This window comes from Panulirus ornatus, chromosome 64, assembly GCF_036320965.1.
Source record: "Panulirus ornatus isolate Po-2019 chromosome 64, ASM3632096v1, whole genome shotgun sequence".
NCBI lineage: Eukaryota > Metazoa > Arthropoda > Malacostraca > Decapoda > Palinuridae > Panulirus > Panulirus ornatus.
In genome coordinates this window covers 20051028-20123116 of record NC_092287.1, presented here as the reverse complement: position 1 = coordinate 20123116, position 72089 = coordinate 20051028, and the positions used below count along the sequence as shown (strand labels likewise).

The window sequence follows — 72089 nt, the reverse complement described above, 5'->3', positions numbered from 1 at the left end:
CATCAAGTGATGTATAGGTACATAATGTTGGAGTAGAATTAATATTGTGTTGACATACATTATTCGTTCAGCGGGGGACATTAAGCGATGTATATGATCGCGTTTGTTGACATACACATAACCGTAGGAAAACTAAGCTATTTATTTGCTTCGTTGTGCACTAGTGCCTGAATTGTTTATGACAGTCACAATAGCAGGTATAGGACTATTTCTTGTGTCTGTGTACGAGCACTGGTTGGTACAAGGCGATCATGGTTAGGGAAGTGGGTCAGTCTTGGTGACCGTACTGTCTGTCAGTGTGATGGTGTTTACGCTAGACGTACGATCGCACCTTCTCCTCCTCAACGAGATTTTTACCGAGTCGCTGGTTTTCACCACGTCACTGGTCATAGTTACGACGGAGTATTCGCCACTGTTTTGGTGTTTCCAGTGAAACGACCACATCTCTGATAGTTCAGGTCGACAGCTGACCAATGGTGGCCAGAGAGCGTTACTGATACACGCCCATTCCAATCGAGGGTTGGACGAGGCGTGTGTGTGATTCTTGGTGTATGTCTGTGTATATGTACGCCTATGATACCTCGCGAATGCGTTTGTCTGGAGTGCGTGTGTGTCTGTGTGCTTGTATGTGCCTTCAGGCCAATTTGGTGTTTGTATGTGTTCATTGCAATGTGTCCAAGGACGTTACTCTACAACCCAAGACATCACAACACATGCTTAGTAAACAATAATCTATCAGGCAACTTAAGAGACGCATCCGTGGCTTCAAGTTGTCCATACTTAAGAGACGAATCAGTGACTTTTAAGTTGTTCAAGTTTTCCCTCAACTGTTTCGCTTTGTAACTTTGAAAAGAAAAAAAAAAAACTTCGGGTAGTATCATGATTCTACTGATTGAAAAGTAAAATATTTTGGCAAAGACACACGAATGATTAGCATTCTTTTCTCATGCCCCTTCACAGAACAGTTCCCCTGACCTCTTTGTGTCTGAGACCAAGAACGAAATTCACAGATCTTCGTCCCACATACGTTTGCCTCATACTTAAGAGAGAAATCAGTTAAACTTTTTTTCTCTTAACGCCTATCGTATTCGGAGTCAAGTACTACATGATGCATTTCATTGTTAATTTATTGATTTTTTTTTTTTTCTCTCCATTCGGTCAGAAGCTGGTTATATACAACACCATTTTCGTAGAAGTTGCCTCCCTGAGTCTGGTTTTGTCATTCTTCCTGTAATTCGTATATTCAGTGTGGCACACTGTCGTCGGGCAGGAATGCTCGCTATATCATCTATTTCCAAGAATTATGATCTTTGATACTACTATTGACTTGTATCTTTCTTATGAACCAATATCAAACTCCTTATATAACGCTAAAAATAACTTGCATAACGTTTTGAACTTTTAAGTAACACTCTACGACCCTTGAGGTACACGACGGTACACGACGGTACACGACCCTTGAGGACGACGGTACATGACCCTTGAATATGATGGCAGAATCTTGAACCTGAACCATATGGGTCAGGCCACAGTGGAGGGTGAGCTACAGTGTACCTAAATTAAGAGATCTGAGTTACGATGACACTTTGAAGTTTCTTGATTAGATGGACGACATCTACGGTGAACAGTTGTTCTTCATGAGACAGAGAGGTAGAGTATCCAGAGGCCACACTACACGGAGCTGGTTGGAAAGGACGTAAAGGAGTATAGGTCTGCTGCTGGATAGTTGGAACAGACTGGGAAGAAAAGAAGGGGACACAGTGAGGTCAGCAGTATAGAGTTTGTAAAAAGCTAATTAATGGTTTAGAAAGTTCAATAGATAATGGATTCTCGGGATCAGATCTTCCTTTTACCAGTAATGTACAAAGAGGTAGTTGCACTGCGGGTATTGCTCACACACACACACACACACACACACTAGCAAGTTACAAAACTTGCATAATTCATAAGGGTTGCCTCAGATGTTGTGAATGAAAAAGAATCGTATATTAGGAAATCTTATCGTTCCAGACTGTGGAATTAGTAGAGTTATTATCGTTGAACATGTTATTCCCACTTCTACCGCTCTATAGTCTGGTAATATGGATGATCAAAGTAATGTTCCAGTGGCTTACTTACGTACCACTAGCGAAGAAACAGTTGTGGACAGATGTCCTTTCTGATTCGTTCATGATTAGTCCTGCCCTCTTACTTATAGCCTAAGTGAAGCTTTTAGCTTGTTACACCACAAGGGGTATGTTTAGTTTCGAGGCTTCTTTTTAGAGGTCTCGTGCAATGGTTTATAGTGTTCGCAAGGCCAGGCCTGAAGCACCAGTTTGTTTCACGGTTCCCGAAGGTGCACCGTAACACTGAGCAAGGATCTCTCATCCTCCACCAGAGGAACCTGTCCAGCAGGTCGTTTTACTTCCTCTTGCCTACAGGTTGTAACAGTAACAACAGTAGAGATAGGCACTAGTGGGACGCACGCTTGATCGAAGCTGTACTGATCCCCCTGTGTCGATAAGGAGATACAGAGGATTCGGAACAGTTTCGATTCTCGACCCCACATTAGGACTGTCTGATCCTCTTCGTGTGTCAGTAAATCTTTGTCTGCGAGTGATAAAACTTTTCCCCGTGACCAAGAATATTAGTTCTGAGCGATTGGTGTTGTGCGAAAGCGAGTACCACAGTGTCAGCAACCGCTGAGAGAGGAAGTTCCAAGTGCAATATACGTATATCACGAGAAATTCGTTCGACATGAAGGGAATTTTGGATTACATTCAGACCTACCGGCTGCTGGGTATGTTTTAATTTCATTCATCGTAAGTATGATAGCTGATAGATATGTTTTCAGTGCAATTGTTTTGTAAGTAGGACATGCATGAGTTGTGTCGTTCTGTGATATGGTTTTGCACTAAGTGTACGAAAGGTACATCTACTTAATCATAGTTTACACTAAGTATTTGTGACAGGATAACTGAGGCACCGAAACTCTTACCTACTCCGAGTGGTGCCAAAGGATCTGACCCTCTAATCGTCGGTCCCTCACCAGCTGGTGCAGGATGGTAAATTCCCTCCCCTTTCTTAAAACATATCCAGGTGAACATCATCAAGTGGTGTTGGATGATAAGCTTAGCCTCCTCAGAATTCCTAGTTTGTGTTTGTTTGTGTGGACATCAAGTGGTGTTGGATGATAAGTTTAGCCTCCTCAGAATGCCTGGTTTACGTTTGCTGGTGTTCGAGGTGAGACTCTTAGGTCTTGAGTCCACATTAGCTGGTGCAGTTTGAGGGGTTAAAGTCCTCTCCCATAGAAATCAGGTCGTGGTGTACATCATCAAGATGTTTTGGAACGTGAAGCTCTTCATTCTTCTGCCCACATTAGCTGGCGCTGAGCATAGTTCTGATATCCTTGGTCTACATCAACTGTTGAAGGAGGACAGCCAGAGCCAGGAGAGGCAGGCTGAGGTCCAAGGAACCATCTGAATTACAGCCATCTACGTTACAGTAGCAGGTGATATCTCGGTCGTCGTTTTCTGTGCAGTCTGCGTGCACCTGGAAAGGGTTGCAGTCACGGGCGATGATTAACCCTGTTGGAGGAAAAGGGATTATGTTAATGATCGAGACTATCACCTCAAAAGCTGGATGGCAACGACTCTTCCTCTCGTAATTCCTAAAAGAATTCATTCTAGGTTTTAATTCCAGGACGGAAGACGCTGTTTGATTCTTACAATCTTATTTACTACAACACCTATCCCACAACCCCCTTCCTCCTACATGATCCCTCTACACCATAATCTCTCTCTCTCTCTCTCTCTCTCTCTCTCTCTCTCTCTCTCTCTCTCTCTCTCTCTCTCTCTCTCTCTCTCTCTCTCTCTCTCCCCACCTTATCACCTCCACTACCTTAGCTCAACCATAATCCAACTGTTCTATTAACCATTTTTACTCTCTCTATCCGGTGTATCTACCTTCTCGTTATCATCGTGATAGGGGAAGACCCTACATAAAGGGAATCGAATAGTGTTATAACCTCTACCGTAGATATGAATGATATGTTGCATTTTACACTACTCTTTTGAAGGCTGTGACGAACCTAATGAGGGTATGATTTGTTGACACTAAGGTGGGTGAGGGCGTGTATGGTCGGTTAAACACCAGAGAGAAATAAACGTTGAGCTCGGTACACGAGAGAGAGAGAGAGAGAGAGAGAGAGAGAGAGAGAGAGAGAGAGAGAGAGAGAGAGAGAGAGAGAGAGAGAGCGTTCACCGCGGCAAATCCAGCGCGTCCAAGGCCCATAACACCAGGTCTCACGTACCTTTAGGTTCCTTCTTGATGTAGCAGGACCCGCCACACGTCATCTTGGCCATCCCCTCCAGCTGGAGCTGCCCGCAGGTGTCCTCTCCGCCACTACACTTGTAGCACTCCACCGCTGCTCCTGCCGGCGAGGGGTGAGTGTAGTACAGTCGTACACGCCAAGGTTTTAAGGGTTGCGGATGAAGGCGCCACACAGCTCAGCGCTTTAGGGAAACACAGCCTTTCCTTTCAGAGGGTTGGAGGTGGTTAGTACAGCTCTCATTGGGGGGATAGAGGACAGGTTTACTTAGGCTACAGCTCTCTGGGGGTTACAGAGGGTTAGCACAGAGACAAGGGTTATGATTCTCTGGGGATGGGGGCGCGGCCTGGTTAATGCTGAAGGGCAGTGAGAGATGGGCTCACTGGATGGGGAAGAGGTATAGGCTGATTAAGGACGTGGCACAGAAGATGGGGCGATGGCAAGGGGAAATGGGATGATGGGGCAAGGGAGGAGGTGGGAGGAAGTTGGGGGGGACAGGTACTCACCCTCCTTCGTAAAGCTCCCCAGAAGCAAGATCGTTACTGCCACCGCCCGCATGATGGCTTCGTTGGCTGGCTGCCTGGCCGGATGGATGGGTGAGTGTGTAGATGATTGGCTGGCTGGATAGATGAATGTGCTGGTTTGATAGGTGATTGGCTAGCTGGCTTGCTGGCTGGATAGATGATTGGCTAGCTGGCTTGCTGGCTGGATGGATGATTGGCTAGCTGGCTTGCTGGCTGGATAGATGATTGACTAGCTGGCTTACTGGCTGGATAGATGATTGGCTAGCTGGCTTGCTGGCTGGATAGATGATTGACTAGCTGGCTTGCTGGCTGGATAGATGATTGACTAGCTGGCTTGCTGGCTGGATAGATGATTGGCTAGCTGGCTTGCTGGCTGGATAGATGATTGACTAGCTGGCTTACTGGCTGGATAGATGATTGGCTAGCTGGCTTGCTGGCTGGATAGATGATTGGCTAGCTGGCTTACTGGCTGGATAGATGATTGGCTAGCTGGCTTGCTGGCTGGATAAATGAATGGCTGGTTTGATAGATGATTGGCTGGCTGGATAGATGAATGGCTGGTTTGATAGATGATTGGCTGGCTGGATAGATGAATGGCTGGTTCAGTAGATGACTGGCTAGCTGGCTGGCTGGTCGGTTGCTTAGCAGGTTAACTGGGTAGAGAATTGGTGGGCGGGTTGGTTATCTGGCCTTCTAAGGAGTTGACAGGCCGCCTCAGTGGTTAGCTGGCGAACTGGATGGCTGGCTAGTTAGCTGGCTGGCTAGTTAGCTGGGTGGCTAAGTAGATAGCTGACTGGCTAACTGGATGAGTGGGTGGACAGCTGACCGGTTAGCTAGCTGGGTGGCTAAATAGATAGCTAGCTGGCTAGTTAGCTGGGTGGCTGGTTAGGTAGCTGGCTGGCTAGCTAGCTGGATGGCTGGATAGATAGCTGGCTGGCTAGTTAGCTGGGTGGCTGGTTAGATAGCTGGCTGGCTAGTTATCTGGGTGGCTGGTTAGATAGTTGGCTGGCTAGTTAGCTGGGTGGCTGCATAGATAGCTGGGTGGCTAGTTATCTGGCTGGCTTGTCAAGTAGCTGGCTAGTGGCTGGTTAGTTTCTGGAAGACAGACACAGTGGGTATATTATCATGAAAATCATAAAGAAGTAAGTATAGTATTGTGATTGTAGTATGCTACATAAAACATGCACAGAAATAATAAGAACAACAACAATAACACACACACACACACACACACACACACACACACACACACACACACTCATATATATACATATATATATATATACACCGGGGTCGGCGTGCTATCAGTGGATTGAACCAGGGCATGTGAAGCGTCTGGGGTTGTGGAAAGGGTGCTGTGGTTTCGGTGGTTTGAAATGTACAGGTATGTATATGTGCATGTGTGAGCGTTTATGTATATACATGTGTATGTGGGTGGGTTGGGCCATTCTTTCGTCTGTTTCCTTGCGCTGCCTCGCTAATACGGGAGACAGCGACTATGTATGATAATAATAATAATAATAATAATAATAATAATAATAATAATAATAATGATAATAATAATAATAATAATGATATATATATATATATATATATATATATATATATATATATATATATATATATATATATATATATATATATATATATATATATATAGATAGATAGATAGATAGATAGATAGATAGATGGACAGGTATATATATATATATATATATATATATATATATATATATATATATATATATATATATATATATATATATATATATATATATCTTTTCTTTCAAACTATTCGCCATTTCCCGCATTAGCGAGGTAGCGTTAAGAACAGAGGAGTGGGCCTTTGAGGGAATACCCTCACCTGGCCCAATTCTCTGTTCCTTCTTTTGGAAAATTAAAAAAAAACAAGAGGGGAGGATTTCCATATATATATTTTCATATGTATGTTCGCCCTATCCCTCGTTAGCGAGGTAGCGTTAAGAACAGAGGAGTGAGCCTCAGAGGGTATATCCTCACTTGGCCCACCTCTCCGTCCCTTCTTTTGGAAAATTATATTGGAAGCAAAAGAATCACATATCCTTTACAAACGATTCATCTGCTCCACTTTACATTACGGTTCACCTGCGTCATCTTTTACTCTCTCGAAAGCAAAATATAAACAAAGCTGCTGAACACACAAGACAGTGCACCCAGGACACTCACTGGCTGCCTAGCACCCAGGACACTCACTGGCTGCCTAGCACTCAAAACAATCACTGGCTTCCTAGCATTCAAAACAATCACTGGCTGCCTAGCACCGAGGACAATCACTGGCTGCCTAGCACTCAAAACAATCACTGGCTTCCTAGCACTCAAAACAATCACTGGCTGCCTAGCACTCAAAACAATCACTGGCTGCCTAGCACTCAAAACAATCACTGGCTTCCTAGCACTCAAAACAATCACTGGCTGCCTAGCACTCAAAACAATCACTGGCTGCCTAACACCGAGGACAATCACTGGCTGCCTAGCACTCAAAACAATCACTGGCTGCCTAGCATTCAAAACAATCATTGGTTGCTTAGCAACCACAAACGCGCATAGTACAATCCCAACTCAACATGCTCAGCACTCACTTCTAAGCCACAGAACTTGACTATTTCTACCCAAACCACTGTATATCAGTAATCACCAACCCCAACTGCAGAAGTAAAGAGCTTGTCCTTCCCTCACATTTCAGCAACCTTTGTTCACAGGTCCCCCGCAGCCCCAAGCAAGTATACCACTGACAAAACATATACTGCGTCTCGTAGAAGGCGATTAAAAGGGGAGGGAGGGAGGGAGGGGCTGGAAATCCTCCCCTCCCGTTTTACTTTTTCCAAAGAAGGAAAAAGAGAAGGGGGCCAAGTGAGGATATTCCCTCGAAGGCTCAGTCCTCTGTTCTTTACTTCAGACGCTTCACATTCCCTGGGTCAATCCGCTGATAGCACGTGTGTGTGTGTGTGTGTGTGTGTGTGTGTGTGTGTGTGTGTATACACACACACACAAGCATCGGGGAATGAACAGACAGGAGCGCCATTCTATGGTTTAGATTTCCTTTCTCTCATATTGGTTATTGCTCTCTTCGTTTCTTTAATGTCATCTTCTGTTGGAGAGCAAGATACACATTGTTTCACTGCACCCATAGTGCAGTGCTCTAATACTTCTTCCCACCAGCTTTCTTTAATCTTCATTCCACCGTGCTGTACCTCAGTACTTCTCTTTCCACAACCTGTGCATTTCGTACCGCGCACCTCCCAGGCCGTCTCCTCTCCTAAACCAGCATCAGATTGCCTTCACATCACTTCAGCCTCACCCTGAACTATATCGGATCTTTCCCGCCTTTACATCAAGATATTACCCATGAGATACGTAACTATGATACACTTTCCTTGATGCGCTAGGGGAGAGTCGGGGGGGTTAGAAAAGACGGAGATAGAAGACTTGATAGAACTATTCTTACGTGGAGGAGATGGGCAGAGAGAACACACAATACCCAGATGAGAGTTGCTGCCACTCAACTGCCGGAACGGACATTGCCTGGGAAAGAAACACTGGCAGAACACAGACTACGTGGAAAGGAAGTGCTAGGGAACTCACAGTGCCTTGGGAAGGGAAGAGCTGACAGAAAGCACTGCACCCAGGGTAGGTACAACCTCTGACAAAACGACCAGCACTTTGGGAGAGAAGTATTGTCAGAACGCACAGCACCTGGGAGACCAGCGCTGACAGAAAGCAGAATTCTGGGAGGGAAGTACTGCCAGAATGCACAAGAAATGGAAGAGAAGCGCTGATGGAACACATGACACTAGTTGGAAGAAAAGCGTTGACAGAACACACGATACTAGGGAAAGAAACGCTAGCAGAACCCACTGGATATGACTTAGAAATACAGATAAATGGCACAGTACCTGGGAGAGAAGAATGGGACAGAACGCAAAGAACACAACACACACACACACACTATGTGGGAGGGAGCGTGTGTGTGTGTGTGTTTGTCGCCAGTAAGCGTCCAGTCTCCTGGTTGCACCACCAGCAAACACTGGCCGCTCCCTCCATACCTCCACTGCCTCCGTCTCCTACAGCAACCCACTGTAGCCCCAAAGCGCATCTAACCCCCCACCCCAACCCCACGGCACAAGGAGTTTTACTTCACCAGCCCTCATTATGTCCCACCTTGTGACCTGGATACGGTAGGTGGAAATCAAGAAGTGTTACTGATGAGAAGGAGAGTATATATATTTTTATTTTCATTCTTTTTTTTATTTTGCTTTGTCGCTGTCTCCCGCGTTTGCGAGGTAGCGCAAGGAAACAGACGAAAGAATGGCCCAACCCACCCACATACACATGTATATACATACACGTCCACACACGCAAATATACATACCTATACATCTCAACGTATACATATATATATACACACACACACACACATATACATATATACACATGTACATAATTCATACTGTCTGCCTTTTATTCATTCCCATCGCCACCCCGCCACACATGAACTAAAAAAACCCTCCCCCAATGTGTGCGAGGTAGCACTAGAAAAGACAACAAAGGCCACACTCGTTCACACTCAGTCTCTAGCTGTCATGTAATAATGCACCGAAACCACAGCTCCCTTTCTACATCCAGGCCCCACAGAACTTTCCATGGTTTACCCCAGAAGCTTCACATGCCCTGGTTCAATCCATTGAAAGCACGTCGACCCCGGTATACCACATCGTTCCAATTCACTCTATTCCTTGCACGCCTTTCACCCTCCTGCATGTTCAGGCCCCGATCACTCAAAGTCTTTTTCACTCCATCTCTCCTCCTCCAGTTTGGTCTCTCACTTCTCCTCATTCCCTCCACCTCTGACACACACACACACACACACACACACACACACACACACACACACACTTACACGTGCATTTTGGCTAAACTTATTTTTATACAGGACATTAACACGGTCCACGGTTTTGGCGTTACCATGGTCCAGGACGCTACTCCTGGATGAAATTGGTGCTTGTAGAACTGTTGTGGCTTTACGAGGGTCCAGGATGTTACTCTTTGAGGAAGATGATGCTTGTAGACTGGTTTTCGAGTTACCAGGCTCGAGTACACTACTCCTAGGTGAATGTGTTGGTTGTAGACCCATTCTGTCGTAACAAGGGTCCAGGTCGCTACTTCTGGATGAAGGTGGTGCTTGTAGAGTGATTTCGGCTTTACCAAGATCCAGTGCGCTTATCCTTGGGGAAGGTAGTGCTTGTAGACCAGTTGTTGCACTACCAGGGTAGACCGGTTGGTGAGCTAGCATGGCAAGGACACTACTCCTGGATGAATGTGGTGCTTGTAGACCAGTCCTGGTGCAACCCAAGGTCCAGGACGCTACTTCTAGGGAAAGATGATGCTTGTAGATCGGTTGTGGTGCAACCAGGGTTCACGACGCTGCCATTGGGGGAAGGTGGTGCTTGTAGACTGGTTGTGGCGTTACCCAGGGTCCAGGACGCTACTCCTGGGTGAGGGTGGTGCTTGTAGACTGGTTGCGACGTGCCAGGTTCGAGGACAATACTCCTAGGTGAAGGTGGTGCTTGTAGATCGGTTGTAGCGTTAAAGATATCCAGGATGAACATTATTCCCTTCCGGGCCAGTGTATATGATGGAGAACATTAGCCCGTCAAAGGCCAGTGTATGTGATGGAGAACAGTAGCCCCTCAAAGGCCAGTGTATATGATGGAGAACAGTAGCCCCTCAAAGGCCAGTGTATATGATGGAGAACATTAGCCCCTCAAAGGCCAGTGTATATGATGGAGAACATTAGCCCCTCAAAGGCCAGTGTATATGATGGAGAACATTAGCCCCTCAAAGGCCAGTGTATATGATGGAGAACAGTAGCCCCTCGCAGGTCAGTGTATGTGATGTTGAACATTAGCCCTTCGCAAGCCAATGTATATAATAGAGAACATCAGCCTCCCGCAGGCCAGTGTATATGATGGAGAACATTAGCCCCTCGCATGTCCAGTGTATATGATGGAGAACGTTAGCCCCTCGCAGGTCACTGTATAGTATGGCGAACAACAGCCCCTCGCAGGCCAGTGTACATGATGGAGAACAACAGCCCCTCGCAGGCCAGTGTACATGATGGTAAACAATAGCCCCTCGCAGGCCATGTACATGATGGAGAACAACAGCCCCTCGCAGGCCAGTGTACATGATGGAGAACAATAGCCCCTCGCAGGCCATGTACATGATGGAGAACAACAGCCCCTCGCAGGCCAGTGTACATGATGGTAAACAATAGCCCCTCGCAGGCCAGTGTACATGATGGTAAACAATAGCCCCTCGCAGGCCAGTGTACATGATGGAGAACAATAGCCTCTCTCAGGCAGGCCAGTGTACATGATGGTGAACAATAGCCTCTCTTAGGCAAGCCAGTCTCTATTACTTGAGGACGTATCCTTGCATTAGTAACAGTGGATTCCAACACCAATGCTATAGCTCTCTCCGGGACGACCTGCATCTCCAAGTTTCAGTTTGCGAAACCGACCTCACAGAGCTGGCGCACATCATACGAATCCCACCAAGAACGAAAACTCGACGCTGCATGGAGAGGCAATGCTTCGCACAGCGTTATATTCTATAATGGAAAAAAATAAGATTTCGTCCAACACACGTAGGAGGCAACATTGCAAATGGACAAGATACCCCGGATCATGTAGTAATGGCACGCAGGAGTGGGAACTGCTCGAGCAGACAAAAGGCGGTCGTATCATCAATGCTTAACAAGGTTACAGGAGGTCATTGAAGCTGAAGGGGAATGATCAAATTATTAGGGGTTCTCATTTCCCTCCTTCTACCCTCAATGAACAATTACCTATATCTTCCTCACCACTTCACATAGTCACAAGAACATATAATCAAAATATGCTATATGGGCAATAATCATAATTAAGATATGCTATATGGACCATAATCTAATTATTTTTGATGGGTTATTGTGTTATATTTCGTGATTTATCCTTTCGACACGAAGACAGAAAACATAACAAATAAATAAGGCACACGGTTCAAATGTGTTATATGAATGCAAAATAAACTGTCATATTACTACAAAGACCAATGATTCATGTAAATGGTATTAAACTCAGTGGAATACGTATTGGTAGCCAGTATAAAGATAAGAAGTGGCAACTTACGATATCGAAGCGTTCAGCAGCTGGCGACTTACAATGCCCAAATCCTAGCACTAGGGCTACATAGAATATTAATGTCAGATAATTACAGTATCTGATAATCGATGATACATTGATTGCCTGGGATTGGTGTGTGTATGGTTTTGAAGTGTGGATAGAGTGTAGGAGGTAGTAAGTTAACGATTAAGTGATTACAGCCTAGGAGACGGACGGAAGCAGACATGTTCGTCTTTGCAGCCATCTGCTGAACTTGAGGTTGTTTAGGCTAACAGGTGGTTAAAACTCATTCATCAAGGGCAAAATATATGTTGTGGGAACAATACTGATGATTAGAAATGTTGATACAAACTATTCAAACCTTATTACACATTCAAAGGGAGTCGTGGACATTGGTAACGCACTACTCTTGTGATACATACTTTAAAGTGACGGATAATGATAACAGATATGGTTGAAAATATTGATAGAGTCATAAGTATATATGTATTCGTACTGTAGTGCCCACAGACTTGAAACATATACATGTATGGATCAATTCTTCGGAATCCGTCAATCATTACTTTAACATAAGCCATCAACGTTGCTCCTGGCCTTGCAGGGCGAAGATGTGATATCCTCTTGGGTTTGTTGGGAGGAGGATGGACCAACATGCATCTCCTACTCTCCTTCACCGTGTCAGTCAATGGAACCGTTTGACCCACCTCCAACACCTCTATACCCATATAAAATACCACCGATTTCGATCATTTCCAAGTCACATACACACATCAAAGTGCCCCTAGAGATCGGGCTACTGTAAGTAGTCTCCTGCATCTTACTTGTCAGCTAAATCATACGCAACACACAGACAGAAGAATTTCTTTTTCCATCATACTTTATGAGCGTGTGGGATCCTGTTGTAGTGCAGGGACTCCTTTTAAACTGGGCAACTTTACGGATTTATTATATGCTTGGCAGTGAGGTTTTTCCACTATTGCTAGACCATACCCCACACCAGTCGAGGTCTCCGCGTATATCTTCGGCAGGCTGTACATGTTCCTTTCCCTACCCTAATCCGATCCCCTAGATCTTGACATTAGTCAGTTTTCTCTAGCTCGTTTCCTCTCCCCTCTTGCCTTGTTGCTCTTGACATACACTCGTACGAACACCCTCCCATTTAACAAGTTTGTATGGCTCTCTCAGCACCCGTAGACCACATACTTCCATGTCAAATGATAACCTAGCAGCTTCGCGCCCTTGTGATGTCAATACTGGAATGCTGTGTCGCCCGTATTTCTTTATTCCTCTCTCAACCCTCTCATTCCGAGAGAAACTGGGCATTCATACAACGGAGCATTAACTTAAACGTTACAGACTCATCAATCCAACACTTTATATCAAGAAAAGGATCAACTTTCTTGCCATTATCAATTTTCGGAATAAAGTTCCACAAGTAGGCAGTTGGCAGCAGCACTGACATTAACGTTAGGGAGAATCCAAATGTATATATGAAAGTATAAGACTTTTTTTCAAATATATCACTACATCTGTTACTGTTAGCTGTTTTGAAAGCAGTAAATTGTCACAGCTGAATAATGATCACATTGTACGAAATATTCAGTTGGTTGGTCTTTTTGCATTATTTTTTTGTTTGTTTTCAATTAACTGTTTACAAATATGAATGTTTTCAATAATCTCTATACGTGCAAATAGTAATGTTATCGAGATCTAAAGATATGATTTTCTGGGGAAAGTGATTGCTCTTCTCGGTCGCTGCCAAGGATGGTCGCTGGCCTGTGGTTCGCTAGCTTGACAACAGTGACGTCCTGCAAGTTGAAATGTGGTTGTCGACTTATCATTCCGAGTGTTTATCTGTGAAAAAAATAATATTAAGACATTTGCTAACAATTGTATCAACGTTCCATTTTGGATTGTTGAATTGTAGAGGAGTCATAAACAAGCTGAAGATGAGATGTGTCACAGAGTAAGTTACTTAAGTCTGTAATGATGAATTGGTGTGAAGTCTGTTGATTGTAAATAATGTCTGGCATTGACAACGATGATGATAATCATGCACTTAACTATTGGGGAAGGCAAGCAGGTAGTGAGATTTTACTTCATGGATACTTGATTTTAGAGGATTGCTTAAAAAAAGAATTTCAGTGAGTGTACACATACAAAGAGGTGATCCAGTCTGTTATTAAATGACAATTTTTTTTACAGTACGGACGCACGTTTTTTAGATGATAGAACTTAACGAAATTGGTGCCACTGGATTCGGTATTATGTATATAACGTTCATTTAGAGTGTGTGATTTTAAGTTTAGCACCTCCAGTACCTTCAGTTTAAAGCTCTCATAAAGTGGACAAGGGTTTATAGTAGAGGGAAATTGTGGGGTAAAGACAACAGAAAACGAATAGTTGAAGGTGTTTATAATGCATAGGTAATACGCGTCCAATTTATGCACATAGTAAACGAACAGTTGAGAGACATATCACTTTATGATGTCCTTACTCTATGTGGAAGCACATAAGGAAAGTGATAATCCTGTGGACGGCTGAAAAGTCATTCACCAGACTCTTGCAAGACTTGTACTGATTCTATAAAGCTTTATAATATTTCTATGTTAATATGCAAACTAGATGAAGCTGTGATGTCTAGAAAGGTTTATTATTATTATTATTATTATTATTATTATTATTATTATTATTATCATCTATGCATTTCACTGAATACCGGCCATGCACTGTAACATTTGAATCCTGCAGAATGTGAGTTTTACAGTTGTAGGAGTTCAGATGCCTTTATTTGTACAGACATTTGAGCTCAATGATTACCCTCCAAATCAAACAAATTATGGTGCAGTTAAGGGGAGTACATATTTTGATAAATTTTCACTAATATGAGATGCCACAAGAAGCATTAAAATCGGTAAGTAATCTTTTTGTTTTCTTATATTTACTGGTATTTACCATTGTTTATCTTTTTCTTAACTCCACATTTTTTCCTCCCCTTTATGATCCTACCGCTATTATTTAGTATAATAGAAAAAAAGCATAGAGTGAAAAAGGAAAATCAGTCCTTACCAAGGCAACATCGGTTTCTTAAGAGTAAAAATAAGATTAGAAATCTTAGAAAATGCATGTCTGTATTGTAAAATTTTACCCATGAATTGTACTATGATTTATTCTATGGTAATAAGTAAGTGTTAATTGGAAGGGGCATGAAGATCAGAGAAAATGTTGGTAATTGTCAAGTTTAATTCTGCATTTTTAGAGAAAATGTTGGTAATTGTCTAGTTTAATTCTGCATTTTTGTCATAGATGGAAATAAATGGAATTGGTATTGTGAAACTTAGTGGAGTGCATATAGTACACATTTGCCTGTGGAGATCACTTCAACCCACTATACCAGTAGCTACAAGAATCTCGACTCTCCCACAAAGTGGGCAGGGCTTTGAAAGAAAGGGTAATAATAGAATTGAAACTCCAAGAATCTTGAATTCAACCAAACAATCTAATCTAATTAGACTTGGCCTAATCCAGCATAACTTAGCTTGCCAGCACCTTGCATAATGTACATTACCAACGTTAACCTAGCCTAGAAGATACCTGGCACAAGGATGCCTATCATAGGCTATTTTTTTCCTTTTCTTTTTTTTTACAGTGCCAATTGTTAGTATAGGATGATAGGGATCTAAATACTGAAAGGGGCATAGGATACTAACAGATCAGACTGTGGATAGCAAAACCAGAAGTATGGAGAGAACACTGGCAGTTTGGAAAGATGGTTCGATACCTTACCCTACCCCCTGACCTAAGTAGGATCCCCCATCAACTCACCATCTAGTGTGGCCTGACGGATGGAAGTAGCAGGCTTATCCTGCCAAGATGTCTACTTTTCCCAACCGTCAAACTGCTCTCGGAAAGAGCATCAGATTGGGGAAGAGCACTGTGGTTTCAGAAGCAGTAGAGGATGTGTGGATCAGGTATTTTCCACCATGGGTAGCCGTGGGGGTACAACCAGATCCCACCCTCCACAAAGGCACAAAGGGGGCATCACCCATGTCAGCCCGAGTGCCGACACCAAATGTTACAGGAAGCTGATCAATCTACTTGTGCTCTTGGACCACATCCTGTAAAGGGAATGGGTCCAGGTTAGGGCCTTCATGGAGCACATCTCGAGGTCCTGGTAGGAAAGCCCTAGCCCTAACCCCCTGAGAGGTTGTTTGCCGCCATGGTAGCCTTGGGGATACAACCAGATACCACCCTCCACAAAGGCAAAAAGGGGGCATCACCCATGTTAGCCCGAGGGTCGACACCAAATGTTACAGGAAGGCTGATCGATCTACCTGTGCTCTTGGACCACATCCTGTAAAGGGAATGGGTCCAGGTTAGGGCCTTCACGGAGCACACCTCGAAGTCCTGGTAGGAAAGCCCTAGCCCTAACCCCCTGAGAACACTTGCACTCTTCTGACACCATGCACCATGCCAATTCAGAGTATCTGTCATCACCCGCATGAAGTCTTTACCGGTTAAATCCTATACGCCCTGTAGGATATCCGGGGTGCGTAATAGCTGCATATTGTCCATTTGAGAGTGCAAAGCAAACTCCAGAGACATGGGTGTCTATGATAACAGTCTCTGTACCTTTCTGGAAGTCACAATATCTGGCTTCCTAAAGGACCTTGCAATGGGGATACGAGGCTCACAAACCACATCATATCCCTTCTGTCTCAACCGGCTGGCCACAAATTTACTGATGTTATCGTGTCTTTTGACTCTACCCCAATGGGTACGTGGGCATACCTGAGCGATATGCCCAAGCGTACCGGGCTTATGAAATGTGTCGCAGAAGACGGAGATTCTGGGTCGGCCTCTTGCAGCCCTAGGGGGGGGTAGTTAATGTGCCAGCCTTCTTTTGAACTGCTTTAACATAGTCACTGCTCGAGAAGACAGGTCCCACTGATAACCCATCTGCTAATCTGGGGTACGGCTGTAGATGGAGCGAGACTCATCCCATCACAGGAGCTAACTAGATTTGACCTCCATGCATGATGGTATTTGTTTTTATTGCTCACCTGTTGACCAGCAATGCATGCAGGGCCCGATCAACTCTGTAATTTCTTCCTAATAACAGGTCCCCGTACTGCTGTCTGAATTACAGGGTCAGACAAGGTGAACAAATTTTCAGATCTGGCCTGTTTGTTAAGCCAGACAATCGAAACAAAGTTGGGAATCCCAGGCCCACCATCACCCACTGCTGAGTGGAAGTATGCCTAGTGTGAGTCATTTGGCAGGTGAAGTCAACGGAAAACCACCTCCCGCACTTACCTGTTCATGCGTGCTAACTGTTTTATAGACTTTCCCCTGCACCAGGCAATGCATGAGCTTGAGTACGAGATGATCATTGAAGGTTGTAATCCTCTGCTAAAGTTTTAGAGGGGCTCTGGTGATATTAGACAACCCCTCTTCTAGCATGGAACTGTAGGACCATCGCCTGCCTCCTTTAATGAGAACTCCAAGTTACTCATAGTAGTACTCAGCGTCCATGGAGCTGATAATGCTGCCCAAGTCTTGGAATATTCTGTTCTCATTGACATACCAAGTCTTGCGCTTACCACTAGACTCCATACAAATGAATTCTTACCTTATCAAGAAGGAGAATATAGTGGAATCAGATTGATGCAGTTTATTTTCTTAGGGAAGAACTGTGCTTGGTACACGAGGACACTGGCATGATCATTCATACGCATCTTAGTCGATATTTACATTGTATGCCCTTAGTGGACATAATTACAGCTTTGGTTGACAGGTTTGATTATATCTGTACTGCTTAAGATTATGGTATAATGATCAACGGAGTGTTATCTCTGTAGTACAAGGAGGATGAATTACACTGACTAAGGTTACCTCAAGTTTATCCTCCGCAGACACAAAAAATAAAGTTCATTTCCGTTCCATTGAATACCATTCGCTACAAAGTTTTCAGAGATCATATGATTAGTTTTTATATTGAGGGCTTCAGTCGCAGACAAAATTCCACATCAAGGCTGGGCCTTAACTGAAATATGGAGAGATTTGTGAGACGGAAAAAGAAAAAACAAGGGAAAGTGTATGAATTTTCGAGGACGTGAAAGACCTGTCTTGAAATGTGCCAGGTCATAGGTATTGGGAAAGACATGAGAAGATAGAGAGTTCCAAAGCTTCAACATGTAGGGAAAAAAGCAGGTATCAAAACGGACCACCCTTGAGTTGACGATGGCCACACAGTATTCGTACACAGCAGCTTGCCAAGTATTGCATGATCTAGCTAGTGGTGGGGGCACACAAGAAGACAGCCTTTGGGAGCAGAAAACAATACCTGTAGAAGAGAAAGTGAACCAACATTGTGGCGTAGGGCAAGGAGGTCAAGTTTGGAAGTTAGCCTGGGACAGTAGATAAGTCAGACTGCTTTTGACTGGTCTGTCAGGTAAGGATACAGAGCTAGAACTACCCCAAATGTGAGAACATACTCCATACAAGGACAAATAAATCCCCTGTATAAATGGAGCAACTGTTCAGAAGAGGAGTTTCGACATCTAAACAGGGCACCCAGTTTCTTAGAGGTAGACTTAACTATTCTTATAATGTTGTTTCCAAGAAAGAGTGGATGTTACAGTAATACCAAGCATGTTCATTGAGTCAAGAGGTGGAATTGCAGAACCATCAAAAAAGAAAAAGACGAGAGTTGCGAGGAGTTTTCAATAGAGACATGGGTAGAAATTGGGTCTTAGAGGCATTAAACTTAACAAGATTTTGTCTACCCCACTGAGGTATCCTGTCCAAGTCTGCATTTATTGAGGAAGCTATGTTAAGATGAGATGCAGATTGAGTGAGAGAAGAGGGAGCAAAATTGAAGGATGAGGATCAATGCAATGTTGAGTCATCAGTATATGAGTGCATTGTACTATTTGTGTAGGAAAGGAAATTGTTGAGAAAAAGGGAAAAAGTTTAGGGGACAGGACAAAACCCTGAGGGATACCACTGCTGATGGAGAAAGAGGGGAGGCTGGTCCATCAGCAAACACAGAGATAGATCAGTCAGAGAGGAAGCTAGATGTGAAGGAGCAAAGTGAGGGAAGGAAGCCAAAAGATGGGAGCTTAGAGATGAGACCCCAATGCCACACCCTGTCAAAAGCCTTGAATATGTCAAGGGCAATTACACATGACTCCCCAAAATCTTTCAGGGATGACGACCAGACAATAGTAAAAGAGAAAAGAATAATATCAATGGATCTTGCCTTACAGAAGCCATACTAGTAATCAAAGAGAAGACTGCTTTTTGAGGTGTTTAAGGATAATGGAGTTGAGGATGGATTCAAAGCCTTAGAAAATGAGAGATATCAAAGCAATAGGATGATAGTTAGAGGGATCAGAGTAGTCACCCTTCTTAGGGATGGGATGTATCAATGCATGTTACCAAGGAGAAGGAAAAGTTTTGGTTTTTAAGCAGAAAAGGAACAAAAAAGCAAGCACAGGTGCAAGTTCAGAGGCACACTCTTTCAGTACATGGAGATTGATCCCATCAGGACCGTAAGCCTTGCTTGTGTCCAGAGAAAGAAGTGCTTTTCAGATAGTCTGAAAAAAGATTGAAGGTAGAGGCATAGGATTAATAAGAGGAATATTAGGGGGTGAAGGAATGTTAGAGTCATCCAAGGTGGAGTTAGAGGAGAAACAGGAAGTAAAGGAAGTTGATTTGTCAGTGGAAGAGAAGGAAAGTGAAGGAAGGGTAGAGCAACAGAAGTTGTTGCTAAAGACCAGAAACTGGATGACAAGGAGAGGTTATCACTTCATTTGAATAAAGGAATGCTTCACTTCACAAATAATGTGCTTGCACTGATTACAGGCAGTGATTAAAGCTGAAAGGGAGCCAGAGGAAGGAGAGTTTTTCCAATCCTGATATGCCTGATACCATGTCTGAATGGCCTCAGAACAGGAACGGTTGAACCATTTTTTGGATGAAGCAGTCGTCATGGAGGAAGAGGGTATAAATGCTTCCCGCAGGAATGATATTTTCTTTTACTGAACTGTGCAATGTCTATTTTAAGAGTAGTCCAGACTTAAACAATTTTTCCTTTTGACTATAGCAGTAATAAACCACAACTTCTTAGTAAACGCTAAACCAGTCTGAGACCGATTTTAGTGATGTTGAGCTCATATACCATTTTCTTTTTCACTCTAAGGAAAGAAATGTGACTTGGCTAAGCTTTTTCAATAGCAAATTTGGCTTTACAAAAATGCAAAAGAAGTGCATGTAAAAATAAAAGAATATGCACAGAAAAGTAAGCTAACATATCTTATGTGGATGGTATAACACTGGAGCCTTTGATGAGGACTTTTGTTTGTTTGTTTGTGACTGGAGACTCCTACTAAAAAAGAAATACTCATATTGGAGGCAGTAGAAAGGTTGTAAAGGAAGAGAGGAAAGGATATGGTAAGAGGGTTAGCCCCCATATCACTATTTATGACATCTTTATACTCCTAAAAAATAGTTGTATATGAAGAAAGTGCCTACAGTGACCAAGGGAACATTTAGCATCTATGCAAATGTCAAAATATTGGAAGGGATTTTAATAGGTTCTGTAAAACTTAGTGCTCATATGAAGACTCGTGGCACCCATTATGGAAGTCTTCATGTGAAAACTTCCAGGATGTTGTTGTTTGACAATGAAGCCATTTCATATAATGCTTTCAGAGTGCATAGCAGCCTAATGTTTTTTGACCTACCTATGCCGTTTAACTTCATAATAACTGTTGCATCATTTATATTGCCTGAGACTTGATATATTTAGAGCTGTTACATGTGATTGACTGATGTATTATTGCTTCCTCAAACTGTCAGTAATTACTTGGTACAGATACCCATTCCATGTTATTCTTGTAATTTTTCGCTTAGTTCTTACTCTGGTATGGATATATTTTACCAGTTCTGTAGCATGCCACCATCTGGAGAGAGAAGTGTGTCAGTATATCATGTAGGACTTATTGCACAGTTTTGTTTCACTGTTATATACTGTTGTAACTGTGACACAATAAGATTTTGGAACTGTGTGAGACATATTTATTATTTCTTTATGTTAATCATGTCATTAGTCATAGAAGAAATTTCTTTCTTTTTCTTTAAGTGTCCAACATGGCATGGGTCAGGACGTGTCCCAGTCAAGGGTAACCAGTGAAAAAAAGGAAAAAGTAAGAAAAAAGGAATTTTGGAATTAATCAGGGCTCCAAGATATGGTAAGAGGAAAAGATGAAGAGAATGTCACAGCTTCGCTGTTAGAAGAAAGAAGCAGGTATCATAACCGTCAGTCCTCCAGTCACTGCTTTCCATATAAAAACTGTAGGAAGCAGCAGCCGGACACATGCCTTGGGTAAGAACAGTTATCTTCTTTTCTCTTATAACATTATCAGTGGATTCATTGACCTTTTCGGTATGAGGAAAATTAATGCAGTTATTGTGAAATGGGCAATTTTGTGAAGGGAGTAAGAAAAGGGTTGTTGAATTTTCGCAAAAAGTGAGACTGTCTTGTACAAGTGGTATGAGGACAGCTGCAATAATTGTGTTTTATTCTACTAATGTTCCTAGCTTGTAAATCAAAGTCTAACTGTGGCATTCTTTTTTCCATTTTTAAGATTTTAAGATGTTTATATGCTTTAGTATTATTTGAGTTCAGTTTTTAATATCTGTGTTTTATTATTTAGTTGACCCATATTTAACAAAACCAACTTGATAGAGAACAAATTACACCAATTCCTTGCTTTATGCAGGGATTATGTCCTGCAAAAACTGCACACAGAGATTGTATATGGCAAACCAGTCAGCATATTAAGAAAAATGGAATATTTTGGTGCACTTTTTACCTTCTCCGGGTCGATAAATGCCATATACAAACCCATTTGTATGTGTCTTTTTAACATACATTCTTCAAAGCAAATACATGATCCTCACATCCCCTTCCACTTCTGAAACTACACTGTAAAATGCAAGAGTCTTAGACAGAAGGATGAGTTTATGCCTCGCAACCATATAACATTGTTGGAACCACTATCCCTTCAAACACACCCATTTTTGCTCTCCGAGATAACGTTTTCGCCTTCCACACATTCTTCAATGCTCCTAGAACCTTCATCCCTCCCCCACCCTGTGACACCCACTACTGTGGTTCCATCCACTGCCAAATCCATTCCCAGATATCTAAAACACTTCATCCAGTTTTTCTCCATTCAAACTTACCTTCCAATTTACTTGTCCCTTAACCCTACTGAACCTGATAACCATGCTCTTATTTGCATTTACCCTCAGCTTTCATTTTTTACACACTTAACCAAACTCAGTCACTAACTTTACAGTTTCTCACCCCAATCAGCAACCAGCACTGTATCATCTGTGAACAACAACTGACTCATTTCCCAAGCCCTCTGATCCCCAACAGACTGCATACTTGCCCCTCTCTCCAAAACTCTTGCATTCACCTTCCTTACAACCTCATCCATAAACAAATTAAACAACCATGGAGACATCACGCACCCCTTCAGCAAACTGACATTCACTGGGAACCAATCACTTTCCTCTTTTCCTACTCTTACACATACATTACATCCTTGATAAAAACTTTTCACTGCTTCTGGCAACTTACCTCCCACACCATATACTCTTAATACCTTCCACAAAGCATCTCTATCAACTCTGTCATATGCCTTTTCCAGATCCATAAATGCCACATACAAATCCATCTGTTTTTCTCACATAAATTCTTCAAAGCAAACACCTGATCCACACTTCCACGACTAATTCTAAAACCACACTACTCTTCCCCAATCTGATGCTCTGTACATGCCTTTACCCTCTAAATCAATACCCTCACATATAATTTCCCAGGAATATTCAACAAACTTATACATTTGTAATTTGAGCACTCACCTTTATCCACTTTCCTTTTGTACAACGGCACTATGCATGCATTCCGCCAATCCTAAGGCACTTCACCATGAACCATACATACATTGAATATCCTTACCAACCAATCAACAACACAGTCACCCCCTTTTTTAATAAATTCCACTCCAATACTATCCAAACCTGCCATCTTGCCAGCTTTCATCTTCCACAAAGCTTTTCTCTACCTCTTTTCAGTTTATGAAACCATTCTCCCAGACCCCGTCACTTCACACATCACCTCGACCAAAACACCCTATATCTGCCACTCTATCATCGAACACATTCAACACACCTCCAAATACTCACTCCATCTCCTTCTCACTTCACCACTACTTATTACCTCCCCATTATCCCCCTTCGTTGATGCTCCCATTTGTTCTCTTGTCTTGCGCATTTATTTACTGCCTTCCAGAACATTGTTTTATTCTTCCTAAATTTTAATGATGCTCTTTCACCCCAACTCTCAGTTGCCCTCTTTTTCACTTCTTGCACCTTTCTCTTGACCTCCTGCCTCTAAGTATATCACATTCCTCTCCCACTCCCCATACGTCATTTGCTTTCATCTTTTTCCATTCTGCATTCAATCTCTCCTGGTACTTCCTCACACTAGTCTCCTTTCCAAGCTCACTTACTCTCACCACTCTCTTCACCCTAACATTCTCTCTTCTTTTTGGAAAACCTCTACAAATCTTCACCTTTGCCTCCACAAAATAATGATCAGCCATTCCTTCTAGCCCTGGGGATAGGGGAGAAAGAATACTTCCAACGCAATCCCCATGTGTCATAGAGGGCAACTAAAGGGGAGAGGAGGAGGGGAGCTAGAAACCCTCTTCTCCTTGTATTTTAACTTTCTAAAAGGGGAAACAGAAGAAAGAGTCACATGGGTAGTGCTCATCCTCCTCGAAGCCTCAGATTGGGATGTCTAAATGTGTGTGGATGTAACTGAGATGAGAAAAAAGGAGAGATAGGCAGTATTTTTGAGGAAAAGAACCTGGATGTTTTGACTATGAGTGAAACGAAGCTCAAGGGTAAAGGGGAAGAGTGGTTTGAGAATGTTTTGGGAGTAATGTCAGGGGTTGGTGAGAGGACAAGAGCAGAGGAAGGAGTAGCACTACTCCTGAAACAGGATTTGTGGGAGTATGTGATAGAGTGTAAGAAAGTAAACTCTAAATTGATATGGGTAAAACTGAAAGTGGATGGAGAGAGATGGGTGATTATTGGTGCTTATGCACCTGGTCATGAGAAGAAAGATCATGAGAGGCAAGTGTTTTGATGCACGAGACCGGGTTATAGTGATGGGTGATTTGAATGCAAAGGTGAATAATGTGGCAGTTCAGGGAATAATTGGTGTACATGGGGTGTTCAGTGTTGTAAATGGAAATGGTGAAGAGCTTGTAGATTTGTGTGCTGAAAAAGGACTGGTGATTGGGAATACCTGGTTTAAAAAGAGAGATATACATACGTATTCGTATGTAAGTAGGAGAGATGGCCAGAGAGCATTATTGGATTACATGTTAATTGATAGGCACGTGAAAGAGAGACATTTGGATCTTAATGTTCAGAGAGGTGCAACTGGAGGGATGTCTGATCATTATCTTGTGGAGGCGAAGGTGAAGATTTGTGGAGGTTTTCAGAAAAGAAGAGAGAATGTTGGAGTGAAGAGAGTGGTGAGAGTAAGTGAGCTTGGAAAGGAGACTCGTGTGAGGAAGTACCAGGAGAGACTGAGTGCAGAATGGAAAAAGGTGAGAGCAAAGGATGTAAGGGGAGTAGGGGAGGGATGGGATGTATTTGGGGGATACAGTGATGGCTTGCGCAAAAGATGCTTGTGGCATGAGAAGCGTGGGAGGTGGGCAGTTTAGAAAGGGTAGTGAGTGGTGGGATGAAGAAGTAGGATTACAAGCGTGTTTTGACTGTACAGACTGGTCTGTCCTGATAGAAAACAGGACTGATATCAACACTAACTTAGATATTTTCAATGAATACTTTCACTTTTGCTTTGATATGATCGTACCTACCAAAACAATAAAGATATACCCAAACAATAAACCATGGATTAAAAAAGAACTAAAATCTATGCTAAATGAAAAACACAGACTCATGCGAAATGGAAGTGACGTTGAAAGAAGAACATTGCAAAGTAATATTGATAAAAAAATTACTGAATCGAAAAGAATATACAAAGAAAAAGTTGAAGGCTTGTTTAAAACAGAGTAAAAGACGCTTGGAAAGGACTTAAAACCCTGTGCGGGCACAAGAAGAAACAAAGTGTGCCTGAACCGGAAAATATCAACACATATGTAAATGAAATGAACGCGTTCTTTGCGAGATTTGAAAGACATGATTTCAGTGATGCGTGTAATGAGGTAATGACAGAAATTCAATCTAACAATGATGAAAGAATTATAATTAGGCAAGAAGACGTACAGAAGTCCCTGCAGAATATTCGGGCAGGTAAAGCTACAGGGCCAGACGGGATACCTGCTAGGGTACTTAAATGCTGTGCAAAACAATTGACACCCGTACTGACCACATTATTTCAGGACTCGCTGGATCAGGGAGTGGTGCCTTATAAATGGAAAGAATCTGAAGTGAAACCTATTGCAAAAATTAATCACCCAAAAGATCACAAAGACTTCAGACCTGTAGTACTAACATCTAATATTATGAAATGTTTAGAAAGCATTGTGAAAAACTATATCTGTGAAAAAACAAATAATTTAAAAGACCCTATGCAATTTGCTTATCGTAATAATAGGAGTGTACAGGATGCAACACTTGTACTACTAAATGATATTAATAAGCATTTAGACAAGCCCAAATCACAAATTAGAGCACTATACATTGATTTTAGTTCAGCATTTAATACAATGCAACCTCATATTTTGCTCAATAAAATGCTAGAATTGGGTGTAAATAGAAATATCTTAATATGGATTTTTAGCTTTTTAACCCAGAGACCCCAATATACCAATGTAAATAATGTTAAGTCTAATGTGATAGTCACCAACACAGGAGCCCCCCAAGGTTGTGTATTGTCCCCAGCTCTTTTCACCTTGTATACAGATGATTGTAGAAGTGAAATTGATGATTGTACTATTATAAAATATGCTGACGATACAGTTATCTTAGGAAAAATTGTAAATAATAATTATGAAGGCTATTTAACTCAAGTTAAAAAATTCGTTGACTGGAGTAAACAAAATTTTTTGGAGCTTAATGTAAAGAAAACGAAAGAGGTGATATTTGATTTCAGAAGTAAAAATAAACACGTACCAGACCTATTAACAATTGAGGAAGAAAACGTAGAAAGAGTAAACCAGTATAAGTATTTGGGCTTTATGATTGATGACCAGTTGAAGGGAAGTGTTAATACAGATATGGTGTCAAGGAAATGTAACCAAAGATTACACTTTGTACGTATCTTGCATAACCTGCATGTAGATAAAATGGTCATTAGCCTATTTTACAAATCAATTTTAGAATCAGTTATAAATTTTTCAATCACTGCCTGGTATGGAAAACTTACTTGCAAAGATAAAAAGAAGTTGGGAAGGATTGTTAAGAAAGCAAGAAAACTAGGCGCAGAGACCACATCACTGAATAAGCTGTATCAAAAAGGTACAATGAAACAAGTAGACAGAATGATGAAAGATGTAACGCATCCGCTACATAATTGTTACACGTATCTTAAATCTGGTAGAAGGCTAGCTCTGCCCAAGCTGCGCACTGACAGATACAAAAAGTCGTTTGTACCTAAAAGCATTCTGCTTTTCAATCATCTATCATCACTATAACTTCTAGCTTTAAGTTTCATGATAACTGTAGGTGATGGTTCATGATAGGGATGGTGACAAGCTGATATCGCATGTACATAATAGCAAAGTAACATTTTATATGAAATAACCTATGCAATATTTCTTGTTAATATTTTAAAGTTTTTTTTTTTTTTTTTTTTTTTGACAACTACTAAGGAGCTCTAAAGCCAAAACGAATTTCATTTTGTATTACATTTTGTATAACAATTTGACGAATAAAGTATCTTATCTTATCTTATCTTATCTTATTATTAGTGAAAGAAAAGAGAGAGGTATTTGGACGATTTTTGCAGGGAAATAGTGCAAATGACTGGGAGATGTATAAAATAAAGAGGCAGGAGGTCAAGAGAAAGGTGCAAGAGGTGAAAAATAGGTCAAATGAGAGTTGGGGTGAGAAACTATCATTAAATTTTCGGGAGAATAAAAAGATGTTTTGGAAGGAAGTAAATAAAGTGCGCAAGACAAGAGAACAAATGGGAACATCGGTGAAGGGGCTAATGGCGAGGTAATAACAAGTAGTGGTAATGTGAGGAGATGGAGTGAGTATTTTGAAGGTTTGCTGAATGTGTTAGATGATAGAGTGGCAGATATAGGGTGTTTTGGTCGAGGTGGTGTGCGAAGTGAGAGGGTCAGGTAGAATGATTTGGTAAACAGAGAAGAGGTAATGAAAGCTTTGCGGAAGATGAAAGCCGGCAAGGAGGCGGGTTTGGATGGTATTGCAGGGGAATTTATGAAAAAAGGGGGTGACTGTTATTGACTGGTTGGTAAGGATATTCATTGTATGTATGGGTAATGGTGAAGCGCCTGAGGATTGGCAGAATGCATGCATAGCACCACTGTACAAAGGCAAAGGGGATAAAGGTGAGTGTTCAAATTACAGAGGTATAAGTTTATTGATTATTCCTGGAAAATTATATGGAGGGTATTGATTGAGAGGGTCAAGGCATGTACAGAGCATCAGATTGGGGAAGAGCAGTGTGGTTTCAGAAGTGGTAGAGGATGTGTGGATCAGGTGTTTCCTTTGAAGAATGTATGTGTGAAATACTTAGAAAAACATAGGGATTTGTATGTAGCATTTATGGATCTGGAGCAGGCATATGGTAGAGTTGATAGAGATGCTCTGTGGAAGGTATGAAGAGTATATGGTGTGGGAGGCAAGTTGCTAGAAGCAATGAAAAGTTTTTATCAAGGATGTAAGGCATGTGTATGAGTAGGAAGAGAGGAAAGTGATTGGTTCTCAGTGAATGTTGGTTTGCGGTAGGGATGCGGGATGTCCCCATGGTTGTTTAAATTGTTTATGGATGAGGTTGTTAGGGAGGTGAATGCAAGAGTTTTGGAGAGATGGGCAAGTATGCAATCTGTTGTGGTTAAGAGGGCTTGGGAAGTGAGTCAGTTGTTGTTCGCTGATGATACAGCCCTGTTGGCTGATTTGGGTGGGAAACTGCAGAAGCTGGTGACATAGTTTGGTAAAGTGTGTGAAAGAAGAAAGCTGAAAGTAAATGTGACTAAGAGCATGGTTATTAGGTACAGTAGGGTTGAGGGACAAGTCAATTGGGAGGTAAGTTTGAATGGAGAAAACTGGAGGAAGTGAAGTGTTTTAGATATATGGGAGTGGATTTGGCAGCAGATGGAACCATGGAATTGGGTCACAGGGTGGATAAGGGGGCGAAAGTTCTGGGAGCGTTGAAGAATGTGTGGAAGGCGAGAATGTTATCTCGGAGAGCAAAAATGGTTAGGTTTGAAGGAATAGTGGTTCCAACAATGTTATATGGTTGTGAGGCATGGGCTATAGATAGGGTTGTGCAGAGGAGGGTGGATGTGTTGGAAGTGAGATGTTTGAGGACAATATGTGGTGTGAAGTGGTTTGAGGTGTGAAGTGGGTAAGAGAGATGTGTGGTAATAAAAAGAGTGTGGTTGAGAGACCAGAGGAGGGTGTATTGAAATGGTTTGGTCACATGGAGCGAATGAGTGAGGAAAGATTAACAAAGAGAATATATGTGTCGGAGGTGGAGGGAACGAGGAGAAGTGGGAGACCAAATTGGAGGTGTAAGGATTGAGTGAAAAAGAATTTGAGTGATTGGGGCTTGAACATATGAACATACAGGAGGTTGAAAGGCATGCTAGGAACAGAGTGAATTGGGACAATGTGTTATATTGGGGTCGACGTGTTGTCAATAGATTGAACCAGGGCATGTGAGGTGTCTGGGGTAAACCATGGTAAGTTTTGTGGGGCCTGGATGTGGAAAGGGAGCTATGGTCTCAGTGCATTACACATGTCAGCTAGAGACTGAGTGTGAATGAATGTGGCCTTTTTGTCTTTTCCTAGCGCTACCTTGTGCACGCATAAGGGGAAGGGATGCTGTTTCATGTGTGGCGGGGTGGCGATGGGAATAGATGAAGGCAGCAAGTATGAATATGTACGTGTATATATATGTATATGTCTGTTTATGTATATATACTCCTATGAGTCCACCATGTATATATACTTTGAAATGTATAGGTATGTATATGTGCATGTTTGGGCATTTATGTATATACATGTGTATGTGGGTAGGTTAAGGCATTCTTTCATCTGTTTCCTTGCGGTATCTCACTAACACGGGAGACAGCGACTAAATAGAATTATGAATATAAATAATATGTATATCTTGTCTTAAGCACTTTATTTACCTCCTTCCAAAACATCTTTTTATTGTCCCTAAAATTTAATGATACTCTCTCACCCCAACTCTCATTTGCCCTCTTTTTCATCTTTTGCACCTTCTCTTGACCTCCTGTTGGTTTCTTTATACATCTCCCAGTCATTTGCAATACTTCCCTGCAAAAATAATCTAAATGCCTTTCTTCCCTTTCACTAACAATCTTACTTCTTCATCCCACCACTCAATACCTTTCTAATCTGCCCACCTCCCACCTTTCTCATGCCACATGCATCAATTGTGAAAGCCATCACTGCTTCCCCAAATGCATCCCATTCTTCTCCCACTCATTTGCTCTCACCTTTTGCCATTCTGCACTTAATCTCTCCTGATGATACTTTCTCGTGCAAGTCTTCTTTCCAAGTTCACTTACTCTCACTACTCTCTGCATCCCAACATTCTCTCTTCTTTTCTGAAAACCTCAACAAATCTTCACCTTCTCCTCCATAAGATAGTGATCAGACATCCCTCCAGTTGCCCCTCTCAACACATTAACATCCAAGTGTCTTTCTTTCACACGCCTATCAATTAACATATAATCCAGTAATGCCCTCTGGCCATCTTTCCCTACTCACATACATATACAAATGTATAGCTCTCTTTATAAACCAGGTATTCCCAGTCACCAGTCCTTTATCAGCACACAAATCTACAAGCTCTTCACCATTTCTGTTCGCAACACTGATCACCCCATGTTCACCAATTATACCCTTAGCTGCCATATTACTCACCTTTGCATTCAAATCACTCATCAATATAACCTGATCTCGTGCATCAAAGCTTCTAACACACTCACTCAGTTGCTCCCAAAACACTTGCCGCTCATGATCTTTCTTCTCATGACCAGGTGCATAGACACCAATAATCACCCATCTCTCTCCATACACTTTCAGTTTTACCCATATCAGTCTAGAGTTTCTTACACTCTATCACATATTCCCACAACTCCTGCTTCAGGAGGAGTGCTAGTCCTTCCTTTGCTCTTGTCCTCTTGCCAACCCCAGACTTTACTCCCAAGACATTTCCCCAACCACTCTTCCCCTTTACCCTTGAGTATCATTTTATTCAGAGCCAAAATATCCAGGCTTCTTTTCTCAAACATACTACTTCTCTCTCCTTTTTTCTCATCTTGGTTACATCCACACACATTTAGACACCCCAATCTGAGGCTTCGAGGAGGATGAGCACTCCCCGCATGACTCCTTCTTCTGTTTCCACTTTTAGAAATTTAGATACAAGGAGGGGGGTTTTCTGCTCCCCCCCCCCATTAGTTGCCTTCTATGACATGCAGGGAATATGTGAGTAGTATTCCTTCTCCCCTGTCCCTATCCCCATGGAACATTGGTGAAGAGGGCAAATGGGGAGGTATTAACAAGTAGTGGTGAAGTGAGAAGGAGATGGAGTGAGTATTTTGATGGTTTGTTGAATGTGTTTGATGATAGGGTGGCAGATATAGGGGTGTTTTGTCCGGGATGGTGTGAGAAGTGAGAGAGACAGGGAGAATGGTATGGTAAACAGAGGAGGTAGTGAAAGCTTTGCAGAAGATGAAAGCCCACAAGGCAGTGGGTTTGATGGTGTTGCAGTGGAATTTATTAAAAAGGAGGTGACTGTTGTTGATTGGTTGGTAGGGATATTCAGTGTATGTATGGATCATGGTGAAGTGCCTGAGGATTGGCAGAATGCATGCATAGTGCCATTGTACAAAGGCAAAGGGGATAAAGGTGAGTGTTCAAATTATCGAGGCATAATTTTGTTGAGTATTTCTGAGAAATTGTATGGAAGGGTATTGATTGATAGGGTAAAGGCAAGTATAGAGCATCAGATTGGGGAAGAGCAGTGTGGTTTCAGAAGTGGTAGAGGATATGTGGATCAGGTGTTTGCTTTAAAAGATGTGCATGAGAAATACTTAGAAAAACAGATGGGTTTGTATGTACCATTTATGGATCTAGAGAAGGCATATGATAGAGTTGATAGAGATTCTTTGTGGAAGGTCTTCAGGGTATATGGTGTGGGAGATAAATTGCAAGAAGCAGTGAAAAGTTTTTACCAAGGATATAAGGCATGTGTATTTAGGGAGGAAAGTAAATGGACGAATTTGGTTTTTTGGGCGGGAGTGGTTTCATTTTTTTTAAAGGGAATTTGGGGTTTTTTGGGGGTGAATAAAGGGGGGAAAGTTTGAATTTTTGGGAAAAAGGGTGGGAAGGGGAGATGTTTTTTTTGAGAAAAAATGGTTTGGTTTGGGGGGAATAGTTTGGGAACAAGTTTAAATGGTAAAAGGGTGGGAAAATAAAAATAAGGGCGGGAAGGGTTTGGTTTTTGAGGGACAAGTTAAATTTAGAGGTATATTTGAAAAAAGAAAAACTGTAGAAGTGAAGTGTTTTAGAACCTTGGAAGGGCGACAAAAAATGGAAGGAACAGAATGGTCACAAGGTTTGGTTGAGAGCCCAGAGGAGGGGGGAAATTGAAATGGTTTGGTCACATGGAGCGAATGAGTGAGGAAAGATTAACAAAAGGAATATGTGTGGAATGGGGGGAAACCCCAAGGAGAAGTGGGAGCCCCAAATTGGAGGGGGTAAGGATTGAGTAAAAAAAATTTGGGGTAAAATTGGGGGCCCTTGAACATATGAACATACAGGGGGGTTGAAAGGCGTGCAAGGAAAAGGGGAAAATTGGGGAAATGGGGGGTATAGGGTCAACGTGTTGCCCAATTTGGTTAAACCCAGGGCATGTGAGGTTCTGGGGGTAAAACCTTTTAAAGTTTTGGGGGGCCTGGATGTGGAAAGGGAGCTTGGTCTCAGGCATTACACATTCAGCTAGAGACTGAGTGTGAATGAATGTGGCCTTTTTGTTTTTTCCCTAGCGCTACCTTGTGCACGCATAAGGGGAAGGGAGCGTTTCATGTGTGGCGGGGGGGCCCGATGGGAATAGATAAAAGGAAAGCAAGTATGAATTTTTAAATGTATATATATGTATTTTTGTCTGTTTATGTATAAAAATACTCCTATGAGCCCCACCATGTATAAATACTTTGAAATGTATGGTATGATATGTGCATGTTTGGGCTTTTATGAAATTAAAAGTGTATTTTGGGTGGGTTAAGGAAATTTTTTCCATCTGTTTCCTTGCGGTATCTCACTAACGGGGGAAAAGACAGCGACAAAATAGAATTAGGGAATAAAAATAATATGTATATCTTGTCTTAAGCACTTTTTTTTACCTCCTTCCAAAACACCCTTTTTATTGTCCCTAAAATTTAATGATACTCTCTCACCCCAACTCTCTTTTTGCCCTTTTTTTCCCTCTTTTGCACCTTCTCTTGACCCCCCCTGTTGGTTTTTTTTAACCCAACCCTCCCAGTCTTTTTGCAATATTTCCCCTCCCAAAAATAATCTAAATCCCCTTTTTTCCCCCCTTTCACTAACAATCTTACTTTCTTCATCCCACCACTCAAAAAACCTTTTTCAAATTCTGCCCACCTCCCACCTTTCTCATGCCACATGCATCAATTGGAAAGCCCCACCCCCATTTTGCTTCCCCCCAAAATTGCCTTTTCCCCAAATTTTTTTCCCCCTTCCTTTTTTTTGAAAACCCCCCAAAACCCAAATCCTTCACCTTCTCCCCCATAAAAATATGACAGACATCCCTCCATTTGGGCCCCTCCCCCAACACTTTAAACCCATCCAAGTGTCTTTCTTTCACACGCCTATAAATTTAAACCCATAAAACCCCAAAGTAATCCCCCTCTGGCCATCTTTCCCTACTCACAAACATATACAAATGTATAGCTCTCTTTATAAACCATTTATTCCCCAGTCACCAGTCCTTTATCAGCACACAAATCTACAAGCTTTTCCCCCATTTCTTTTTCGAAACCCACTAAATCACCCCATTTTCCACCAATTTATCCCCCTTAGCTGCCATATTACCCCCCCTTTGCTTTCAAATAAACTCATCAATAAAACCCTAAACCTCGGCATCAAAGCTTCAAAACACACTCATTCAGTTGCTCCCAAAACACTTGCCGCCATAAATCTTTTTTCTCATGCCCCAGGTGCATAGACACCAATAACCACCCATCTCTCTCCATACACTTTAAAATTTTTACCCAATCATCTAGAGTTTCTTACACTCAAATCCCCATTTTTCCCCCCACAACTCCTGCTTTCGGGAGGAGTGCTAGTCCTTCCTTTGCTCTTGTCCCCCTTTCCCAACCCCAGACTTTACTCCCAAAACTTTTCCCCCAACCACCTTCCCCTTTACCCTTAAAGTATCAATTTTTTTAGAGCCAAAATAAACCAGGCTTCTTTTCCCCAAACCCCACTACTTTTCTCTCCTTTTTTCCCCATCTTGGTTACATCCACACACCCTTTAGAAAAACCCCCAATCTGAGGGTTTTTGGGAGGATGAGCACTCCCCCGCATGACTCCCCTTTTTCTGTTTCCACTTTTAGAAATTTTTGATACAAGGAGGGGGGGGGTTTTTTGCTCCCCCCCCCCTTAGTTGCCCCTTTTATTACATCAGGGAATATGTGAAATAGTATTCCTTTTCCCCTGTTTTCCCAAACCCCCATTGGGGAAAATTGGGGGAAGGGGGGCCCAAAAGGGGGGGTATTAACAAGAAGTGGTGAAGTGAGAAGGAGATGGGGGTGATAAATTTTTAAGGTTTTTTTTAAAATTTTTTTGATAGGGTGGCAGATATAGGGGGGTTTTGGGGGGTGGTGTGAAGTGAGAGGGAAAGGGGGAATGGAATTTTGGGAAACAGAGAAAAGGGGAGTAAAAACTTTGGGAAGATGAAAGCCCCAAGGCCCGGGTTTTGGGTGGGGGATTGCAGTTTGGAATTTAAATTTAAAAAGGGGGTGACTGTTGTTGATTGGTTGGTAGGATATTCGTGTATGTATGGGGCAAAGGTGAAGTGCCTGAGGATTGGCAGAATGCAGCTAGTGCCCAAATTTTACAAAGGCAAAGGGGATAAAGGTGATGTTCAAATTATCGAGGCATAATTTTGTTGAGTAATTTTTGAGAAAATTGTATGGAAGGGTATTGATTGATAGGGTTTAAAAGGCCCAAATAAAAGAGCATCAGATTTTGGGGGAAAAGCAAGGGGTTTCAGAAGTGGTAGAGGGTAGGGGGGTCAGGTGTTTGCTTTAAAAATGTGAGAAATACTTAGAAAAACAAAAGGGTTTGTATGTACCCTTTATGGATCCCGGGGAAGGCATATTAAAAGTTGATAGAGATTCTTTGTGGAAGGTTTAAAAGGGGATATGGTGTTGGGGGATAAAATTCAAGAACCAAAAAATTTTTTTTTTAAAAAAAAAATTTTTTTTGGAAGGTTTAAGGGAAAAAGGGGGGAAAATTTTTTTTTTTGGGAGGGGTTTTGGGGGGGTTTTTTTTTTTTTTTAAAAAAAGGGGAAAGGGGGAATTTAAAAAAATTTTTTAAAAGGGGGGTTATTGGGGGGGAAAAAAAAGGGGGGGGAAGGGGGATCCATCTTTTTTTTTAAAAAAGGGGGGGGTTAATTGGGGGAAAAAAATTTTTTTTTTTTGGGGAAAAAATTTTTTGGGGGGGGGGGGGGGGTAAAAGGGGGGGAAAAAATTTTTAAAAAAAGGGGGGGAAAAAAAAGGGGGTTTTTTTTAAAAAAAAAAGGGGGGGGGGAAAAAAAAAAAAAAGGAAAGGGGGGGGGAACCCAAAAAAAAAAAATTTGGGGGGGGGGGGAAAAAAAAAAAAAAGGGGTTTGGGGGAAAAAAGGGGGGGGTGGGCCAAAAAAAAGGGTTAAAGGGTTTGGGTTTGGGAAAAGGGAAAAATTTTTGGGGGGGGGGGGAAAAATTTTTTTTTGGGGGTGGGTTTTAAAAAAAGGGGGGAATTTTAAAAGGCCGGGAAAACAATTTTTTTTTTTTTTTTCCCGGGGGGGAAGGGGGGGGGGGGGGGGAATAAAAAATTTTAAACCCCCCAATTTTTTAAAACCAAAAAAAAAAAAATTTTTTAAAAAAAAAATTTTTTTTTATGTAGAAATACTTAGAAAAGCAAATGGATTTGTATGTAGCATTTATGGATCTGGAGAAGGCATATAATAAGAGTTGATAGAGATACTCTGTGGAAGGTATTAAGAATATATGGTGTGGGAGGCAAGTTGTTGGAAGCAGTGAAAAGTTTTTATAGAGGATGTAAGGCATCTGTACGAGTTGGAAGAGAGGGAAGTGATTGGTTCTCAGTGAATGTCGGTTTGCGGCAGGGGTGCGTGATGTCTCCATGGTTGTTTCATTTCATTATGGATGGGGTTGTTAGGGAAGTGAATGCAAGAGTTTTGGAGAGAGGGGCAAGTATGCAGTCTTTTGTGGATGAGAGAGCTTGGGAAGAGAGTCAGTTATGTTCACTGATGATACAGTGCTGGTGGCTGATTTGGGTGAGAAACTGCAGAAGTGGTGACTGAGTTTGGTAAAGTGTGTGAAAGAAGAAAGCTGAGAATAAATGTGAGTGAGAGCAAGGTTATTAGGTACAGCAGGGTTGAGGGACAAGTCAGTTAGGAGGTATGTTTGAATGGAGAAAAACTGGTGGAAATGAAGTGTTTTAGAATTCTGGGAGTGGATTTGTCAGCAGATGGAACCATGGAAGTGGAGGTGAGTCACAGGGTGGGGGAGGGGGCGAAAGTTCTGGAAGTTTTGAAAAATGTGTGGAAGGCAAGAACATTATCTCGGAAAGCAGCAAAATGGGTATGTGTGAAGGAATAGTGGATCCATCAATGTTATATGGTTGCAAGGCGTGGGCTATAGATACAGTTGTGCGGAGAAGGGTGGATGTGTTGGAAATGAGATGTGTGAGGACATTATGTTGTGTGAGGTGGTTTGATCGAGTAAGTAATGAAAGGGTAAGAGAGATGTGGGGTAATAAAAAGGGTGTGATTGAGAGAGTAGAAGAGGGTGTGTTGAAATGGTTTGGTCACATGGAGAGAATGAGTGAGGAAAGATTAACAAATAGGATATATGTGTCAGAGATGGAGGGAACGAGGAGAAGTGGGAGACCAAATTGGAAGTGGAAGGATGGAGTGAAAAGGATTTTGAGTGATCAGGGCTTGAACATACAGGAGGGTGAAAGGCGTGCAAGGAATAGAGTGAATTGGAATGATGTGGTATACCGCGGTCAACGTGCTGTCAATGGATTGAACCAGGGCATGTAAAGCATCTGGGGTAAACCATGGAAAGTTTTGTGGGCCTGGATGTGGAAAGGGAGCTGTGGTTTCTGTGCATTATACATGACAGCTAGAGACTGAGTGTGAACGAATGTGGCCTTTGTTGTCTTTTTCTAGTGCTACCTCGCTCACATGTGGGGGGAAGGGAGTTTCATTTCATGTGTGGTGGGGTGGCGACATATACACATATATGTACTTAGATGCCCACGTAGGACATGTACATACTTATACATATCAACATATACATATACATAAACAGACATTACATACATACACACATAAATTTTCATACTTGCTTGCTTTCATCCATTCCTGTCACTATCCCACCCCACAGAAAAACAGCATCACTATCCCCTGCTTCAGCAAGGCAGCGCCAGGAATACAGACAAAAAAGGCCCCATTCATTCACACTCAGCCTCCAGCTCTCATGTGCAATGCACTGAAACCACATCTTCCTATTTACTTCCAGTCCTCACAGACCCTTCCATGGTTTACCCCAAAAGCTTCACATGCCCTGGTTCAGTCAATTGACAGCACATTGACCCTGGTATACCACATCATTCCAATTCACTCTATTCCATGCACGCCTCTCACCCTCCTGTATGTTCAGGTGAGAGCAAATGATGTGAGGGGGGTCAGTGAGGAATGGGATGTATTTAGGGAAGCAGTGATGGCTCATGCAAAAGTTGCATGTGGTACGAGAATGATGGGATGTGGACAGATTAGAAAGGGTAGTGAATGGTGGGATGAAGAAGTAAGATTGTTAGTGAAAGAGAAAAGAGAGGCATTTGGACAATATTTGTAGGGAAGTAGTGCAGTTGACTGGGAGATGTATAAAAGAAAGCGGCATGATGTCAAGAGTTGAAAAAGAGGGCAAATGAGAGTTGGGGTGAAAGATTATCATTAAATTATGGGGAGAAGAAAAAGATTATTTTGGAAGGAGGTAAATAATGTATGTAAGACGAGAGAAGAAATGGGAACATTGGTGAAGGGAGCAAGTGGGGAAGTGATAACAGATAGTGATGGAGTGAGTATTTTGAAGGTTTCGTACACAAATTTAATGATAGAGTGGCAGATATAGGGTGTTTTCGTCGGGGTGGTGTACGAAGTGAGAGGATTTGGTGAATGATTTGGTGAAGAGAGAAGAGGTAGTGAAAGCTTTGCAGAAAGTAAAATCCAGCAAGGTTGTGGAATTGGATGGTATTGCAGTAGAATTTATTGAAAAAGAGGGTGACTGTGTTGTTGATTGGTTGGTAAGAATATTCTATGTATGTATGGATTATGGTGAAGTGCCTGAGGATTGGTGGAATGCATGCATAGTGCCATTCTACAAAGACAAAAGGGATAAAGGTGAGTGTTCAAACTACAAAGGTATAACTTTATTGAGTATTCCTGGGAAATTATATGGGTGGGTATTGATTGAGAGGGTGAAGGCATGTACAAAGCATCAGATTGGGGAAGAGCAGTGTGGTGTCAGAAGTGGTAGAGGACGTGTGGATCAGGTGTTTGCTTTGAAGAATGTGAGAAATACTTAGAAAAACATATGGATTTCTATGTAGCTTTTATGGATCTAGAGAAGGCATATGATAGGGTTGAAAGAGATGCTTTATGGAAGGTTTTAAGAGTATATGGTGTGGGAAGTAAGTTGCTAAAACTAGTGAAATGTTTTTACCTAGGCATGTGTATGAGTATGGGAGGTAAGTTTGAGTGGAGAAAAACTGGAAGAAGTGAAGTGTTTTAGATATCTGGGAGTGGCTTTGACAGTGGATGGAACCATGGAAATGGTAGTGAGTCACAGGGTGGGGGAGGGGGTGAAAGATCTGGGAGCGTTGAAAAATGTGTGGAAGGCGAGAACATTATCCTGGAAAGCAAAAATGGGTATGTTTGAAGGAACAGTGTTTCCAGCACTGTTATATGGTTGCAAGGCGTGGGCTATAAATAGAGTTGTGTGGAGGGGGGTGAATGTGTTGGAAATGAGATGTTAAAGGACAATATATGGTGTAAGGTGGTGTGATCGAGTAAGTAATGAAAGGGTAAGAGAGATGTTTGGTAATAAGAAGAGTGTGGTTGAAAGAGCAGAAGAGGGTGTGTTGAAATGGTTTGGTCACATGGAGAGGATGAGTGAGGAAAGATTGATAAAGAGGATATATGTATCAGAGGTGGAGGGAACGAGGAGAAGTGGGAGACCAAATTGGAGGTGGAAGGATGGATGAAAAATATTTTGAGAGATCAGAGCCTGAACGTGCAGGAGGGTGAAAGGCGTTCAAGGAATAGAGTGAATTGGAATGATGTGGTACACTGGGGTTGACATGCTGTCACAGGATTGAACCAGGGCATGTGAGTCATCTGGGGTAAACCATAGAAAGTTTTGTGGGGCCTGGATGTGGAAAGGGAGCTGTGGTTTTGGTGCATTATACATGACAGCTAGAGACTGAGTGTGAATGAATGTGGCTTTTGATGTCTTTTCCTAGAGCTACCTCGCGCGCAAGCAGGGGGAGGGGGTTGTCATTTCATGTGTGGTGGGGTGAATTATGTACATGTGAATATATGTATATGTCTGCGTATGTATACATACGTATGTGTTGAAATGTATAGGCATGTATATGTGTGTGTGTGGACGTGTATGTATATACTTTTGTATGTGGGTTGGTTGGGCCATTCTTTCATCTGTGTAGTGCGCTGCCTCGCTAACACGGGAGACAGCAACAAAGTATAATAAGAATAATGAAATAATTTATTTATCTATTATACTTTGTGTCACTGTTTCCTGCATTTGCAAGGTAGCACAAAGAAACAGATGAAGGAATGGCGCAACCCACCCACATACACAGAGGCACATATACATACCTTTCCATTTCACTGTATACATACATATACATACCTATACATTTCAATGTATACATATATATACGTACACATATGTACATATTCATGCATGCTGCCTTCCTCCATTCCCACCGCCAACTTGCCACTCATGAAATGGCAACACCCTCCCCCTGCGCATGCACAGGGTAGCACCACGAAAAGGCAGCAAAAGCCACATTCGTTCACATTCAGTCTCTAGTTGTCGTGTAATGCATCGAAACCACAGCTCCCTTTCCACATCCAAGCTCCACAAAACTTATTATGGATTATGCCAGACGCTTCACATGCGTTAGTTCAATCCATTGACAGCATGTCGACCCTGGCATACCACATCATTCCAATTCACTATTTGTTGCATGCCTTTCACCCTCCTGTATGTTCAGGCCCCGATCGCTCAAAATCTTTTCCACTCCATGCTTCCACATCCAGTTTGGTCTACCACTTCTCCTCGTTCCTTCCACCTCTGACACATGTATCCTCTTTGTCAATCTTTCCTCACTCATTCTCTCCACGTGACCAAACCATTTCAATACACCCTCTTCTGCTCTCTCAACCACACTCTTTTTATTACCACACATCCCTCTTACCCTTTCATTACTTACTCAATCAAACCACCTCACACCACATATTGTCCTCAAACATCTCATTTCCAACACATCCAACCTCCTTTGCACAACCCTATTTATAGCCCATGCCTCGCAACCGTAAAATTTTGTTGTTGGAACCACTCCTCCTTCACACATACCCATTTTTGCTCTCTGAGATAATGTTCTCACCTTCCACACATCCTTCAATGCTTCCAGAACCCCCCCCCCCCAATCCTGTGACTCACTCCCACTTCCTTAGTTCTTTTTTTTTTTTTTTTTTTTTTTTTTTTTTTTTGCCGCTGTCTCCCGCGTTTGCGAGGTAGCACAAGGAAACAGACGAAAGAAATGGCCCAACCCACCCCCATACACATGTATATACATACGTCCACACACGCAAATATACATACCTACACAGCTTTCCATGGTTTACCCCAGACGCTTCACATGCCCCGATTCAATCCACTGACAGCACGTCAACCCCGGTATACCACATCGCTCCAATTCACTCTATTCCTTGCCCTCCTTTCACCCTCCTGCATGTTCAGGCCCCGATCACACAAAATCTTTTTCACTCCATCTTTCCACCTCCAATTTGGTCTCCCTCTTCTCCTCGTTCCCTCCACGTCCGACACATATATCCTCTTGGTCAATCTTTCCTCACTCATTCTCTCCATGTGCCCAAACCATTTCAAAACACCCTCTTCTGCTCTCTCAACCACGCTCTTTTTATTTCCACACATCTCTCTTACCTTTACGTTACTTACTCGATCAAACCACCTCACACCACACATTGTCCTCAAACATCTCATTTCCAGCACATCCATCCTCCTGCGCACAACTCTCTCCATAGCCCACGCCTCGCAACCATACAACATTGTTGGAACCACTATTCCTTCAAACATACCCATTTTTGCTTTCCGAGATAATGTTCTCGACTTCCACACATACTTCAAGGCTCCCAGAATTTTCGCCCCCTCCCCCACCCTATGATCCACTTCCGCTTCCATGGTTCCATCTGCTGCCAGATCCACTCCCAGATATCTAAAACACTTCACTTCCTCCAGTTTTTCTCCATTCAAACTCACCTCCCAATTGATTTGACCCTCAACCCTACTGTACCTAATAACCTTGCTCTTATTCACATTTACTCTTAACTTTCTTCTTTCACACACTTTACCAAACTCAGTCACCAGCTTCTGCAGTTTCTCACATGAATCAGCCACCAGCCCTGTATCATCAGCGAACAACAACTGACTCACTTCCCAAGCTCTCTCATCCCCAACAGACTTCATACTTGCCCCTCTTTCCAAAACTCTTGCATTCACCTCCCTAACAACCCCATCCATAAACAAATTAAACAGCCATGGAGACATCACACACCCCTGCCGCAAACCTACATTCACTGAGAATGGTTCTTCCATGGTTCTATCTGCTGCTAAATCCACTCAAAGATATCTAAAACACTTCACTTCCTCCAGTTTTTCTCCATTCAAACTTACCACCCAATTCACTTGTCCCTCAACACTACTGAACCCAATAACCTTGCTCTTATTCATATTTACTCTCAGCTTTCTTCTTTCACACACTTTATCTATCAAAGTCATTCACCAGCTTCTGCAGTTTCTCATGTGAATCAGCCACCAGCGCTGTATCATCAGCGAACATCAACTGACTCACTTCTCAAGCCCTTTCATCCAGAACAGACTGCATACTTGCCCATCTCTCCAAAACTCTTGCATTCACCTCCCTAACAACCCCATCCATAAACAAATTAAACAACCATGGAGACATCACGCACCCCTGCTGCAAACTGATATTCACTGGGAACCAGTCACTTTCCTCTCTTCCTACTCATACACATGCTTACAGCCTCAACATAAACATTTCACTGCTTTTTGCAACTTACCTCCCTCATCTTATACTCTTAATACCTTCCACAGAGCATCTATATCAACTCTATCATATGCATTCTCCAGATCCATAAATGCTACATACAAATCCATTTGTTTTTCTAAGTATTTCTCACATACATTCTTCAAAGCAAACACTTGATCCACAGTGCTCTTCCCCTATCTGATGCTCTGTACATGCCTTCACCCTCTCAATCAATACCCTACCATATAATTTCCCAAGAGTACTCAACAAACTTATACATCGGTAATTTGAACACTCACCTTTATCCCCTTTGCCTTTGTACAATGGCATTATGCATGCATTCTGCCAATCCTCAGGCACTTCACGATGAACCATACATATACTGATTATCCTCACCAACCAGTCAACAACACAGCCACCCCCCTTTTTTTATAAATTCCACTGCAATACCATCCAAACATGCACATATACATACCCATACATTTCAGTGTATACATACATATACAGACATATACATATATACAAATGTACATATTTATACTTGCTGCCTTCATCCATTCCCATTGCCACCCTGCCACCATAGAAAAACAGCACCTCCCCCTCCCCATGGGTGTGAGGTAGCTCTAGAAAAAGACAACAAAGGACACATTCATTCACACTCAGTCTCTAGCTGTCATGTGCAATGCACCGAAACCATAGCTCCCTTTCCACATCCAGGCCCCACAAAACTTTCCATGGTTTACCCTAGATGCCCTGGTTCAGTCCATTGACAGCAAGTCGACCCTGGTATACCATGTCATTCCAATTCACTCCTTTCCTTGCATGCCTTTCTCCCTCCTGTATGTTCAAGCCCCAATCGCTCAAAATCTTTTTCACTCCATCCTTCCACCTCCCATTTGGTCTCCCATTTCTTGTTCCCTCCACCTCTGAGACATATATCCTCTTTATCAATCTTTCCTCACTAATTCTCTCCAGGTGACCAAACCATTTCAATACACTCTCTTCTGCTCTCTCAACCACACTCTTTTTATTGCCATACATCTCTTAACCTTTCATTACTCACTCACATCAAACCACCTCACACCGCATATTGTCCTCAAACCTTCATTTCAAACACATCCACCCTCCTCTGCACAACCCTATCTGTAGCCCATGCCTCGCAACCAGATAACATTGTTGGAACCACTATTCCTTCAACCATAACCACTTTTGCTCTCCGAGATAACATTCTCACGTTCCACACATTCTTCAACGCTCCTAGAACCTTTGCCCCCTTCCCCACCCTGTGATTCACTTCTGCTTCCATGGTTCCATCCACTGCAAAATCCACAACCAGATTTCTAAAATACTTCACTTCCTCCAGGTTTTTTTTATTCAAACATATCTCCCAATTAAATTGTCCCTCAACCCTACTGAACGTAACAACCTTGCTCTTATTCACATTTACTCTCAGCTTTTTTCTTTCACACTTTACCAAACTCAGTCACCAACTTCTGCAGTTTCTCAACCTAATCAGGCACCAGTGTTGTATCATCAGCAAACAGCAACTAACTCACTTCCCAAGCCCTCTTATCCACAGCAGACTGCATACTTGCCCCTCTCTCTAAACCTCTTGCATTCACGTCCCTAACAACTCCATCCATAAACAAATTAAACAACCATGGAGACATTACGCACCCCTGCTGCAAACTGACATTTAATGGGAACCAGTCACTTTCCTCTTTTCTTACTCGTACACATGATTTACATCCTTGATAAAAAATTTTCACTGCTTCTAGCAACTTACCTTCCACACGCATCAGATTGGGGAAGAGCAGTGTGGTTTTAGAAGTGGTAGAGGATGTGTGGATCGGGTGTCTGCTTTGAAAAATGTATGCACGAAATACTTAGAAAAACAGATGGATTTGTACGCAGCATTTATGGATCTGGAGAAGACATATGGTAGTTTGGATAGAGATGCTTTGTGGAAGGTTTTAAGAGTATATGGTGTTGGAGGTAAGGTATTAGAAGCAGTGAAAATTTTTACCAAATATGTAAGGAATGTTTATGAGTAGGAAGAGAGGAAAGTGATTGGTTCCCAGTGAATTTGGTTTGCGGCACGGGTGCATGATGTCTCCATGGCTGTTTAATTTGTTTATGGATAGGGTAGTTAGGGAGGTGAATGCAAGAGTTTTGGAGAGAGGGGCAAGTATGCAGTCTGTTGTGGATGAGAGGGCTTGGGAAGTGAGTCAGATGTTGTTGGTAATATTCTGAAAGAAGAAATTTGATAGTAGATATGAATAAGAGCAAAGTTATTGGTTTTCAGTAGGGCTGAGGGACAAGTTAATTGGGAGGTAAGTTTGAATGGAGAAAAACTGGATGAAATGAAGTGTTTTAGATATCTGGGAGTGGACTTGACAGCGGATGGAACCATGGAAGTGGAAGTGAGTCACAGGGTGTGAGAGGGGGCGAAGGTTCTGGGAGTGTTGAAGAATGTTTGGAAGGCAAGAATGTTATCTCGGACATAATGGGTATGTTTGAAGGAAGAGTGATTCCAACAATTTTATATGGTTACGACGCATGTAATATAGTCAGGGTTGTGTGGAGGAGGGTGGATGTGTTGGAAATGAAATATTTGAGGACAATATGTGGTAATAAAAAAAGTGTGGTTGAGAGAGAAGAAGAGGGTGTGTTGAAATGGTTTGGACACATGAAGAGAATGAGTGAGGATAGATTGACTAAGAAGATATATGTGTCAGAAATGGAGGGAAGAAGGAGAAATCGAAGACCAAATTGGAGGCGGAAGGATGGAGTGAAAAAGATTTTGAGTGATTGAGGCCTGAACATACAGGAGGGTGAAAAGCAAGCAAGGAATAGAGTGAATTGGAACATTGCGGTATACCGGGGTCGATGTTCTGTCAATAGATTGAACCATGGCATGTGATGCATCTCGGGTAGACTATGGAAATGTCTGTGGGGCCTGGATGTGGAAAGGGAGCTGTGGTTTCGGTGCATTATTACATGACAGCACATCCACCCTCCTGCGCACAACTCTATCCATAGCCCACGCCTCGCAGCCATACAACATTGTTGGAACCACTATTCCTTCAAACATACCCATTTTTGTTTTCTGAGATAATGTTCTCGACTTCCAAACATTCTTCAAGGCTCCCAGAATTTTCGCCCCCTCCCCCACCCTATGATTCACTTCCGCTTCCATGGTTCCATCCGCTGCCAGATCCACTCCCACACATCTAAAACACTTTACTTCCTCCAGTTTTTCTCCATTTAAATTTACCTCCCAATTGACTTGACCCTCAACCCTACTGTACCTAATAACCTTGCACTTATTCACATTTACTCTGAACTTTCTTCTTTCACACACTTTACCAAACTCAGTCACCCACTTCTGCAGTTTCTCACATGAATCAGCCACCAGTGCTGTATCATCAGCGAACAAGAACTGACTCACTTCCCAAGCTCTCTCATCCACAACAGACTGCATACTTGCCCCTCTTTCCAAAACTCTTGCTTTCACCTCCCTAACAACCCCATCCATAAACAAATTAAACAACCATGGAGACATCACACACCCCTGCCGCAAACCTACATTCACTGAGAACCAATCACTTTCCTCTCTTCCTACATGTACACATGCCTTACATCCTTGATAAAAACTTTTCACTGCTTCTAACAACTTGCCTCCCACACCATATATTCTTAATACCTTCCACAGAGCATCTCTATCAACTCTTATCATATGCCTTCTCCAGATCCATAAATGCTACGTACAAATCCATTTGCTTTTCTAAGTATTTCTCACATACATTCTTCAAAGCAAACACCTGATCCACACATCCTCTACCACTTCTGAAACCACACTGCTCTTCCCCAATCTGATGCTCTGTACATACCTTCACCCTCTCAATCAATACCCTCCCATATACTTTCCCAGGAATACTCAATAAACTTATACCTTTGTAATGTGAGCACTCATTCTTATCCCCTTTGCCTTTGTACAATGGCACTATGCAAGCATTCCGCCAATCCTCAGGCACCTCACCATGAATCATACATACATTAAATAACCTTACCAACCAGTCAACAATACAGTCACCCCCTTTTTTGATAAATTCCACTGCAACACCATCCAAACCTGCTGCCTTGCTGGCTTTCATCTTCTGCAAAGCTTTTACTACCTCTTCTCTGTTTACCAAATCATTTTCCCTAACCCTCTCACTTTGCACACCACCTCGACCAAAACACCCTATATCTGCCACTCTATCATCAAACACATTCAACAAACCTTCAAAATTCTCACTCCATCTTCTCACATCACCACTACTAGTTATCACCTCCCCATTAGCCCCCTTCACTGAAGTTCCCATTTGCTCCCTTGTCTTACACACTTTATTTACCTCCTTCCAAAACATCTTTTTATTCTCCCTAAAATTTAATGATACTCTCTCACCCCAACTCTCATTTGCCCTCTTTTTCACCTCTTGCACCTTTCTCTTGACCTCCTGCCTCTTTCTTTTATACATCTCCCACTCATTTGCATTTTTTCCCTACAAAAATCATCCAAATGCCTCTCTCTTCTCTTTCACTAATAATCTTACTTCTTCATCCCACCACTCACTACCCTTTCTAATCAACCCACCTCCCAGGCTTCTCATGCCACAAGCATCTTTTGCGCAAGCCATCACTGCTTCCCTAAATACATCCCATTCCTCCCCCACTCCCCTTACCTCTTTTGTTCTCACCTTTTTCCATTCTGTACTCAGTCTCTCCTGGTCCTTCCTCACACAAGTCTCCTTCCCAAGCTCACTTACTCTCACTACTCTCTTCACCTCAACATTCTCTCTTCTTTTCTGAAAACCCCTACAAATCTTCACCTTTGCCTCCACAAGATAATGATCAGACATCCCTCCAGTTGCACCTCTCTGCACATCAACATCCAAAAGTCTCTCTTTCGCGCTCCTATCAATTAACACGTAATCCAATAACGCTTTCTGGCCATCTCTCCTACTTACATTCGTATACTTATATATATCTCGCTTTTTAAACCAGGTGTTCCTAATCACCAATCCTTTTTCAGCACATAAATCTACAAGCTCTTCACCATTTCCATTTACAACACTGAAAACCCCATGTATACTAATTATTCCCTCTACTGCCACATTACTCACCTTTGCATTCAAATCACCCATCATTATAACTCGGTCTCGTGCATCAAAACCACTAACACACTCATTCAGCTGCTCCCAAAACACTTGCCTCTCATGATCTTTCTTCTCATGCCCAGGTGCATATACACCAATAATCACCCATCTCTCTCCATCAACTTTCAGTTTTACCCATATCAATCTAGAATTTACTTTCTTACACTCTATCCCACAACTCCTGTTTCAGGAGTAGTGCTACTCCTTCCCTTGCTCTTGTCCTCTCACTAACCCCTGACTTTACTCCCAAGACATTCCCAAACCACTCTTCCCCTTTACCCTTGAGCTTCGTTTCACTCAGGGCCAAAACATCCAGGTTCCTTTCCTCAAACATACTACCTATTTCTCCTTTTTTCTCATCTTGGTTACATCCACACACATTTAGACACCGCAATCTGAGCCTTCGAGGAGGATGAGCACTCCCCGCGTGACTCCTTCTGTTTCCCATTTTAGAAAGTTAAAATACAAGGAGGGGAGGGTTTCTGGCCCCCCGCTCCCGTCCCTTTTAGTCGCCTTCTACGACACGTGAGGAATGCGTGGGAAGTATTCTTACTCCCCTATCCCCAGGGATATGAATATGTATATGTGTGTATATGCATATGCATTGGTAGCGCTAGGAAAAGACAACAAAGGCTACTTTTGTTTACACTCAGTCTCTAGCTGTCATGTGTAATGCATCAAAACCAGAGCTCCCTTTCCACGTCCAGGCCCCACAAAACTTTCCATGGTTTATCCCAGATGCTTCACATGCCCTGGTTCAATCCATTGACAGCACATCAACCCCAGTATACCACATTGTTCCAATTCACTCTATTACTTGCATGCCTTTCACCCTCCTGCATGTTCAGGTCCCGATCACTCAAAATCTTTTTCACTCCATCTTTCCACCTCCAATTTGGTCTCCCTCTTCTCCTCGTTCCCTCCATCTCTTACACATATATCCTCTTTGTCAATCTTTCCTCACTCATTCTCTCCATGTGACCAAAGCATTTCAATACACCCTCTTCTGCTTTCTTAACCACACTCTTTTTATTATCACACATCTCTCTTACCATTTCATTACTCACTCGATCAAACCACCTCACACCACATATTGTCCTGAAATATTTCATTTCCAACACATCCACACCTCTGCATAACCCTATCCATAGCCCATGCCTCGGAACCACATAACACTGTAGGAGCCACCATTCCTTCAAACATACCCATTTTTGTTCTCCGAGATAATGTTCTCGCCTTCCACACATTCTTCAACGCTCCCAGTATCTTTGCCCCATCCCCCACCCGATGACTCACTTCCACTTCCATGGTTCCATCCGCTGCTAAACAAAAACTGACTCACTACCCAAGCCCTCTCATCCACAACAGACTACATGCTTGCCCCTCTCTCCAAAACACTTGCATTCACCTCCCTAAACCCCATCCATAAACAAATTAAACAACCATGGAGACATCACGCACCCTTGCCGGAAACCGACATTCACTGGGAACCAGTCACTTTCCTCTCTTCCTACTCTTACACATGCCTTACATCCTTGATAAAACCTTTCCACTACTTCTAGCAACTTACCTCCCACACCCGTATATTCTTAATACCTCCCACAGAGCATCTCTATGCCTCCTCCATATCCATAAATGCTACATACACACCCATCTGTTTTTCTGAGTATTTCTCACATACATTCTTCAAAGCAAACACCAGATCCACACATCCTCTACCACTTCTGAAACCACACTGCTCTTCCCCAATCTGATGCTCTGTACATGCCTTTTCCCTCTCAATCAATACCCTCCCATATAATTTCTGAGGAATACTTAACAGACTTATACTTCTGCAATTTGAACACTCACCTTTATCCCCTTTGCCTTTGTACAATGGCACTATGCATGCATTCCGCCAATCCTCAGGCACTTCACCATGAACCATCCATACATTGAATATCCTTACCAACCAGTCAACAACACAGTCACCCCCTTTTTTAATAAATTCCACTGAAATACCATCCAAACCCACCGCCTTGCCGGCTTTCATCTCATCTGCTGCAAAGTTTTCATTACTTTTTCTCTGTTTACCAAACCATTCTCCCTGACCTCTCTCACTTTGCACAACACCTAGACCAAAACACCCTATATCTTCCACTCTGTCATCAAAAACAGTCACCAAACCTTCAGAATACTCACTCAGTCTCCTTCTCACTTCACCACTACTTGTTATTACCTCCCCATTAGCCCCCTTCACCACTGTTCCCATTTGTTCTCTTGTCTTTCGCACTTTATTTACCCCCTTCCAAAACAGTTTTTAATTCTTCCTAAAATTTAAAGATACTTTCTCACTCCAACTCTCATTTGCTGTCTTTTTCACCTCTTGCACCTTTCTCTTGACCTCCTGCCTCTTTCTTTTATACATCATGCAGTCATTCGCACTACTTCCCTGCAAAAATTGTCGAAACACCTCTCTTCTCTTTCACAAACAATCTTACTTCTTCATCAAACTGCTCACTACCTTTCCTAATCTGCCCTCCTCCCACCTTTTTCATGTCACAAGCATCTTTTGTGCAAGCCATCACTGCTTCCCTAAATACATCCTATTACTCCCCTACTCCCCTTACATCTTTTGCTCTCAACTTTTTCCATTCTGCACTCAATCTCTCCTGGTACTTCCTCACACAAGTCTCCTTTGCAAGCTCACTTACTCTCACCACTCTCTTCACCCCAACATTCCTTCTTCTTTTCTGAAAACCTCTACAAAACTTCACCTTCGCCTCCACAAGATGATAATCAGACATCCTTCCAGTTGCCCTTCTCAGCTCATTAACTTCCAAAAGTCTCTCTTTCATGCACCTATCAATTAACACGTAATCCAGTAATGCTCTCTGGCCATCTCTCCAACTCACATAGGTATACTTATGTACATCTCTGTTTTTAAACCAGGTATTCCCAATCACCAAGTACTTTTTCAGCACACAAATCTACAACTCTTCACTATTTCCATTTGTAACACTGAACACCCCAAGTACATCAATTATTTCGTTCAACTACCACATTACTCACCTTTGCATTCAAATCACCCATCACTATAATCTGTTCTCATGCATCAAAGCTGCTAACACACTCACTCAACTGCTCCTAAAACACTTGCTTCCCATGATCTTTCTTCTTATGACCAGGTGCACAGGCACCAATAATCACCCATCTCTCTCCAGCCACTTTCAGGTTTAAAATCTTATTTATTGATTTCATTAGTGCGTTCAGTACTATACAACCTCATATTGTGCTAAGGAAATTACGTTTTTTTTGAAGGTAAATAGAACCTCATTTCTTGGATATAGACCACAATTGCAAAATTTAGAAATGTTAAATCTCGTACCATATTTAAGAACATTGCTGTTCCACGGGGCTGTGTTTTATCACCTATATTATTTACTTTATATACAAACGACTGTTCTAGTAACAATGGAACCTGTTCTGTTATCAAATATGCTGATGACACCATGATTATTGGACAGATAAGGGATGAATATGAATGTGAATATCAGGCTCAAGTTAATGACTTTGTTCAATTGTGTGATGAAAGTTGAATCTGAATATCAAAAACACCAAAGAAATGGTGATTGATTTTTGCACAAAAGAAAAGTGCATTGAACAACTATTTATCAAAGGAGAGCAAGCAGACATTGTGCACGATTATAAATACTTGGGTTTGATATGATTGATGGTAGTCTAAATGATGATGTTAACACTAAAAAGTTGATGGAAAGAATTCATTTTTTAAGAGATCTGAAAAACCTGAAAGTTCATAGGACTATTCTTTGTATGTTTTATAAGTCATTCGTAGTCAACACTTTGCTTCTATATAGCATTATACCATGAATGTTCCAGTGTAGAAAATAAGAATAAACTTAGGAAAATTGTAAAAATAGCTAGTAAATTGAGTGCTACTGTAACTACACTTGATGTATTATATTCAAAATATGTTTTGAATTAACTGATAGAATTATGAATGATTCTCACCATCCTCTGAATGATAACTATGTGTTTTTAAGATCAGGCAAAATATTGTGTTTACCACTGGTAGAGGATGTGTGGATCAGGTGTTTGCTTTGAAGAATGTATGTGAGAAATACTTAGAAAAGCAAATGGATTTGTATGTAGCATTTATGGATCTGGAGAAGGCATATGATAGAGTTGATAGAGATGCTCTGTGGAAGGTATTAAGAATATATGGTGTGGGAGGCAAGTTCTTAGAAGCAGTGAAAAGTTTTTATCGAGGATGTAAGGCATGTGTACGGGTAGGAAGAGAGGAAAGTGATTGGTTCTCAGTGAATGTAGGTTTGCGGCAGGGGTGTGTGATGTCTCCATGGTTGTTTAATTTGTTTATGGATGGGGTTGTTAGGGAGGTGAAAGCAAGAGTTTTGGAAAGAGGGGCAAGTATGAAGTCTGTTGTGGATGAGAGAGCTTGGGAAGTGAGTCAGTTGTTGTTCGCTGATGATACAGCACTGGTGGCTGATTCATGTGAGAAACTGCAGAAGCTGGTGACTGAGTTTGGTAAAGTGTGTGAAAGAAGAAAGTTAAGAGTGAATGTGAATAAGAGCAAGGTTATTAGGTACAGTAGGGTTGAGGGTCAAGTCAATTGGGAGGTAAGTTTGAATGGAGAAAAACTGGAGGAAGTAAAGTGTTTTAGATATCTGGGAGTGCATCTGGCAGCGGATGGAACCATGGAAGCGGAAGTGAATCATAGGGTGGGGGAGGGGGCGAAAATCCTGGGAGCCTTGAAGAATGTGTGGAAGTCGAGAACATTATCTCGGAAAGCAAAAATGGCTATGTTTGAAGGAATAGTGGTTCCAACAATGTTGTATGGTTGCGAGGCGTGGGCTATGGATAGAGTTGTGCGCAGGAGGGTGGATGTGCTGGAAATGAGATGTTTGAGGACAATGTGTGGTGTGAGGTGGTTTGATCGAGTAAGTAATGTAAGGGTAAGAGAGATGTGTGGAAATAAAAAGAGCGTGGTTGAGAGAGCAGAAGAGGGTGTTTTGAAATGGTTTGGGCACATGGAGAGAATGAGTGAGGAAAGATTGACCAAGAGGATATATGTGTCGGACGTGGAGGGAACGAGGAGAAGTGGTAGACCAAATTGGAGGTGGAAAGATGGAGTGAAAAAGATTTTGTGTGATCGGGGCCTGAACATGCAGGAGGGTGAAAGGAGGGCAAGGAATAGAGTGAATTGGATCGATGTGGTATACCGGGGTTGACGTGCTGTCAGTGGATTGAATCAGGGCATGTGAAGCGTCTGGGGTAAACCATGGAAAGTTGTGTGGGGCCTGGATGTGGAAAGGGAGCTGTGGTTTCGGGCATTATTGCATGACAGCTAGAGACTGAGTGTGAACGAATGGGGCCTTTGTTGTCTTTTCCTAGTGCTACCTCGCACACATGAGGGGGGAAGGGGGATGGTATTCCATGTGTGGCGAGGTGGCGATGGGAATGAATAAAGGCAGACAGTGTGAATTGTGTGCATGGGTATATATGTATGTGTCTGTGTGTGTATATATATGTGTACATTGATATGTATAGGCATGTATATTTGCGTGTGTGGTCGTGTATGTATATACATTGTGTATGGGGGTGGGTTGGGCCATTTCTTTCGTCTGTTTCCTTGCGCTACCTCGCAAATGCGGGAGACAGCGACAAAGCAAAATAAAGGAAATAAATAACCACTGCAAAAAACATGCAGGCATAAGAATTCATTTGTATGTACTAGTATTAAACTCTCATGTTCATTGTTTGTGACAGGATTGATGATAGTCTAAATGATGATGTTAACACTAAAAAGGTGATAATTTTTTAAGAGATTTGAGAAACCTGAAAGTTGATAGGAATATTCTTTCTATATTTTATAAGTCATTCGTAGAGTCAACACTTTGTTTTTGTGTGGCATCATACTATGAATGTTTCAGTGTAAGATATAAGAATAAACTTAGGAAAACTGTAAAATGAGCTAGTAAATTGGGTGCTAATGTAACTGCACTTGATGGATTATATTCAAAATATGTTTTGAATTTAACTGATAGAATTATGAGTGATTCTCACCATCCTCTGAATGATAACTATGTGTTTTTTAAGATCACACAATAGATTGTTTACCATTCTAAAAAACATGCAAACATAAGAGTTCATTTGTACATACTAGTAAGTATTAACCTCTCATGTAAACTCAAAAAGATAATTGTTCTTTGTTTGTGACAGTATTGATGTTGGTGTGTGTATGATAATGATGCTGAACCAAATCTTTCTTCTTTTATTGTATGTGTATACTCTTAGCTATTGCAGTTTTATATTATTTTCTTTTACCTTGTGCATGAGATTGAATATGTATTGCAACATGGCTCTGGATCCACAAAGAGTTTCAATTTGTATAATGAATTATAAATTGACTGAATTAAGTATTATTTATTGTTAATTATTGAATTATTAAAAGATAAAACCAGAAAACAGTCAGAGTGGGAAAGACAGAGAGAGAGAGTATGGGAGTGAGTGAAGTTGCCAAGGGAGACTTCCACACCTCATTCCTCTTCTCCAGGATGGGCTACTCACGAGAGATATGAGGAAGAGGCCTCCACATGCGTCTTAGTCCACCATGCACTCCCACTTCCATCCTGGGGATATCACCCATACCACTCACCCAGCCCAAGCCCTTCTGTTAAGGTAAGAGTCACTGGCTAACTGGTGGTGAGATAAAACTTTTGACACAAAACTCTATTTCTCCTGTGTTACATGAATCAGAACTTGAATGTGAAGTAAAGTATGAGTTAGACATAAATAAGAAGATTAGAAATATACTCATTTCATTTATGAGCAAGTAAATGTAATTAAAATGAGAAGAAGGTAGCATTGTCATCTGGGAATAGAAATGTGATGAAGAATGCACAAAAATAACTCAACATTAGGATCAAACGTGCTAAATTACTACATAAAAATGAGGCTGAACATTGTATTTGCACTAATGATTCTAGAAATACTTGGATTGGGCTAAAGCAGTTGTGTGGCTATCAAACAAAAAGTTCTATACCTGATCCACATGATACAGCTGAGTATGTGAAGGAGCTTAATCTTTTTAATGCCAGGTTTGATGATAAGGATTCTTCAAAGGCATGCTCTGATGTCCTATCTATTACATATTGTGCAAATGACCTGCCAATTGTAGTTTCTCAGGAATATGAACTGTTTTCTTAGAAAAAATGGTGAAAATTGGTAACATAAGTGGGCCTGATAATTTACGTGCCAAATATTGAAATCTTGCTGCGTACAATTGTATAAACCTGTAAATGTTCTATTTCAAGCTACTCTGAACCATTGCAATGCAAAACATCAGACATTATACCTGTACCTAAGATTCCATTACCTATTGTTAAGAATGACCTAAGACATGTGGCTCTCACATCATTTGTGATGAAATGCTTTGAAGTCATTGTTAAAAACTGTCTAAATATCTAGATTCCATCAGAGATACTATGCAGTTTGCATACTGAAATGGAAGAAGTGTTGAAGGTGCAACCAACCAGAAACATTGTTATTCCATCAAATTACACAACATCTTGACATGCCTAACACTTATGCAAGAGTTGTATTTATTGATTTCAGTAGTGCATTCCATACTATACAACTTCATATATGTAAGAAAAAATTATATTCTTTGAAGGTGAATAGCATCCTTATTTCTTGGATATATAGTTGCCCAACAAATAGACCACAAGTTATAAAATTTAGAAATGTTAAATCTCTTACCATATTTACAAACACTGGTACTTCACACTGCTGTGTTTTATTACCTTTATTATTTGCTTTTTATTCATATGATTGCACTAGTAACTACTAAACCTGTTCATTTATCAAATATGTTGATGACACATTGATTATTGAAAAAATAAGGGATAAATATGAATGTAAATATTGGGCTCAAGTTAAGGACTTTGTTCAATGGTGTGATGAAAGTTACTTGAATCTGAATATCAAAAAGACCAAAGAAATGATGATTGACTTTCACAAGAAGGAAAAGTGCATTGAACAACTGGTTATCAAAAGAGAGCAAGTTGATATTTTGCACGATCATAAATACTTGGGCTTGATTATTGATGGTAGTCTAAATGATGATGCTTTTGTATAGCATCATACCATGAATGTTTCTGTGTGAAAAATAGGAATATACTGAGGAAAATTGTAAAAATAGCTAGTAAATTGGGTGCTAATGTAACTGCACTTTATGTATTATATTCAAAATATGTTTTAAATTTAAGTGACAGATTTATAAGTGAGTCTAACCATCCACTGAATGATAACTATGTATTCTTAAGATCAGGCAAAAGATTGTGTTTACCATAGCAAAAACATGCAGACATATGAATTCATTTGTACATACCATTAAGGCTTAAACTCTACAATCATGTGAACTCTAAAAGGTAATTGTTCATTGTCTGTGATGATAATGGTATTGGGGTGTGTATGGTAATGTTTCTGAGCCAAATCTGTTCTCTTTTAATGTATATGTATACTCGTAGCTACTACACTTTTACATTATTGCTTTTCCCTTTTGTAAGAGACTGAATGTTATAACATGGCTCTGGATCCACAGAGTTTCAATTTGTACAATGAATTACAAAGTGACAAAACGAAAGTATTATCATTATTATTACTAATTATTAAATTATTTTTATGAAATATAATTTTTTCTATCATACTTTGTCGCTGTCTCCTGCGTTAGTGAGGTAGTGCTAGGAAACAGACGAAAGAATGGCCCAACCCACCCACATACACATGTATATACATGCACGTCCACACACGCACATATACATACCTATACATCTGAACATATACATATATACTCATGTCCATAATTCATACTATCTGCCCTTACTCATTCCCGTAGCCACCACGCCACACATGAGGTGACAGCCCTCTTCCCCCGCATGTGCGCGAGGTAGGGCTAGGAAAAAACAACAAAGGCCACATTCGTTCACACTCAGTCTCTAGCTGTCATGTATATTACTAATTTGATAATTAGTAATAATAATAATCAATACTTTGTTTTTGTCAATTTGTGGTTCATTGTAGAAATTGAAACTCTGTGGATCCAGAGCCATTTTATAACACACATTCAGTCTCATACACAAGGGAAAAGTAATAATGTAAAAGTGTAGTAGCTAAAAGTATACATATACATTAAGAGAACAGATTTGGCCCAGATGTGTGGAAGTCAAGAACATTATCTTGGAAAGCAAAAATGGGTATGTTTGAAGAATAGTGGTTCCAACAATGTTATATGGTTGCGAGGCATGGGCTATAGATAGAGTTGTGCGCAGGGGGGTGGATGTGCTGGAAATGAGATGTTTGAGGACATTATGTGGTGTGAGGTGGTTTGATCAAGTAAGTAATGAAAGGGCAAGAGAGATGTGTGGTAATAAGATGAGTGTGGTTGAGAGAGCAGAGGGGGTGTTTTGAAATGGTTTGGTCACATGGAGAGAATGAGTGAGGAAAGATTGACAAAGAGGATATATGTGTCAGAGGTGAAGGAAACAAGGTGAAGTGGGAGACCAAATTGGAGGTGGAAAGATGGGGTGAAAAAGATTTTGAGTGATTGGGGCCTGAACATGCAGGAGGGTAAAAGGCGTGCAAGGAATAGAGTGAATTGGAACGATGTGGTATACTGGGGTCAACGTGCTGTCAGTGGATTGAACCAGGGCATGTGAAGCGTTTGGGGTAAACCATGGAAAGTTTTGTGGGGCCTGGATGTGGAAAGGGAGCTGTGGTTTCTGTGCATTATACATGACAGCTAGAGACTGAGTGTGAACGAATATGGCTTTTGTTATCTTTTCATAGTGCTACCTCGTGCACATATGGGGGAGGGGATTGTCATTTCATGTGTGGCGGGGAAGCGATGGGAATGAATAAGGGCAGACAGTATGACTTATGTACATGTGTATATATGTCTGTGTGTATATATATGTATACGTTGAGATGTATAAGTATGTATATATGCGTGTGTGGACATGTATGTATATACATGTGTATGTGGGTGGGTTGGGCCATTCTTTTGTTTGTTTCCTTGCGCTACTTCACTAACGCGGGAGATAGCGACAGAGTATAATAAATGAATATATTAAACTATTAAAAAGATAAAACCAGAGAGAGAGAGAGAGAGTATGTGGTAGTGAATGAAGTTGCCAATCAAGACCTACCCACCTTGTCTCTCCTCTCCAGGATGGGCTACTCACATGGAATAGGAGGAGGAGGCATCCACACACTTCTTAGTCCACCAAGCATACCCACATCCATCGTAGGGATGTCACCCAGACCACTCACCCAGCCCAAGCCCTTCTGTTAAGGTAAGAGTTACTAGCTAATTGGTGGTGAGAGAAAACTTTTGACACAATACTCTACTTCTCTTGTGTTACATGAATCAGAAGAGCCTGAAGCATATATGAGTTAGACATAAATAACAAGATTAGAAATATCACTCATTTCATTTATGAGCAAGTAAATGCAATCAAAATGAGAAGATAGTAGCATTGTCATCTGGGAATATGAATAATTCTCACCATCCTCTGAATAATAACTGTGTTTTTAAGAACAGGCAAAAGATTGTGTTTCCCATTTTGAAAAACATGCAGACATAAGAATTCATTTATACGTACCAGTAAATATTAAACTCCACAATCATGTGAACTCAAAAAGATAATTATTCATTGTTTGTGACAGTATTGATGTTGGTGTGTGTATGATAAAGTCATTGAACCAAATCTGTTGACTTTTGATGTATGCGTATACTTTTAGCAACTGCACTGTTACATTATTACTTTTACCTTGTGTATGAGACTGAATGGGTATTATAACATGGCTTTGGATCCACAGAGTTTCAATTTGTATAATGTATTACAAATTGACTAAATAAAGTATTGATTATTATGATTATTATTAGATTTTTATAAGATAAAACCATAGAACAGCCAGAGTGAGAGAGAAAGTGTCAGAGTGAGTGAAGTTACCCTGGAAGACTTACCCACCTAGTCTATCGTCTCCAGGATGGGCTACTCACGAGGAATAGGAGGAGGAGGGGGAGGAAGAGGCATCCACACACTTCTTAGTCTACCATGCACATCCACATCTATCCTTGGAATGACACCCATACCACTCACCAGAGGAGCTGCCTGTTGGTGGAGTATGGCAGCACCATCAACATCTAAAGCTCAAGTTTCTACAAGAAGCTTCTTCAGGCCTGCTATAGTTGAACTAGACCTCAGCAACATCCATAGTGTGGATGTGTTTAGAGGTCTGAAAAGGTGATGAAAGTCGTTTATGAGGTGGCCCTTCATGTGATACATAAGGAAACTGAAACTAATCATTTTAAGTTTTGCAAGAGGAGGTTAAATGCCTCAAAGTGTAGTGTTGAGCTGTGGTGCTACAACTATAGGCTGTTATGGTTGCAAGAATTTTTTTTTTTTTTTTTTTTTGCTTTGTCGCTGTCTCCTGCGTTTGCGAGGTAGCGCAAGGAAACAGACGAAAGAAATGGCCCAACCCACCCCCATACACATTTATATACATACGTCCACACACGCAAATATACATACCTACACAGCTTTCCATGGTTTACCCCAGACGCTTCACATGCCTTGATTCAATCCACTGACAGCACGTCAACCCCGGTATACCACATCGCTCCAATTCACTCTATTCCTTGCCCTCCTTTCACCCTCCTGCATGTTCAGGCCCCGATCACACAAAATCTTTTTCACTCCATCTTTCCATCTCCAATTTGGTCTCCCTCTTCTCCTCGTTCCCTCCACCTCCGACACATATATCCTCTTGGTCAATCTTTCCTCACTCATTCTCTCCATATGCCCAAACCATTTCAAAACACCCTCTTCTGCTCTCTCAACCACGCTCTTTTTATTGATATATAATATAATATAAAGTGTAGCTGAAGTGCCAAGAGTGACACCAGGGCTACTATGAGCTTCTCTAGTGTGTGAGTCATAATGATGAGCCCCACATCATGTGATGTTGCCCCCTTATAATGTCCAGCATTGTTAATGATATCTGAAGTGAACTGTTCTTAATACTGACACAAAAATCATTGTCCAGGATGACTCAGTCCCCTGTACTCTGTCCAGTAAGTTCAACCTTGAAGGTTAATAAGGAAACACTGTTGTGCTCCTAACTAATAGATCTCATTGTCATTTAATTACCGTATATGTCCCGCATAAACTACTGATGTAAATATGAACTTTTCTCTGGAGTGTTTACCAAATGCAAATAAGATGTCCGTTACTTGTGGTGTTGATGTGTAGGTGCATCAAGTTGATCATGCACGTATTCTGATCTCTTGAGGTATAGTGTGTCAAGACATTGAATTATCTTCTGTTGTGTCATGCACTAATTCAGGGTGATGGGAACATTATTCTGTAAGAGGGAGATAAGGCAAAAGAGACCAGCAGAAAGAGAAAGAATATAATCACTACTGACATTTTTTTCTCTTCAACAGAGACAGAATTGTATGCACTGGTGTAGCTAATTAGTTGTATGACGCCTGATACAGAGAAGACAGTGTAGAATGGACAAGTAGAGTGTGGTACTGTATGGACAGACAGAGTAGACGGTGCAGTACTGATAGTATGGACAGTTTCATATGGACAGAATGGACGGTGCCATATGAATAGACAGTACAGACAAGACAGAGTGGAAGGTGCAGCATGGATAGAGTGGACAAAGCCATTTGGACAGAGTTCAAAGAGGCCAAAAGGGGTCATCACAGCCATCTTAGAGATGGCTGCAGGTACCACACAACCAGACTGATCTTTGAGAAAACCTTGAAGCCTCGGAGGCCGAGGAAGAAATCTTACAGGCGAGGAATAGGGTTATTTAAGGTTTGGTTGTCTCCACAAGGACACCACTCAGTAGGGGAAGAATTTGGTACCATATGCAAGGGAGATGCCCAACAGCTGTCCAAGGAACAGATGATCCACATCTCCAGCATTTTGTTGGACTCTGCCTTGGCAACCATCAAACTTTCAAGAGGAAGGCATCATGGTTTGGCAAATGTAAGAGAGCCAATAGGTTGAGATAATGCAGCTGGAAGGTTTACGTTCGAATGATGGTGTTTATACATTCACTAATGAATGACAGAGTTAACTTAATGGATTTTAAGTTCCAGTTTGTGGGAGTAATTTTGAAAATTGTGTTAAATGTCAGACTTTAAAGGTTCATATCTACTAGGTTGGCCAGATGGTGGAAATGTGTAGACACAGCCATACCAGGTTATATTTACCCCTCACTAAAGTCATCTTCCTTGCATAATTATGGAGGTAATGAAATTCACAGGTTCTTGATTTTGCAGTAATTACCCAATGAGATAATGGCACAGTATTTGCCTGTGTTGCATATATCCCATCTGCTGTTGAAAAAGAATAATGCCAGGTGACTTTGTGAATCTATGATAATGTAAAGATAGATATTAATGGGGGAAACTAATTCGCCATTACCAGACATTTGAATAGGTGAGTGGAGGGAATTCCATGTTATATCACGATGCCCCACTTCCAGCTTGGCACTGGCGTACCCATTCACCCGAAACTCAGGATTTGTGTGCGTATGTATGAGTGCTACTCTTATGACTATTGTGTGAATCTTCAGAGGAGCAAGTTGTACTCTTGTGTTGTCCTGTCTCAACCATGTAAGTATATACTATGTCTTTACTCATGTGCACACACACACACACACACACACACACACACACACACACACATGCATAACCCATGCTTTGATTTAGTATTTTCTTTAGATGGATACCTTACACTTTCATTAAAGACAAAAATTTTGAAAACATATACAAAGATATGCATGTAGATATATGTGCATGCATCTAGATTTGGTGGAAGAATTCTTTATATATTGACAAATGTGACTGTAGACTTAAGAATCTGGTACAAACATAATGGTTATTGTGATAAATGATTTGTTTATGATAAACATGTGTTGCATTATAATTGTTGTTCAGAACCAAGGTCTTTAAGCCAGAATTGATAAGATATTATAAGAAATAGGAAAAAATGTCTTAAACACATAAACATTTATAATTTGAAAGGACAGAATATATTTCTCTCTGGTTATCTAAGAGAAAATCCAGTACAAGAGAGCTAGTTTAAGGTGGGAGTATTTCATCTTTTAACAAATTATTTACTATTACGTCCCTTTTCTTTCATGATCATCATTTCTTATGTTTACTTCCAGGAAATGCCATTTAGCTAACATAAACATTTGGTTCAAGTATTTGATCAATGTTCTCCAACGATAAAGTGTATAACTCTTCATTCGTGAAGTTCATTTTGTGTAATGGATCGTGCTTTACAAAGTTGTGCCTATCTACACAAATGTTATACCTCCCAGGTAAAGATATTTTGTAAAAATTGCGTATGATTGACCTAGATATGCCTTTTATAGATATTCATATTTAGTTCTACTGAGGGACAATACCTAACACTTTCGTGTTAAAGTTTATCACTTGTAACTGATCATGCATTACAAAGGTACTCCACACAGTTTCTTTAACCCTTCTAATTTCCTATGTCTCGCTCTTGATTCTATCCTCACAATCAGTGTATATGGTTTGTGTTCTCTGTATCCTTACCATCCTTATCATATCATTAGTCAGATGAAGTGGAGAACACGCTTTTGAACCTAGCAACTCTACTCTGTCACATATTGTTCAAGAGGTGTTACTGGATTCCACTTATCAGTGTTTACACTGGGAGTGACTAGTCATCTTCTGATTGGAAAAATTTGTCTATCATATGAGCTTTATGATTTTGATAAGACTGTTGGAATTCCATATTCTGTTTGTCATTTAATAAACTTTAATTTTTCAAAGATAAAAGATTATGAAAATTGATAGTTTCTCTCTTGTTGATATAGACTCTCTCTCTCTCTCTCTCTCTCTCTCTCTCTCTCTCTCTCTCTCTCTCTCTCTCTCTCTCTCTCTCTATCTATCTATCTATCTATCTATCTATCTCTGACAAAATACTTTCATTCAATTAATATTGTTAAGGAAAACGTAAATAATTCTTTATTAATGTTCCTCAAAACAAAATAAGAAAATCTTTTTTTTTCAAAGTATACTCAATGGACCTTACTAAAATTCTGAAGATTAGAAACTCATAAAATTTGTTAAATCTCTGATCTTGTGCTAATAATGATGACAATTTTCTCAATGCAATATAAATTAATTTATGTCAATTAGTAAAACCCTGGTAAAGAACTCTCAATATGATATTTGAGGCAATTATGTATATGTTATTGAAGATATTACTGAAATCTACATTTTTTTTTTTTTTTTTTTTTGCTTTGTCGCTGTCTCCCGTGTTTGCGAGGTAGTGCAAGGAAACAAACAAAAAAAATGGCCCAACCCACCCCCATACACATGTATATACATACGTCCACACACGCAAATATACATACCTACACAGCTTTCCATGATTTACCCCAGATGCTTCACATGCCCTGATTCAATCCACTGACAGCACGTCAACCCCGGTATACCACATCGATCCAATTCACTCTATTCCTAGCCCTCCTTTCACCCTCCTGCATGTTCAGGCCCCGATCACACAAAATCTTTTTCACTCCATCTTTCCACCTCCAATTTGGTCTCCCACTTCTCGTTCCCTCCACCTCCGACACATATATCCTCTTGGTCAATCTTTCCTCACTCATTCTCTCCATGAAATCTACATATGAAATATTTAAGTTATTCACAGAATGTAAATTTTTATGATAGCTGTGTTAGTCATGTTACATACATTTCTGTACCCTGTGCTCCAGAAAAGTTATGGGATTTTATTCATTATCACAAAATGAGATTAAATACAGTTTTCCATGTACTTTCAATAGAAATTCACTGGAAAAATACAATTTTACCTTATGTTTTCTATAGTGATATATTATTGGTTTTTAGATTAAGTAACTGTGTAATTCATTGCTTCGGGAGTAAAGCTTTCGATCATCACAATATACCATAAGAGTGTTTAAGGTCCACCTTAGGGTTTACATTATTCAACAAAGTAATGTTTTATGGTGGGTTTATGTTTCTTAATTGTTCACTACAGGGACGAGTTAATATAGGAAGTGAGGAATTGGGAAGGAGTTATTAATGGGTGCCAGGAGTGTGATAATGAAGGATCAGAGAAAAAAAGTATTATGTCGGAGATCAATAGATCCTGGTGCTCAACATAGAACTTTGCCTGATCGTCAGTAAGAAATCAGTTATAATGGTTGTTTATGTTCTGCCAAGTCCAAGTTTGGCAGGGGCTCTTGTCTTATGACAGACTGTTCCTTTGATTCATTTGTAGTGTTATCTTTTTTTTGTATGTATAGGCTGAACTGATAAGAATAATAAGGAGTTAGAAATTTATCTAAACACACTGTTGATAGAATATACATCTACTATATAAATTTTCTTGTTGATTTTATGCATTTTTTTAAGTCTCTTAGTGGAAAACCATTTGTGTTAATATGTAACTGATTCATAAAAAGTTAAAAAGTCATTGTCTCATCAAAAGTTCATGAGACTAGATAAACCTTTTTTCAAGAAACTTACTGATTCATATTTGTCACTGTAGCCAATAGTGGTTTGTGTCAGTATCTTTGTCCCTCAGTATAGCAAGTCAATCATTACTCCATCATACAACTATGAAGTGGCTTGTGTCAGTGTCTCTGTCCAACAGTAAAGTCAGTATACAGATGTCAGAGCCTAATGGTATAGGCAGTATACAGACATCAGAGCATAATGGAAGAGGCAGTATACAGATATCAGAGCATAATGGTACAGGCAGTACACAGACATCAGGGCCTAATGGAAGAGGCAGTATACAGACATCAGAGCCTAGCAGTAGAGGCAGTATACAGATATCAGAGCATAAAAGCAGAGGCAGTATACAGACATCAGAGCATATAACGGTAGAGGCATTATACAGATGTCAGAGCCTTGTAATGCTTGATAAGTTACAAGTGATAAACTTTAATATGAAAGTGTTAGGTATTGTCATTTAGAACTTTATGAAAATATTTATAAAAGACATCTATGTTATATATGGGCGATTTCTAGGAAATATCTTTACTCGGACATGTAACACTTGTGTGGATAGGCACAGCTTTGTAATGCATGATCCATTACACGAAATGAACCTCACTAATGAAGAGTTTTAAAACAAGTCAAATGTTTATTTTAGATGAATGGCATTTCTTGGAAGTAAACATAAGAAATGATGATGAAAGAAAAGGTACATAGAGGTAAATATTTTGTTAAAAGAGGAAATACCTCTGCTGTAAACTAGCTGTTTTGTATTGGATTTTCTTATAGTTAACCAGAGGAAAATATATTCTATGGTTTATAATTATAAATGTTTATGTGTTTAACACATTTTTTCTATTTCTTATATCTTATGGATTCTGGCTGAAAGATCTTGGTTCCAAGTAACCATTATAATGCAACACAATACATGTTTATCATAAACAAATAATAAATCACAATTACCATTATGTTTGTACCAGATTCTTTAAGTACACAGTCACATTTATTAATATGTAAGGAATACACATATATCTACACGTGTGTAGATCTATGTATATGTTTTCAAAATTATTTTTTGTCTTTTTGAATTAAAGTGTAAGGTGTCTGTAAAAAGAAAATACTAAATGAAAGCATGGGTTATGTATATGTGTGTGTTTGTGTGAGCATGCACGTAGGAGTAAAAACATAGTATGTACGAGGTTAAGAGATGAGACAACATGTGTGTACAGCTCTCTCCTCATAAAACTCACATGATAATCATAAGAGTAGTACACACACACACACACAACAAATCCTGAGTTTCAGGTAAATGGCAAGGCCAGTGCTAGGCAGGAGTCAAGGCACCATGATGTCACAGGGAAATTCCCTTCACCTGTCAGATTTAAATGGATGTTGTGTCTGGTGAGGCCAATGAGTGGGAGATGTATAAAAGAAAGTGGCAGGAGGTCAAGAGAAAGGTGCAAGGGTTGAAAAAGAGGGCAAATGAGAGTTAGGGTGAGAGAGTATCATTAAACTTTAGGGAGAATAAAAAGATATTTTGGAATGAGATAGATAACGCACGTAAAACAAGAGAACAAATAGGAACCGATGAAGGGGGAAAGTGGGGAAGTAATAACAGGCAGTGATGAGGTGAAAAGGGGATGGAGTGAGTATTTTGAAGGTTTGTTCAATGTGTTTTGGTTGGGGTGGTGTGCAAAGTGAGAGGGTCAGGGAGAATGGTTTGGTTAACAAAGAAGAGGTAGTGAAAACTTTGCAGATGAAAACCAGCATGGTGGCAGGTTTGGATGGTATTGAAGTAGAATTTATTAAAAAGGGTGTGACTGTGTTGTTGTTTGGTTGGTAAGGATATTCAGTATATGTATGGATGATGGAGAAGTGCCTGAAGATTGGCAGAATGCATGCACAGTGCCATTGTACAAAGGCAAAGGGGATAAAGGTGAGTGTTCAAACTACAGAGGCATAAGTTTGTAGAGCATTCCTGGGAAATTATATGGGAGGGTATTGATTGAGAGGGTGAAGGCATGTACAGAGCATCATACTGGTGAAGAGCAATGTGATTTCAGAAGTGGAAGAGGATGTGGATCAGGTGTTTGCTTTGAAGAATGTGTGAGAAATACTTAGAAAAACAGATGGATTTGTATGTAGCATTTATGGATCTGGAGAGGGCATATGAAAGGTTTGATAGAGATGCTTTGTGGAAGTTCTTAAGAGTATATGGTGTGGGAGGTAAGTTGCTTGAAGTAGTGAAAAGTTTTTAATCAAGGATGTAAGATATGTGTATGAGTAGGAAGAGAGGAGAGTGATTGGTTCCCAGTGAAGGTCCGTCTGCAGCAGGGGTGTGTGATGTCCCCATGGTTGTTTAATTTGTGTATGGATTGGGTGTTTAGGGAGTTTTGGAGAGAGGGGTGAGTATGCAGTCTGTTGGGGATGAGAGGGCCTGGGAAGTGAGTCAGTTGTTGTTCACCGATGATACAGCTCTAGTTACTGATTTGAGTGAGAAACTGCAGTAGTTGGTGACTGAGTCTGGAAGAGTGTGTGAAAGGAGAAAGTTGAAAGTAAATGCGAATAAGAGCAAGGTTATTAGGTTCAGTAGGGTTGAGGGACAAGTTAATCGGGATGTAATTTTGAATGGAGAAAAATTGGAGGAAGTGAAGTGTTTTAGATATCTGGGAGTGGACTTAGCAGCGAATGAAACCATGGAAGGTTACAGGGCATAGGTTCTGGGAACAATGAAGAATGTGGAAGGAGAGAACATTATTGCATAGAGCAAATATGGGTATGTTTGAAGGAATAGTAGTTTCAGCAATGTTATATGGTTGTAAGGCATTGGCTATAGATAGGGTTGTACGGAGGAGAGGTGGATGCGTTGGAATTGAAATGTTTGAGGACAACATGTGGTGTGAGGTGATTTGATCGAGTAAGTAATGAAAGGGTAAGAGAGATGTGTGGAAATAAAAAGTGTGTTGTTGAGATAGCAGAAAAGGGTGTGTTGAAATGGTTTGGACATATGGAGAGAATGAGTGAGGAAAGATTGACAAAAAGGATATATGTGTAAGAGGTTGAGGCAAAGGTGGAGGGAACAAGGAGAAGCAGGAGAACAGATTAGAAGTGGATGGATGGAGTGATTGGGGCCTAAACATACAGGAGAGTAAGAGGTGTGCAAGGAATAGAGTAAATTGGTACAATGTGGTATACTGGGGTCGACATGCTGTCAGTGGACTGAACCAGGACATGTAAGACGTCTGGGATAAACCATGGAAAGGTCTGTGGGGCCTGGATGTGGATAGGGAGCTGTGGTTTTGGTGCATTACACATGACAGCTAGAGACTGAGCATGAATGAATGTGGCCTTTTTTTGTCTGTTTTCCTGGTGCTACCTCGCTGAAGCAGCAGGTAGCAATGCTGTAGTCTGCAGGGCAGGGTAGCGACAGGAATGGATGAAGGCAAGCAAGTATGAATCTATACATGTGTATGTATTATGTGTATGTCTGTGTATGTCCAAGTATATGTTGATATATATATATAGGGGAGAAAGAATACTTCCCACGCATTCCTCACATGTCGTAGAAGGCGACTAAAGGGGACGGGAACAGGGGGGGCCAGAAACCCTCCCCTCCTTGTATTTTAACTTTCTAAAAGGGGAAACAGAAGAAGGAGTCACGTGAGGAGTGCTCATCCTCCTCGAAGGCTCAGATTGCGGTGTCTAAATGTGTGTGGATGTAACCAAGATGAGAAAAAAGGAGAGATAGGTAGTATGTTTGAGGAAAGGAACCTGGATGTTTTGGCTCTGAGTGAAACGAAGCTAAATGGTAAAGGGGAAGAGTGGTTTGGGGATGTCTTGGGAGTAAAGTCAGGGGTTAGTGAGAGGACAAGAGCAAGGGAAGGAGTAGCACTACTCCTGAATCAAGAGTTGTGGGAGTATGTGATAGAGTGTAAGAAAGTAAATTCTAGATTGATATGGGTAAAACTGAGAGTTGATGGAGAGAGATGGGTGATTATTGGTGCATATGCACCTGGGCATGACAAGAAAGATCATGAGAGGCAAGTGTTTTGGGAGCAGCTGAATGAGTGTGTTAGTGGTTTTGATGCACAAGACCGGGTTATAGTGATGGGTGATTTGAATGCAAAGGTGAGTAATGTGGCAGTTGAGGGAATAATTGGTATACATGGAGTGTTCAGTGTTGTAAATGGAAATGGTGAAGAGCTTGTAGATTTATGTGCTGAAAAAGGACTGGTGATTGGGAATACCTGGTTTAAAAAGCGAGATATACATAAGTATACGTATGTAAGTAGGAGAGATGGCCAGAGAGCGTTATTGGATTACGTGTTAATTGATAAACGCACGAAAGAGAAACTTTTGGATGTTAATGTTCTGAGAGGTACAACTGGAGGGATGTCTGATCATTATCTTGTGGAGGCGAAGGTGAAGATTTGTGGGGGTTTTCAGAAAAGAAGAGAGAATGTTGGGGTGAAGAGAGTGGTGAGAGTAAGTGAGCTTGGGAAGGAGGCTTGTGTGAGGAAGTACCTGGAGAGACTGAGTACAGGATGGAAAAAGGTGAAAACAAAGGAGGTAAGGGGAGTGGGGGAGGAATGGGATGTATTTAGGGAAGCAGTGATGGCTTGCGCAAAAGATGCTTGTGGCACGAGAAGCGTGGGAGGTGGGTTGATTAGAAAAGGTAGTGAGTGGTGGGATGAAGAAGTAAGATTATTAGTGAAAGAGAAGAGAGAGAGGCATTTGAACGATTTTTGCAGGGAAAAAATGCAAATGAGTGGGAGAGGTATAAAAGAAAGAGACAGGAGGTCAAGAGAAAGGTGCAAGAGGTGAATAAGAGGGCAAATGAGAGTTGGGGTGAGAGAGTATCATTAAATTTCAGGGAGAATAAAAAGATGTTTTGGAAGGAGATAAATAAAGTGCGTAAGACAAGGGAGCAAATGGGAACTTCAGTGAAGGGGGCTAATGGGGAGGTGACAACAAGTAGTGGTGATGTGAGAAAGAGATGGAGTGACTATTTTGAAGGTTTGTTGAATGTGTTTGATGATAGAGTGGCAGGCATAGGGTGTTTTTGTCGAGGTGGTGTGCAAAGTGAGAGGGTTAGGGAAAATGATTTGGTAAATAGAGAAGAGGTAGTAAAAGCTTTACGGAAGATGAAAGCTGGCAAAGCAGCAGGTTTGGATGGTATTGCAATGGAATTTATTAAACAAGGGGGTGACTGTATTGTTGACTGGTTGGTAAGGTTATTTAATGTATGTATGATTCATGGTGAGGTGCCTGAGGATTGGCGGAATGCTTGCATAGTGCCATTGTACAAAGGCAAAGGGGATAAGGGTGAGTGCTCAAATTACAGAATATAAGTTTGTTGAGTATTCCTGGTAAATTATATGGGAGGGTATTGGTTGAGAGGGTGAAGGCGTGTACAGAGCATCAGATTGGGGAAGAGCAGTGTGGTTTCAGAAGTGGTAGAGGATGTGTGGATCAGGTGTTTGCTTTGAAGAATGTATGTGAGAAATACTTAGAAAAACAAATGGATTTGTATGTAGCATTTATGGATCTGGAGAAGGCATATGATAGAGTTGATAGAGATGCTCTGTGGAAGGTTTTAAGAATATATGGTGTGGGAGGCAAGTTGTTAGAAGCAGTGAAAAGTTTTTATCGAGGATGTAAGGCATGTGTACGTTTAGGAAGAGAGGAAAGTGATTGGTTCTCAGTGAATGTAGGTTTGCGGTAGGGGTGTGTGATGTCTCCATGGTTGTTTAATTTGTTTATGAATGGGGTTGTTAGGGAGGTGAAAGCAAGATTTTGGAAAGAGGGGCAAGTATGCAGTCTGTTGTGGATGAGAGAGCTTGGGAAGTGAGTCAGTTGTTGTTCGCTGATGATACAGCGCTGGTGGCTGATTCATGTGAGAAACTGCAGAAGCTGGTGACTGAGTTTGGTAAAGTGTGTGAAAGAAGAAGGTTAAGAGTGAATGTGAATAAGAGCAAGGTTATTAGGTACAGTAAGGTTGAAGGTCAAGTCAATTGGGAGGTAAGTTTGAATGGAGAAAAACTGGAGGAAGTGAAGTGTTTTAGATATCTGGGAGTGGATCTGGCAGCGGATGGAACCATGAAAGCGGAAGTGAATCATATGTTGGGGGAGGGGGCGAAAATTCTGGGAGCCTTGAAGAATGATTGGAAGTCGAGAACATTATCTCAGAAAGCAAAAATGGGTATGTTTGAAGGAATAGTGGTTCCAACAATGTTGTATGGTTGCGAGGCGTGGGCTATGGATAGAGTTGTGCGCAGGAGGGTGGATGTGCTGGAAATGAGATGTTTGAGGACAATATGTGATGTGAGGTGGTTTGATCGAGTAAGTAATGTAAGGGTGAGAGAGATGTGTGGAAATAAAAAGAGTGTGGTTGAGAGAGCAGAGGAGGGTGTTTTGAAATGGTTTGGTCACATGGAGAGAATGAGTTGGGAAAGATTGACCAAGAGGATATATGTGTCAGAGGTGGAGGGAACGAGGAGAAGTGGGAGACCAAATTGGAGGTGGAAAGATGGAGTGAAAAAGATTTTGAGTGATCGGGGCCTGAACATGCAGGAGGGTGAAAGGCGTGCAAGGAATAGAGTGAATTGGAACGATGTGGTATACCGGGGTCGACGTGCTGTCAGTGGATTGAACCAGGGCATGTGAAGCGTCTGGGGTAAACCATGGAAAGTGTGTGGGGCCTGGATGTGGAAAGGGAGCTGTGGTTTCGGTGCATTATAACATGACAGCTAGAGACTGAGTGTGAACGATTGGAGCCTTTGGTGTCTTTCCTAGCGCTACCTCGCACACTTGAGGGGGGAGGGGGTTGTTATTCCATGTGTGGCGGGGTGGCGATGGGAACAAATAAAGGCAGAAGTATGTACAGATGTATATATGTATATGTCTGTGTGTGTATATATATGTGTACATTGAGATGTACAGTTATGTATATTTGCGTGTGTGGACGTGTATGTATATACATGTGTATGTGTGCGGTTTGGGCCATTCTTTCGTCTGTTTCCTTGCGCTACCTCGCTAACGCGGGAGACAGCGACAAAGCAAAATAATAAATAAAATAATGTACGTATATGGGTGTTTATATATTTTTTATTATATTTTTTTATTTTGCTTTGTTGCTGTCTCCCGCGTTTGCGAGGTAACGCAAGGAAACAGACGAAAGAAATGGCCCAACCCACCCCATACACATGTATATACATACACGTCCACACACGCAAATATACATACCTATACATCTCAATGTACATATATATATATATATATACACACACAGACATATACATATATACACATGTACATAATTCATACTGTCTGCCTTTATTTATTCCCATCACCACCTCGCCACACATGGAATACCATCCCCCTCCCCCCTCATGTGTGCGAGGTAGCACTAGGAAAAGACAACAAAGGCCGCATTCGTTCACACTCAGTCTCTAGCTGTCATGCAATAATGGCCGAAACCACAGCTCCCTTTCCACATCCAGGCCCCACACAACTTTCCATGGTTTACCCCAGACGCTTCACATGCCCTGATTCAATCCACTGACAGCACGTCAACCTTGGTATACCACATCGATCCATTTCACCCTATTCCTTGCCCTCCTTTCACCCTCCTGCATGTTCAGGCCCCGATCACACAAAATCTTCTTCACTCCATCTTTCCACCTCCAATTTGGTCTCCCACTTCTCCTCGTTCCCTCCACCTCCGACACATATATCCTCTTGGTCAATCTTTCCTCACTCATTCTCTCCATGTGCCCAAACTATTTCAAAACACCCTCTTCTGCTCTCTCAACCACGCTCTTTTTATTTCCACACATCTCTCTTACCCTTACATTACTTACTCGATCAAAACACCTCACACCACTCATTGTCCTCAAACATCTCATTTCCAGCACATCCACCCTCCTGCGCACAACTCTATCCATAGCCCACACCTCGCAACCATACAACATTGTTGGAGCCACTATTCCTTCAAACATAGCCATTTTTGTTTTCCGAGATAATGTTCTCGACTTCCACACATTCTTCAAGGCTCCCAGGATTTTTGCCCCCTCCCCCACCCTATGATTCACTTCCGCTTCCTTGGTTCCATCCGCTGCCAGATCCACTCCCAGATATCTAAAACACTTTACTTCCTCCAGTTTTTCTCCATTCAAACTTACCTCCCAATTGACTTGACCCTCAACCCTACTGTACCTAATAACCTTGCTCTTATTCACATTTACTCTTAACTTTCTTCTTTC

At 41.3% G+C, this 72089-nt stretch overlaps 1 protein-coding gene and 1 long non-coding RNA gene across 2 annotated transcripts; one reads left to right on the top strand and one right to left on the bottom strand.

Annotated features, from left to right (window-relative positions):
• Positions 1-1261: 1261 nt before the first annotated feature.
• LOC139746158 (uncharacterized) lies at positions 1262-8902 on the bottom strand. Its single transcript, XM_071657025.1, has 4 exons — positions 8766-8902; positions 4816-5928; positions 4292-4411; positions 1262-3566 (listed from the first exon to the last, which is right to left on the bottom strand). The coding sequence occupies exons 2-4, from the start codon at positions 4865-4867 to the stop codon at positions 3394-3396; spliced, it is 345 nt and encodes a 114-aa protein (XP_071513126.1). The 5' UTR covers positions 4868-5928; positions 8766-8902; the 3' UTR covers positions 1262-3393.
• A 4947-nt stretch (positions 8903-13849) lies between these two features.
• LOC139746177 (uncharacterized) lies at positions 13850-62234 on the top strand. Its single transcript, XR_011712086.1, has 5 exons — positions 13850-14001; positions 21184-21426; positions 53791-53915; positions 57465-57589; positions 58286-62234. It is a non-coding gene; the product is annotated as an uncharacterized lncRNA (long non-coding RNA).
• The last annotated feature ends 9855 nt before the right edge of the window (positions 62235-72089 follow it).

What these genes read in the sequence shown, in the direction of transcription:
- LOC139746158 (XM_071657025.1), bottom strand. Translation starts at nt 4,867, where the DNA reads ATGCGGGCGGTGGCAGTAACGATCTTGCTTCTGGGGAGCTTTACGAAG. An exon ending in GGGGAGCTTTACGAAGGAGG is followed by an intron (nt 4,412 to 4,815) that starts GTGAGTACCTGT and finishes CCTCGCCGGCAG; the next exon opens with GAGCAGCGGTGGAGTGCTAC. An exon ending in CATCAAGAAGGAACCTAAAG is followed by an intron (nt 3,567 to 4,291) that starts GTACGTGAGACC and finishes TTCCTCCAACAG; the next exon opens with GGTTAATCATCGCCCGTGAC.